The 72,089-nt window shown below is 34.1% G+C and overlaps 1 protein-coding gene and 4 long non-coding RNA genes across 32 annotated transcripts; 3 read left to right on the top strand and 2 right to left on the bottom strand.

Moving 5' to 3' along the window:
* Positions 1-3,215: 3,215 nt before the first annotated feature.
* Positions 3,216-6,287, top strand: LOC130734185 (uncharacterized). 2 transcript variants are annotated; one of them, XR_009017810.1, is made up of 4 exons: positions 3,216-3,671; positions 3,884-4,027; positions 5,725-5,836; positions 6,129-6,287. It is a non-coding gene; the product is annotated as an uncharacterized LOC130734185 (long non-coding RNA). The 2 variants fall into 2 exon arrangements; XR_009017809.1 differs by having other exon boundaries at positions 5,725-6,287.
* An 8,477-nt stretch (positions 6,288-14,764) lies between these two features.
* Positions 14,765-20,105, bottom strand: LOC130734184 (uncharacterized). 4 transcript variants are annotated; one of them, XR_009017808.1, is made up of 7 exons: positions 19,662-20,105; positions 19,483-19,529; positions 19,123-19,344; positions 18,947-19,033; positions 18,156-18,305; positions 15,296-17,855; positions 14,765-15,141 (listed from the first exon to the last, which is right to left on the bottom strand). It is a non-coding gene; the product is annotated as an uncharacterized LOC130734184 (long non-coding RNA). The 4 variants fall into 4 exon arrangements; XR_009017806.1 differs by having other exon boundaries at positions 14,765-15,492; positions 17,220-17,855; XR_009017805.1 differs by having other exon boundaries at positions 14,765-17,855.
* Positions 20,106-40,325: 20,220 nt separating this feature from the next.
* Positions 40,326-49,847, top strand: LOC130734182 (uncharacterized). Of its 20 annotated transcripts, none has more exons than XR_009017797.1 (14): positions 40,330-40,613; positions 41,340-41,418; positions 41,822-41,959; positions 42,076-42,151; positions 42,836-42,953; positions 43,111-43,239; positions 44,087-44,155; positions 44,254-44,340; positions 44,598-44,831; positions 44,995-47,443; positions 47,525-47,710; positions 48,638-48,710; positions 49,201-49,294; positions 49,482-49,847. It is a non-coding gene; the product is annotated as an uncharacterized LOC130734182 (long non-coding RNA). The 20 variants fall into 20 exon arrangements; XR_009017794.1 differs by having other exon boundaries at positions 42,819-42,953; XR_009017801.1 differs by having other exon boundaries at positions 40,331-40,613; positions 42,885-42,953.
* Positions 49,848-56,257: 6,410 nt separating this feature from the next.
* On the top strand, positions 56,258-58,586 carry LOC130731715 (RING-H2 finger protein ATL34-like). The gene is made up of 2 exons (XM_057583964.1): positions 56,258-56,673; positions 57,492-58,586. The coding sequence occupies exons 1-2, from the start codon at positions 56,469-56,471 to the stop codon at positions 58,412-58,414; spliced, it is 1,128 nt and encodes a 375-aa protein (XP_057439947.1). The 5' UTR covers positions 56,258-56,468; the 3' UTR covers positions 58,415-58,586.
* Positions 58,587-61,623: 3,037 nt separating this feature from the next.
* On the bottom strand, positions 61,624-69,254 carry LOC130734181 (uncharacterized). 5 transcript variants are annotated; one of them, XR_009017784.1, is made up of 4 exons: positions 64,849-69,254; positions 64,489-64,596; positions 63,793-63,880; positions 61,624-63,715 (listed from the first exon to the last, which is right to left on the bottom strand). It is a non-coding gene; the product is annotated as an uncharacterized LOC130734181 (long non-coding RNA). The 5 variants fall into 5 exon arrangements; XR_009017783.1 differs by having other exon boundaries at positions 63,793-64,596; positions 64,849-64,960; positions 66,398-69,254; XR_009017782.1 differs by lacking the exon at positions 64,489-64,596 and having other exon boundaries at positions 64,849-64,960; positions 66,398-69,254.
* Between the last annotated feature and the right edge of the window lie 2,835 nt (positions 69,255-72,089).

Genomic DNA, 72,089 nt, shown 5'->3' with positions numbered 1-72,089 from the left:
TGTATATATCAATTATGGATGTAACTGAACTGGTTAAATGCATGTTTTTCTACTTACAGGTCTTGAGTTTGAATCTCCCATGCTCCCTTTTTCCAATTTCCCTTGTAATTTTCACGTGGCAGGTTCAAAAAATATATAAAAAAAAAGTCAAATGAGCTCATTCCGTTAGTTTTTTAACGCTGACTGACGGAGGGGTAGACGGTGCACTGTTTGAAAACATGAGGGGTAGAAACATCGACAAAAATAGAGTAGGGCAGAATTTGCACAAACTTGAAACATCAGGGGCCAAAAGTGTTTTTTAGCCAAAATAATATTAAAACTTATTTCATGATTTATTAGAAAGTATAAATATATTCATGGGAATTAACAAGATATACAACTCTCCTCAAAGGGATCAAAAAAATGACAAAGCCAGATAGGAACCATTCTCAAAGCCTAAGATTACTAACCCAAAGAACAACGAAAAAAACTTATTTTATGATATATTTTTGTTACAATTTAATGATATTAAACACTTATTACTTAACCTTTTTTCCTAAATTTAAATATTTCAAATTAATTTAAATAATTTTTCATATTAAAATTAAAAATAAAATTATAAATTATTTTTATACTAATAATAAAATATCAATAATTAGATTTGAGTATTATTAATTATTTTCACACAAAAAACATAAATTTTCTATATTTTTAATGAAAAACAATTTTAATTTTAATTTAATTTAATTATAATAGTTTATATATAATTTTAAAAAATTATTGTAAGTAAACCCGTGCAACGCACGAGTGTAATATCTAGTATTATGTATTTGGATCACAAACCCATATTAATTAATGGAATAAAAAAATATAACTAAAATCTGCATAATATGGTAGCTGTGCAAATAACACTCGGGTTTGGAGATGCAACAATTGCAGAATCTCCTCTTCAGATTAGGAGATCAGGTGTGATCGCATTACTGTATTAAGATGTTTTAGTCTAGTCGTTTGTTTTGTCTTTTCTTTTCACATGTAACAAAAAAAAAATCTAAATTTTTTGTATCATCAAACACATAAATTAACTATAATGAGATTATTCTATTTTAAGCTTGTGTTTGCATTTAACTCCATGTGAAATGGTTTAATTGTCATGTGTTTAGATCTATCTCTATCCATGTAACATTTCCTTAATTAGTAGTATTTTTATTTTTTATATATATATAAGTTCAACTCATTTAAAAATGTTTTTATAATCAAAATATATATACCTCTCACAATAGTACTGATTAATCTTCTTGGTTACACTAAGTGGTAAGTGATTGACCACAAAATGTGCTACATTCTCATATGTGATGGTCAACTTCTAACCTCATGATTAAAGGAAGATGACACCTAATCATCACCTCAAACCTCTTGCATAAAAATATGAGTTTAATGGATATGCACTGACAGTGTAAAATAGTTTTACACAGACATCCAATTGAATTCCGCCAAATCAGAAAATATCTTATTCTTTTAATTAAAATTAAAGTAAAATGTAATTATCTCTCCTATGTGGCATGCTTTGATTGGATGACTGTGTAAAACTATTTTACACTGTCAGTGCATATCCATTAAACTCTAAAAATATTGCTTTTTTCATGGTTGTTTATAATGCTAGATGAATGTGGGACATATATGAGATTTGAATTATGCAATGGATTAACGTGGACAATTAAACGCGCTTAGTTCCTAACCTATCACATCAATATTGTCTCTTTATGAGACGCACGACTGGGCCTAAAGAGTAATCCAGATTTATGTGCATTTAATATGACATAATGTTCTAATTAAGTTGCTTAATTGCATGTGCTTCCACCTTAAAACACGCTACCAGCAACTCTAACCGATGCATCCGGGTACAAGCCACTTGATTTTAGTATACGATTTCATACAATAATGTCTAAGCACATTGATTTGGTCAGAGATTTGATTTTCTTATAATCTGCTCTGTTTACTCATAGCTAGGCTTGTTGACTTGTTCTATTAGAAAGCTATATGCGCAGTAAGGAATTCGTTTCACTATGTTTTAGGATCACTTCTTGATTAGAAAATATAGGGAATTGACAAAGAAGTCGAAAATATATTTGATGAACTGCAGAAATTTTCCACCATTGATTATTAATTTAATAAACCTTCTGATAGGATATAAAATTCTAATTAAAGTCGATTCAGTTAGAGTTAGAGAGAATTTAGAGTCAAATAATGAAATTGGGAGCACATACTTCTCATTTTCTGATATCATTAATTGGAAAAAGAATTTCAACTTAAAACTAAAAAATAATCAACAAATAAGTGACAAATCTAGTCTAATTGCGAAAGAAATAACATCCACTAAAATAACTAAATATTTTTTTTCAAAATATGAAGATTATATTGAAGAATAATGAAACTTGGGACCAGCCCAGGCAAAATAACTAGATATAATCATAAAATAACTATATATAATATCTCTAAATTAAATAAACGTATAATTAGACATCCATTTAGGCTTGTTGATGAATCTTTTGAGTTCATTATTACTTACTAGGTCCTTGATTTTTGATAACTCCCTATGTATGCATTCTTCCATATTCATGCTTGGAAGAGGTCATGCTAAGTATATAGCATAACTCGATGTTATATGTCTTAGTTTAATTATGTGTAAATGTGTTTTAGACTTTGTGAAATTGAACACTCATTTTATCAAACTCTTGGAACCATAGTATTGTTTTATGAGTTCTTATATATACAGAGACTGACAACGCGCGACATCTCACCAACATTTACGTGACTTGCAACGATTTTTACCCAACAACTGCTAACCATGAAATGTAAAACAAAAAAAGTGTTTAGAGAATATAATTAAGTTTTCAACCTCCACTAAAACAAGTAGATTTTGTGACGGTCATTGATAGAATTTCAAAATAGTTAGAATTATTTTTCCAATCTATAAACACTACAAAGGAAGTAGCTAAAATCTACTGTTCACTTTGAGAGTTTTATTCAGTGTGTCAAGGTCCACGGTAAGGCTACTTTTTGTTCTTTTTTTATAAGCTGGTTCCTTTTTGTTGCTTTTCCGATTACAATTGCACCAAATTTATTACTTTTTTATTTATGTACGTATAAAGTAAATAAAAATGGTAGGTTACTCAGCCTCTCTCCTCTCTTCTGAACATCCTCTACGTTTCTCTCCCCCCCCCCCCCCCATCATCGGAATCCTCAACCTGGCAACTGCCGCGAGCACCACCATCACAGACAACCCAAATCTGCCTCTATTCTTCACTCTCTATCGCGGCAAACACCCCTTTCAACAGCCGCAAGCATCCCCTTCCTTTGACACAACCACCGCAAATCCCAGTTTTTTGACAGGTTAAAAACCCTTTCCTCCTTTATCTGCTTTTTTTCTACTTTTCTGAACACAGACCCGTAAGTGAAAACTTTTCGACATCTAATTTCACTTTTCTGCACCAATTCAAGTTAGGAGTATACTTTACATCACTTTTCTGGCCAATTGCTCCATATATAAGGCCCTCCAATTCAGATTTTTTGTGGCAAAATACGAAAGCACCACCGGCAGGGAGGAACAAGAAGAGGAAGTAGTCGCTCTAATCGAACACCGCACCCATGAAGTCGAAAACATCCACAAACGCATCGCTTATTACCAATCTCAGGTCACTCTTTTCACTACTACAACTACTATTACTACTTCCCTTTCAATATCATGCTTGGTTTTTCTTGTGGTGTATACAAGAATGTTGTTTTTTATCATTGTTATCATAGATTTGTTTGTTCTCAAGTGAAGCTTTGTTGTGTGTTATACTTATAGCTACTAAAGGTGTAGATTTTATTGGGTGGTTAATATAAGATTGTGAATGATGTGCAGCTTGAGGAGGCAGAGAAAAGGTTGCAGGATTCTGAATCAAACCAGCCAATGCAGTTTCGTCTAGGAAAAATAACAGCTTGGATAATGGGATTAAACCGGTGAAGATGGACTGGCGATCAAGCAGTCCTGTTGATAGGAATGAAGGTTCTTTATGTCCATCTTTTTTGTTTAGTTTAGTTTTTGTTTGGTTCTTTTGTCTATAAATTTTGCAATGTTCTAATATTTATGTGTGTGATATGTGGAATTGATTCTAGATGCATGAACAGGGGGTTCATTCAATAAACAAAGAAGCCCACCTGACTTGGAAGTTGAACCAAATTTTTTCAAAATCTTAGGGAATATCCATCATAGTCCATAAAAAAGCCAACTTGGAGATCCTTAAAAGCTACACAACTTATATTTGCATTTTATTAAACCTTATTCTTTGGCTTCAGGTTTGCAAATAACCATGATAGTCCATAATGCTCCTTAATGTTTGTCTAAAGAAAAGGTGTTTTTTTCTTCTCAGATTTAGATTTTTTTTATGACAGGCCTCTGTGAGTGCTTCTTAGGAGCATGTAATGATAACCGGTACATGAAAAACTCTCTAGGCATTCTTACTCTTGCACAATTTGTATCATTTATCTATGGGGTTATGACATGCTACATTCAAGATTTTAGTTTATCTCAATATGGTATTGAGTTGGTTTGACACAACAACTATCCTCCACATCTTGATGCTTACTTGGTATTATTCCTTTCCTTATTTGTGCAAGAGTAACACCAATAAACTATTGAACCAGCTTTGGTATATAGAGTTTTTACTAGAAGTCAGGTGTATGATTTTACCAATGGAAGTGCCAACTGATAGCAAATGAGCAACTTTGAATCTTGGCTGGATTTATATTCTAAGGAAGAAAGAGTTAGAGCCCAGAGCATTCTGAAAGCAAATTATTAATAGGCATAGAATGGAATGATGACAATGAGGTGAAATGATTATATAGACTTCAAAGGTTTAGGCGAATTATCAGTATAATCTCATGTTATCACATAAGCTTTATTCCAGAATTTCAACTTTAGTCTCTTTGATCAAGTTTAGTCAACTTTTTAATTGTGTGGTTGCTAAGTTATTTTCCATATTGTCGATACTCTGTAGCTAACAACTGACAAACTATGAAGAAGCTATGTGAACAATAATTTTAATCTTATCAGTTTTATGTTACAGTTTTTTAGTCCTTTTTCTTTCTGTATGCCTATCTCTTAAAAATCCAAGTATATGTTTAATGTAATTTGACAGTCATAAAACTTAATATTTTCTTCAAATAACATCATTAAAGTCTTCTAGCTGGAGAGATGCTCGAGAACTGAGTGAAATTGAACAGTTTTGGTCTTTAAATTATATGTTGTTCATAGGGTAAGTTGTTTTTATAGCTGCCATCATAATTCAAAATCACAAAGCACACATAACATGCCCAGACTAATGGCAGTGATTATGGCTAGACCAATACAGATTAGCATAAAAACAAGAAATTGCGGCCAAGGTTGTCAAAAACTCTGACCAAGGAACTGAAGAATTTAAGAAAGCAGTTAAGTTAATTGGATTTAGGACTTTAAGGAATTAAATGCATTTTAATGCACATATGCTCATTGGTTTCAAGCTTATTTGTTGTTTGCCTATGTGAGTATGTGACTATAAATTTATGTCATTTATGTTGTTCTGTTGGACATCTTTGACATGGTCTATACTCTTTTGAACTTTTTATAGCTGTGTTTGAGATGTCAAAGTGGAGTCAATAAGCTAAATATATTAGAAAAGTTAGTACTCATATATGCATGGTACTGAAAATGGTTTTCATGTGCAGTTTTTTTCCATGTGATACTAATTTAGTTTTAATGAAGTTCGAAAAATGTGCTAAAGTTTTGGAACATGTTGTCAGTCCTCGAGGTGCTAATTGGATGCACATTTTATATCAGGTTTGCCTCTTACCTCTTTCCTGAACACATTTTATATAGTTGCATATGTATAAAACTATAAAATCAATTTGAAGCTTAGTCTTTTCAACAACATCTTTCAAATTTATCTCTTATATTCTATGCTCTGTTTATTTGATTCATTGACTTCATTCATTATATTTGATTCAGAGGAATGTAATTTTTCATACAAGTTGCAGGCATATATCCAACCACTATAGTGCTACTTAAATAATCTTATTTATCATGCATAAAACTATAATTTTTACTTCAGCCTCATCTTTCTGTATTGCAGGTTGACGTGCTACCATTTTGCCCTGGTGAATTTTGAGATACTCTTTCAAGAAGTACTGATGTATCTTAATGATGCTTCTCCTTATGTCTGTCTAATTGGCCAATTGTTGTCTTTATTACTTTGAATATCATTTCCTTCATTACTAAATGATTTAGAAATCCTATTGCATGGGAAAGCTTGAAAACTTTAGTGCACTGGTTTTCTTCCTTTGCACAAATGAAAGCAAAGTTGTAATTTCTTTTTCCAGGTCCATACAAATGAATAGGACTCCAGATAGGCTACTTGTCATTTTGGGGTTAGTAAATTGGAATGACTTATTACGTGCACTGAATTGTTGGCTATGAAGTTTGGTCTGCAATATAGAATCACAAAGCCATGAGTTTTATTAGACGTGTGGTAGTTAATCTTTATGTTTATGGAGCCCTTATAATATAAGTATATAACAGATATTGCTGGACTGATTTAGCCCTTCCCCCATCTGTTGTGTTGTTCTTTTTGTTACGCTTTCGAGTATTTTGACTATAGATATATTGATATGGAAGAAGAGATAAATATCTGGTGCTTCATGTTTGCTCTTTCTACTTAGTATTGTAGTTGACATTATAGAGAAACAAAGAATTTGGTAACATTCTTAAAATTTTCAATATCACCACATTTTCATTGAGAATGATGTGCGACGAATTCGTTCATCAAACTAACAAAGGAGTTTTGACATTATCTCTGACTCATAGATGAGAAGAGAAATGATTGTGTTTCTTGTGAGATAAAATGATTATGTTTAACAGCTAAGACAATTATTAATGGTATATTTAAAAATTATTTTTTTAACTCATATTAAGAAATAGTGGAGTAGCAGATTTAGTTTGATGTATTTATAATAAGAATCAATGAGGTTGACGTACTCCATATACAATACCAGCTATCACATCTTTCTAAATCCAATTTAAAACGTTATTGTTAACCATTTTATCCTGAACAACAAAACATATATAGTATTTTCATATTATACTCAAACAAAAGTAAAGACATTATTAAGCAGTGGAATTTATTTTTAAAAAACATAGTTCTAAATTTGTAATCACATATTTTAAATAACAAACAATTATGACACACATGTATTGTGGAAAATTAAATTTGAAATAGATATTGTTGAGGAAAATATGTTTTCATACACTAGATTTCAAAATAGTTTAATATAACTATTAAATAGTATTTAATTTATATTCATAACAAATTACTGATTGTAATTAAAAAATAGCAACCGTGCATCGCACGGGTCACTATCTAGTACCCTACAATTACAAATTGTGGAGGTTAGAAATCGTTTTATTGCCACAATAACAACTGTGTTTCGCACAACGCGTATTTACCAGAATCATTATTGTTGTTGTTTGATGACGTTTTGTAGCTAAAAATTCTCCAGTCTGAACAGAGGTTTTTCTGTCCCGTTCCCACTTTGTTGTCGCTTCTTGGTTATTAAATATTGTTTATGTACGTCTTCTAGCTCAAGTTGGTACATACGACGTTTTGCTAGCTCTTTCTACATTTTAGTAATCTTCTGTCCTAAAATTATTAATTATTTCTGTTACGTGTCAGTAATATATATGTATTAATTAGATGAAACGATAATGATTATTCTTCAGGGGTCTGAGATGTGGACTTGAAGGAAAAAAATAGACATTGGTGAATAAACACATTCTTCACTCATGCATGCATGTTCCAACCCAAAAACCATTTAGGCTCTCTTTGTTGTGATCAAATACTAAGTTTTAATTTCATGTTTAGTTACGTTGTGCATATGGTTTCTGATGAAGATTATGACTTTTAAAATTAGAGGTGTGGGTGAGAGTGTTAAATAAATAAATAAATTAAATAAGAGAGTTAGTTAAATGGAGAATTTAAAAATATTAATTTTCATGAGCCAAGATGTGAGATGATGGAGGAAAAATTATGTGCGATGTTATGACGGACAATCAGTTCAAGTGCATAGCTAAGCCATCCGCAGGGAGATCTAGTATGGCTTATTGATATGTACTTTGAAGAAAAAACAATTGAACTAGCTAGCCCCGACTCTAATGCCTATTTCTACTCTTTAACGTCGCTTAAACCGACGTAAAGCCAATGGGAAGTATTGAGTTTAAAATTTGTTCCATTTAATAGTAGTGTCAGCTAAACCGACATCAAATATGAGCTTAACATCCATTAGCGTCAGGTCAAACCAACTCTAAAGTTATCAACCACCTTAGGCCCAGTGTCCGTCAATGGTTCCCAACTGATGTTAATTTCATTAACCAACTTAGTGTCGGCTATAACAGACGCAAAGTTGAAGTTGGTCCAGCTCATTTCTTAGGCCCACAAGTTAGTGACGATCTAACCGGTTAAATTGAAGATGTGGAAGTAGTGAACATATATATCTCAATTTTAGCCTGATCCAACGGTGGTGAATGATTCTGTATATAAGGGTTATTCTACAGAAAGTGCTCATAGTAGACAACTTGCTGAATTCATAAAATGCTCGTTTTCACTCTCTTTTCAATTACATATTTTTCTTTTCTTTTATTTTACTTTTTTCCTTTTCTATTACAAATACATCACAAACCACATAAGTTTTGTAATAAATTAAATACGATATCAACGTACAAAACCATATGAAAAACATAATAAAAGATTTGCATTTTAGATGCGCATCACATCTTTATGCGTTGTGGAATGAGGTGTTTGTCCCCGAGAAGCAGCTGTTAAGTTCAAATGCAAATCGTTTATCATGTTTTGAATGATAACAATTTTCAAGAGTGTAAGTGAACTGATTGATTACATCATATGAATTGTATTTCAGGAATCAATATTATACCCCTTTTGCTATATCGTCTAAATAAAGAAGCAGTACAAGAGGACGACATCTCCAAAGAAGAAGATCGGTCAAAGCAGCAAAGTTATGCAAGGAGTCAACCTAGTCAAGTGCAAGCAAGGACAAAGCAACAAGGGTAGACGACTCAGCTAAAGAAGTCAACAGGGTCAGCTCAAGGGTAAAGCCACCCAAGCAAGGGCTTTAGGCCTCCCAAAAAAAAAAATTTACTAAGGAAAAAGGGCCTCAAAAAATATTTTTTTACTAAGTAAAAAAGGCCCCAAAAACACAAACATTAATACTAAGTCAAAAAGACCCAAAAGCTAGGCTTCACTTTAAAGTTGGCTTTAGGCCTCATTTAGTGTTGGGCTGGCCCTGGAAGTCAAACATGCATCATCGTCTACACTGAAAGATCAAAGGAAGAGTCAAAGCATTAATGCAGACTATACAAGCAAACAAATGCCTTATCCACTGCACAGTCTGACTGACGAATCAGAAGTAGAAGAAGATCAAGAAACATGAAAGAGTCAAATCATATAGATCGTCTTTAGAAGGAAAAGCTCAAGCTTCAAGCGCATCCACTTGAGGAGACAGTCAAAGCTTCAGAGCCACACATGCAAGATCAAGAGAAGCTACTGGATCGTTTGAGAAGACTATACTCAACGTCTACCACGTTGTCTATCTCAAGGCTGATCAAAGGAAGCAATGTTAAGAGAAAAGAAAGACATATTCAAATGGAAATATCTCTGACACTCTTGAAGAGAAAGTCAATTTCTATACATCACGTGATACTCTAGAAAGCACGTTGACCAAGAAAACAAGTACAATATGTCAGCATCAAAGTTTCCTCTTTCTCTCTCTTACACAAGGAATGAAGAAATGGAGCAAAGATTTTTGTCTAAACCTACAGGCATCTATCCAATTCAGGCAACTCAAGACAATCCATTTCTGAAGAAGTAGAAGAGATTGGACAAAACTGAAAGCCTCAACTATTGAATGACCAACAGCAGAAAGGAATGAAGCATGCGCCAAACTAATAAGTCTTCTAAGAGAAGAATGGCTGAAGAAAGAGCATCATATGTTCAACAAAAGAACTATGAAATCAGATCGTCTGAAGCATTCAACATCTATCATATGAAGACTCCAGTATGAGAAGAAAAAAAGCATAAAGAATGAGCTCAATAGAAGATCATCTGAAAGAGAGCAGAATGTTTGAAGAAAGTTCATCATCTGAAGAACGATGAAGAAAGATCGTCTGAAGAAAGGAAAATCAAGTCAGAAGGAACATCTAAACAAGAAAGCTTATACTCAAAGAAAGCCACAAATCAAATCAATATACTTCCCGTTGAAAGAAAAAGCCAATAAAGCTTTGCGCAGAAGTCTCAACGAAGAAATCACTTATCGTGGTGTCACTTTCAGATTTCCATATCTCTACACCAAAGGATAGAAACTCAGTCCTGTGTTACCTGCTTGTTGACAGAATACATCTTTACGGCAAAAGGTCTAAATCAAACACTACTACGCTCTGACGAAAGTACATTGTGTATCGTTTGATCCAACGACTAGAGTCTTGCTGATGAACAAGCTCCAACGCCTACAATCCACTACACAAAAGATTCGGGAGTATAAAGGGAAGAACTGAAGGCTTTAGAAAGTTGGCGATGCCCACGCAACTCTCAAGATCATAAGCGATCGAACCCAAAAGCTCTTAGAGCTCATCATGAGACCCAATGATACACTTCAATGAACAATTCTATATCATCGTCTACATCAACATGTAGAGTCAAATTCCTTGTACCTCTATCATGTAACTGAACAAAAAGTATATGCTTAAGAGTTAAATTTGACAAACAATGCTTTATAGTTCCTAGGCGTAATTGATCTACTATCCCTCTTAGAAGAAGAGATTTAGAGTAGAAGAAAGCAATCTTGAGAAAGATTGTTTTGGGAGAAGTCATGTATAATACTTGTTGTAAAGGAGGAGTCTGTCTAATACTTAATAAGGAGGAGTCCTAATAATACTTGTAAGGAGGAGTCATTCGAATACTTGTGCATGGAGAGGCAGGGGAAAAAGAATACTCAATGCCTAGAGAGGTAGTGGCCAAAGAATACTCAACTGCCTAAAGAGACAGGGACAAAGAATATTTGTTCTGCCTGAAGAGACAGAGGCAAAGGATACTTGTCTTATCTGAAGAGACAGGGACAAAGAATATTTGTTTTGCATGGAGAGGTAGTGTTCAAAAAATACTCATGTTTCCTGAAGAGGCAGGGCTCAAATAATACTTGTATGGAGAAGTACTTGATACTTGATAGTGAAACTAATCTTGGCGCTGCCAAGGACAGGATGTAGCCCTATCGTTCTGGGGGTGAACTAGGATAAAATTACAGGTGTGCATCGTCTACTTCCCTGCTATACATTTTTCCTGCACTAAACGATACCAACAAAGATGATAATTCTTTATATCGTTTGGAAAACCAAGTTTTTTATGAGCACAATTCAAACCCTCCTTTCTTGTTCTACTCTTATCAACTTCAGCAACGACATGAAAAGTGCATCATTTCAAGTTGAATGATGACAAATGGATCAATTGCTTCACTGAAAGCTTGATTCGATTAACACACATCTAAAGTTAGGTTTGGAAAAAGGGAAAAATGTTTTCGCTCACAAAGTGCACAAATAATAGTGTTTGGAAAGATAAAAAACCTTTAGCGATTTTAAGTGCAGTTTTATGGTGAACTATGTTAAAAATGAGTGTCTCTAAGAATAACGTAAATTGTAACAGCCGAGAGACGTGCGTCTAAGAAAAATGAAATAGAAGAGAGAAGGTAAGGGGTGAATCAATTATTACGTTTATTAAAGTACCATGCCATAAGCTGGCTCAAGGCAAGCACCTTGTCGAAAATAATATATATAGTTCCAAGCAGGTCAACCTCATCAAGTATTCATGAGGTTTTACAACACAATAATACCACGGAAACAAGTGCAATCCACATGGTTAATAATCAGTCGTAACCATCACTTCGGCTTTCAGTTCAGCTATTGTACTATTTGCTGTTCTGTAAAGTTAAAACAGATATTCAAGATGCTTCACATCTGGTCGGATTGTACTCTTGATCATCGATACTTCATGGTATCTCTTGTTTCTCCAGCAAGTCCTAATAACATGCAATGCTTCTGAACGATTCCCTCTGCCGTTACTTCTAAATTGTTGTTTGAAAAATATAGTAATTGATGTCGTTACGGAACGGGCGATAATAAGAATAAATCTAGAGTTTAGATTAGAACCTACGCCGCATATGGTTCTAAGTTTAACAATTTAACTAGACCTCCAAAATTTGTCCTCTAGGTTCCAGCTGGGATAAAATTTTATACACAGAACTAATCAGAATAAAAAAAATCAATTCATTTGTTAGTCTTAATTAGTCTTATAGGTTGTTAGTTAGAGATATCCTTAGTGCATAAAGACAATTCATGGAACATGTTCCGGAAAAAATATAAATTGAATGAAAGAAAGATAAATTTTCAAAGTTTGTAATAAACTAATACTTCCTCCGTTCCTATATATAAGTCTACTTTACCTAATTCTCTTAGATTAAGAAAAGTAGTTACAAACAGTAAATTTGTAAAAGAATTTATTAACTTTCCTAGATTGCCCTTATTTAATTTCTTATAAATTTCTCTCTCAAAGTTATTATTTCAAAATCTCATTGTCTCTTTCATATTAAACTAGTGTTTTATACCCGTGCGTTGCACGGGGAATTTGTCTGTCGTATTTTATACGTCAATCAATTCTTTGTTTTTTAAAAATATAATAAACATCAAATGAAATAAAAGAGACGTGGACAAAAAAGTCTTAAATTGAAACCCTTGTTGCATAGATTGAAATTCGTACAATTGGTTAACCAAATCTCTAATTATGCAAAATATATCAAGAGCTGGTTTACTGATGACTAATAAACAATAGCTGATTTAATCTACCTTGAAAAAAAAAGAAAATATTGTTCATGAACGTGATTATGCGTATTCATTTTCACACATTTAAATAAACTAATCTTGATTCAGATCAACAGGAACTCGTTTCACATTCTTCATGAACATGAAGACAATGACACAAATCATGGATATAAGGAATCACCAATAAAGCATTCAGAACATATATTAATCTTAAAAAAAAGTGATAGTCGCACAAATCAGGACTGTTAAAGATAAATCATAAAAGTATGACATTGTTGTGTTTATACCAAGTCATCCAATCCAAGTTTGAGCCAATATTGCAGGGTCCCTTCAGTTTGTACTATTCAGGACTGTTAAAAAGTCATGTTTTTTCACATTAATATTTACTCCTCAATTATTATCAAACTAAGAAAATTACTAAAATTATATTGAAATTTATTTTTGTATTAAGTTCACACTAAAATATTTTTCATGTAACATTTTCATCCCGTGAGAGGCTTTTTACCTATAATTTTAACATAAGTAAATATAAACTATATATTATAATCCTTGTACAAAATATTCCAATAATCAAATTCTAATCCTTATTATTTTACTTGTTACTTGTGCATTGCATAGCGGAATTTACTATTATGTTAATTATATAAATCAAATTATTGCTTATAAACAAAATAAAAGAAATCTCAACCATAATGAGGATATGTCCATGCGGCAACACCTGAGTTTTGCTTCGCAATAGAGCAATGCCAATATTAAGAACTAATTTGATAGTACCTACAAATAAAATCCAATGTATTAACTAAAGGAAAAATAAGGTTTAATAACATAATATTTCTTTGAATGAAATTGACAACTTTTACTCTTATTATTTAGAGATGTATCAATAATTCATAACAAATTTGATAAACTAAAATTAATATTTGTCATATGATTCAGAGTCATCCACCACATTATTGACTAATTACAAAAATAAATTAGAATAAAAGAAGAAAAAGCATCATGTGTTTATATTGTAAACCAATTAAATACTATTAATATTTATTTATGTATTAATTTCATGTAAAATTATTTTCATGTTAAATGTTTTTTCTTTGGGAGCTTTTAATCTTTTATTCTCTGCACGACATGTTTTACTTTATCTTTTTCAATTCTCATATACATATTTTCATCGTCAAATGTAGGGTATGCTAACATTTGACAATCATGACAATTAATTTCGTTCGTGGACTCGTATTTGTTTTCCCTCAAGCTGCTCATTGTGAATATTAGGGTATGCTAATTTTTGGGCCACCATTTGGCTTTGGACTTGAGCTGTAGAAAAAGCTTGTTGTTATGCTCTCTGCTCCGAAGAGAGGAAGAAGAAAAAGATAGAGAGGCATGGGGCGAGAGGAAGAAGGGGAACCAACCGGATAAAGAGGGCGCGTGGGGTTAGGAAATTAGCGTAAAGAAGAGTTAGGTGGAGTTTTTAATTTTGCATTGCATCTTGACCGTATATTTGAATTTGATGGTTAATATTAGCTCCTCTCACCTCTCACAATAACACACTCCTCTCGCATGATATGCCCCATATATGTATATGTGTGTGTGTGTGATGCTAAAGATATTTCCACACTTCCGAAATATTTTTGAAATCTTAGTTTTTAAAGAAAATTATATTCCAATAATATATTTGTTGCCCAAAAAGTAAATGATACTGGAATGTTTACAAAAGAAAAATGATATTAATTGTACCCATTAGTTAAATATTTTTTGCATTTCCTTTAAGTGCGTAGACAACAATATAAAAGTAAATATATTAATAAATTCCACTAAAAATAATTTAAGAACACCAATAAAAAACACTTCAATATTCAAAATAATTAAAATATAAACAGAAATACAATTTGATATCAGAGCCTAAAAAAGCTTGAAATCTTATACGACCAATCTTAAAACCACTTGAAACACATTAAATGTTCTCCTTGTTATACATTATACTACCAATCTTGTAGGTACCTATAACTTGAAATGCTTCAAATATTCTCTCATGCCTCATTTTGCTTCCCATATTTGTCATATAGCTTACTGTACCTGGCAAAGGAGAGAGCATGATAGCTTTAACAAATCCCAGACATGAAACAGATCTGGTGGCAACCCAATCAACATCATGTTTTCACACTTGAAGAAACTTCCATGTAAGCTCACAGCTCCAATTACAATTTGCAATAAAAGTCCTATGGGTCACAGTTCAATGTAAAGCAACTTAAAACTAAAACCTAAAGCAAAAAGTTCAATTGCTTTATAGTTGACAGTATGGTGTGGGGGAATTGCCGACTATACTTGGATTGATTTTTTTGGTGTTGATGGGAAAGGAAGGCATGGGAATACCTTGCGAGATTAGCTTCAAGGTTATCCCTGAGGAGGATCTGTGCATTAAAATCATAGAGCAGAGCAGTATATAATGTCAGTTCGACAACATGAGAGAACTACTTCTTGAATGTATGATTAACTTCTCAGTTCCCTCTGGTATCCATGAAAAAATCCAGATTTCAAGAAGCAATGTAGAGGTGCGTGGAGAATGAAAACTGAAAAGAGAGAAACATTAGAATGTGTAATAGTAGCAAGTGAATTTGATGCATTAGGATGATCTCATCCAACCAAACCAAATATATTTTTTCTAGTATGCAAAGCAAGGGTAGTTGGCCTAAAAATAAATCAAAATCAATGGAGGTGATTATTTCTTCTAATATTTCTTCAGATTTCAATATGCTTTCCTCAAACTTATTGTGAATAAATAAATCGATAAGGCTCCCTCTCCTTCCTCCTATCTTTTCTTTGGTTTTCAATTGTAGAACAAAACTCAACCAAGCCACTCAAGAAAAACATAAAAAATTAGGTGCAAAATATGGAAATCTTTAATATGCACAAGTAAAAACTTGTGCATAGTTACACAAGTCACTTTTTACCTGTTAGTGTAGGTTTTCCGGTTTTTTTTATAAAAAAATAATTCAAAAAACTTATTTTATTAATTAATCAATTATCCTTTAATCACACACCCTTTCTCTCACACACATTTCATCTTCTCTCTCATCTTCAACTTCACCACCGTCACCCTTCAAATTCAAATCTGTGGTCATCATTTCCCTTCGACCACCCTTCAAATCTTGTTCTCATGTCCTTTAATATTTTCTCTCTGGTCATCCTTTCCCATCTTTGATCATCCTTTCCCTTCCACACCTTCAAATCTGCTTCCAAAAAACCCACAACTTCAACTTCAGATCTGGGGGTTGGGTGACGACGGCGGAGCAGAGCGGCGGGTTGGGTTTCAAATCTGGGGTGGGGGTCGATTTGCACTGTGGGTTGCGTTGGGGATGGGGTGAGGTTGGGTGTGCGTGGGTTCTGGGTTCGAGTGGGCTGTGGTTTGCTGGTCTGGGTTGCGGTGGGGGTGGTTATGGGGTGAGGTTGGTTGTGGGTTTGGTGGGGTTGGGGGTTTGCGACCTTCCCTTCCACAATCTCCTTCTCTACCCCTCTATCTCTTTCCCTGCCATACCGTGCAGCACCCCTCCCACCCCGAACCTCAATCGATCCGCCCCAGATTTGGAATCTTCGCTGTTGATCTTCAACCTCATGACCTGCCCAGCGGCGGAGATTACCCAGCCATGGTCCGAGTCTTCTCCTTCCTCCTGAAAACACACAGGAAAACAAACAGGAAAAAAAAATGGACGGAGTCTTCTCCTTCCAGTTGTTCGTGAACCTCCCCTGGGTTCTTGTCTTTTTTTTTTTTCTTTTTCCAAGTTGTACAGAAAACGTGAACCTTACCATCATCCTCTATTCTTGTTTTTTGTTATTGATTGTAATGTGTTGTTGAATCTGGAATTATGTGGATGATAATAAATAATTTGTTTTTTTTCAGTTTTTGTTGTTGTTGGGGAATAAAAGTTATGCAAGAATGATAAAATTGATGTGAATAAATTTAGTTTCATGGATTTTTTTGATGTTAGATGATGAAGATATATGATGAAAGAAGGTTGAAGATGGTGATGAGATTAACCTAAATCCTGAATTAACTAATTCACTAATACACTAATAAATATGTTTTTGAATTATTTTTTAAAAAAAAAATCTGAAAACCTGCTATGATAGGTAAAAAGTGGCTTGTGCAACTCTACACAAGTTTTTACTTGTGTAGGTTAAAGGCCTCCGCAAAATATATCAGAAAGTATGAAAAGGGCAGAAAACCTACATGCTATTTTCACACTTGAAAACCCTCTCCAATCTGTTTACAAACAATAAAGTGGGAAGAATGTCTCACCATCTCAAACAGTTTGCCACCTCTCCTCTGAATCCAGTTATCGTATCCTCAACATCTGTAGTGTATTTACATAATGACGCTGAAAGCATCTCAAAATATTGATGGAGAAGTTTGGCCAAACATTGTCTAATGTAATTCTTTGCTCTATTCTTTACAAATATGCACCAAATGTAGAAAAGGATTCACATGTTATGCTATAGTCTAATTTATATAGAAAACACTACCTCAATTAAAGGTTAGTTCTGTGCATGCTTAAACAGATAGCAAGCATCATGAATCAGAAGTTATCATCTCACAATAAAAACAAAAAACATGAACAATCTAACTACAAAGTTTGATGAAGGCTTATCTCTCTGAGCAGACAATGTCAGGCTTTGTTAACAGTGTAAAATCAGAGGTAGATATGTTGCTCTACTACTCAAAAAATTTCTGAGAAGAGTCAGTGCTACCATGTCCTTACCTGCTCCATAATAACAAAGAGCTAGAGCATGCTACCTTTCTCTTTTACTGATACTCCCAGGGAGCAACGATCCATTGATGAAGGAGCACTCACCATTGAGATAAAGTAGCTTCACGTGGACAATCAGCAAATTCCCATAATTTTGTAAGCAGCTCATCTACCTTGCTCAGGGACTCCTGCAGTGTATATTCAACACCAAAATTGTCAAGCAAGTGCTGCAAACCTATTAATAAGTCAGGCAAAACAGCTCAATTTGCTTTCTAACGTTTCAGTGGGTCTCAGTTCAAGGAAACTGTATTTTTGTTCTCCCTTCTTTTATCCTTTAAAATTTATAGTATTGATGTATAACTAAAATTATCCAACATAGGAAAAACATCCAAGTTAAAATTCTTATAAACTTCTCTTCAATTTGGAGGAGATATTAATGGTAGTGTTTGGTCAGCACCCATCTACTTCCTTTTCAAATAAGTTTTTACCTCTCCTGTTTTACTAATATGAAAGTATAGAGGCCCCTCACTGTTTCATTAACAGGGTTTTCCTTGTTTACATCTGCTACCTCTTCCTCGCCTGCAGGCTTCTCATCACCAATATTCTTTTCAGCTTCATTCACCACTTCCTCAGTCACCCTAAACATATAATATGAAAAGGAAAGAGCATGTAAACAATTGACTCCCAATTGAAAGCCAAACAATATGCAGGAATTACAGCTTTCTTTCATGACTTTTTCCCTAACAGAATAGTTTTCCTTATTTTGATAAAAAAACTCATATGAACACTTTGATAGGTATTTATCACACCACTTCTCATCAAAACAGATAAAACAATGACAGACATTAAAAAGGATTCATTCGAAACAGTTTTACCAATCAAAGTAAATGAATTTGGAGAAAAGTAGAGCTAAAAACAAAACAACAATGTTATATCATTACAAATGCAAATGGCATGAAGACCCCAATTGAACACTAACATCATTATTCCATACAATTCATTCAAAGCCAGTAACATAAAGAAAACAAATCTAATCAGTTTATAAATCTTATCTTCTAAATTAGCCAAAACAAATCATAATATCAATCATTTAATTTAGAATATAAAAACAAAACATATCAATTTGAAAATTATACACAAATACAAACAACAACAGCCAAAGGAAAACAAATCTAATCAGTTTATAAATCTTATAGTTTGTAAACTTTTTCAATCTAATCTGCTGGATAAGTCTAATGTGCTAGAAACCAACATCAATTAGAAAAAGAATAGCTAGTACCTGGTTAAGCTGCTCGGTTGTTGATTTTTTTGGAAATAAGACTCGGATTACTCTTCCCTTGTCTTCCAAATAATGATCAAAGGAAGCCTGAAATGAAATACCAATCAATTAGATTAGGCACACAATTAACACAAACAATGTTCATGAGCACATGGCATTTATATATATATACATACCCAAGGGAACTCATTAAGGTGAACAACAACAGTGTTTGTGTAGCTGATGGAGGAAGTTATCATCATCTTCTTAAAAAATGCAGTGCTATTACTAAACAATATTAGAAGCATATATACTTTGGATTGAGATTTTTTTTCACCATCTTCTTTCCATACTTTCTCCACTTGAACCCATCATCCAGTTGCCCCTGTAGCCAGAACCACCTTCCTCTTCCAAACAAACTGCCAAAAAAATTAAAACCTCAATTTCCCAATCATTAAAAAAATAGTAAGCATGAGATTATGAGCAGAATTAGTAAAGTTCACTATGAACACAGATGCAGAAAAAATCCCAACTGACAAAAGATAAAAGAAAAATACCAATATGCGCAGCCCAGCTCCGACTTGGATCCATGTCTGAAATAATCCTGTAGCAAAAAAAAAAATCAAAACCCAAATGAGAATGGAGAAATTCTAAAAAGGGGTTTCAATTTCATGACAGTACAAACAAACAAATCCACCCATTGAAATTGGGGGTAGTGCCACTATCAGACAACTACCTCAAATGCATTTGCAAAGAATAGCTGCATAAGAGTCTCAACCTTCCGTCCTTCGTCGCCCGCCGCCGCCGTCGCCTGCCACTATCAGCTTTGATTTGATTTTTCCATTTTGATCTCTTCTCTGATTTCTTACCTCCCTCCTTCTCCTCTGACCTCTCTCTGTCTCTCACGACCGCAGCGGCGCAGCCCCGGCGACACCGCCCCTGACCACACCTCTGCTTCGCACAGCCTTGCCTTGATTTTGCAAGTAAAAGCTTTGATTCCATATTTCCATTGATTTCTTTGAAACCCTGAGTTGAGCCTTGAGAGTTGTTGTTGGCTTGTTGCTGCAAACCGTGAGATCCATGGGATAGAGAAAGAGGCTGGGATGAGGTCGTGGAGGAGGTTGATGGGTAGAGGAGCCGGCGGGATAGAGAAACAGGCTGGTAGAAGGTTGGGGTAAAATATGAGGGTTGAGGTTGAGATTGAATTATAACCCTAAAAAAGCTGATGTCATCTCACACGTACGCGGAAAATCATGGCACATGTGGCAAATAGGGTCAAGGTGGAAAAGCTGATGTGTAAATTATTAAATGAGAATTAATAGGTGGAAAAGCTGACGTGTAAATAATTAAGTGAGAATTAATCTCGAAGCGACACGTCACTAACTTGGCTTGTGAGAGCGACACGTCATGCTAGAAGTTGTTCTTTTCTAATATATATATTGATTGATATGAGGATAGTCTTGAAAAAAAAATTATTAATGCTCCATTGATATTAATGTAAATGGACTTATATTTAGAAACAAGAAAAACACTCAAAAATGGTCTTATAATAAGGAACGGAGAGAGTAATTCATTTCAATTATATAAATTAAGGGCTAAATATGTTTTTTTCCTCCAACTATATCGCCTGATAACTTTAGTCTCTCATTGGAGCAAAGTTGCATTTGTATCCCATGTACAATGGAATGATTTTAGTCCTCAATCAATGGAGGCTGAGATGCCTAACTTACACTTGTCATATCATTAATCTATATATATATATATATATATATATATATATAAAACACACTTGAATTTTTGCATTAATTAGTTTACATTTGCATTAAATACATTAAATAATTAAATACGAAACTAAAAAAAACAACATCTACTTTATTATTTATTATAGGCTTAATTGCATTTTTGGTCCCCCAACTATTGCCTCCCTGCGAAAATCGTCCCCAAACTTCAAAATTAGCAAAACACATCCTCTAACTATACATGTCGTTGCACTTTTGGTCCGCTGTTTGCCTTTCGTGAGAAAACTAACGTGAGAAGCTGATGTGGCTCCCTCACGCGTGTCTCACGTGACTTTTCTTAGAGAGCTTGATGACTGAACAAGTCACCTGCTTCTCACGTGACTCTAAAAGGGTTCCATGGTGAAGAAGAGGATGGAGGAGGGAGATGACCGTTGGAGCCTTTTAGAGTCACGTGAGAAGCATGTGACTTGTCCAGTCATCAAGCTCTCTGAAGAAAGTCACGTGAGACACGCGTGAGGGAGCCACATCAGATTCTCACGTTAGTTTTCTCACGGAAGGTAAACGACAGACCAAAAGTGCAACTGCATGTATAGTTGGAGGACATTTTTTGCTAATTTTGAAGTTTGAGGACGATTTTCGCAGGAAGACAATAGTTGGGGGACCAAAAGTGCAATTAAGCCTTTATTATATTAATAAATAATTGTTAAACTTTTCGATTTCCCATATTTTAAAATAACTTTTAATATTAATTAGATTTTAATTATTAATTATAACTTGAGGAATTTTTTAATAATAATAATTTAAATTGACTACCTTTACATTAATAAAAATATATAGTAAAAATAACTTTTATATTTATAACTAATTGAAAAAAAATCAAATTCTTATATGTTAAAATTAAAATAATAATTTTAATTTTAATTACTAATCATAAGTATGAATTTTAAAAATTAACCAATAAAACTTATTACTACATTTTATGTATAAATAACAAATTAAATACTAAAGTTAGATATCATGTTAATAAGCTATATATATATATACATATATATATATATATATAACATAATATTTGACTTGAGTTCTACATTACTGGCAAGATAAATTAATTTTTATTTCCATTTTCATTTCAATTAATTATCAACCTAAGGTTGAAAAAAAGAAGATAAAATAGCACCAAGTAATATATTTTAAATAAAATAAACATGTTAGATATTGAAATTAGTTAATGGTTGAATGCTTTTTGTAAATATATATTTCGAAATTTACTTTTAAATATGAAATGATTTTGTATGTTGTTTAAATTAACTATAATGTAGTTGCGTGTTATTTTAAAAATAATTTTAAATTTATTTGCGATTTGTCTTAATAATGATAATAATAAATTATTGATGAATATTTTATGTTATTAATTTTATTAACTATTAATTGTCAACTTTTCAGTTTCTTATAAAAAAAAATTATTAAGTAGTTTTTAACAATAGTTAGAATATTAACTATCAATCATAAATTGAGGGAAAAATTAATAAACATATTTATATGTAGAAAATATTAATAATTTAAATTAAATAATAAAATTTATTAATGAACACTCTAGAAAAATATTTTAAAAATTAAATAAATGTCTCTATAAATTATTTATTATTAAATGTATTGCATGCGTGTATTATTTGAAGAAAATACTTTCAAGTGTGTTTTTTGACCTATTATATAATAGTAAAAATATTTTCTCAAGTTTTCTTATGTTATTAATAATGTTTTACTTTTCAAAAAATTTAGGGTTAATGGTCAAATTAATCCTTGAGTTTGTAAGCGAGTTTGATTTTAGTTACTATGAGGATAGATGAAGTTTAGTGGTAGTCAAAAACTGTGAGTAATTGTAAAAATGACTGCCACTAAACGTAATTTTTTTCAGATGAACTAAAATTAAACTCGCTTACAAACTCAAGGACTAATTTGATCATTAATCCAAAAATTTATTAAATTACAGTAATATCATTTATTTACATAAAGAGAACTCTAATACAAGCAATTTAATGCATAGAAAAACTCTAATACTCTTTAGTTAGATGTCTAAACACAATAATTTTTTCTATTATATTTATATTAAGAAATATTTTCATATTTATTTTTAGATAATTACTCTATAGTAAATTTCATATAATATTAAAAAATATTATAAATAAACCCGTGCAACGCACGGGTATAATATCTAGTTTATTAATAAAACTGACGGGGCTAACACGTTTAATTTCAATTAAAATTTGGATTATACATAGATAATTAATATTTAAAAAATCTGTTAATTAGAAAAGAATATGTTTTACAAAATCCTAATCTTAAATGCCTAAGTCTAATGTCTAATCTTCTTGATTTTATTTTGAGATCATTTTCTTCGTGGCACCCAACCCAGAACCACAACCATCGCCATCGCCATCACCTTCATCTTCCTCCACCACCCAAATACCAAGCCCCTAAATCCATAAACTAAACCCACATCTTCTTCAGAACGAATTTTCCTTCAAAATCCTTTAATATCATCTCCATCAATTTAAATCCGATCCTCTTTTCCCACCCCTTATTTCTTCCTACATTTGGAATTCATATTCTTAACCATAATATCATCAACATCAACTTACTCCACACCCATCATGAACATAAGTTCTAGAACCTGCAGAAAACCAAAACTTGGTCCCATATTGCAAACAAATCTAAAATGAAAAATGGAAGTACTTTTGAACAAACTTGCTGGGAAGACCTGCACCGCTTTCTACATGGTCTCATTCAACGGTGGCTCCTAATTAGAGGCTAGACTGGGCCATCGCCAAAGATTTTTTGAAGAGGTGAGCTAGATTTTCCTTGGAGCGAAATCCCTTCTTCTTCCTCAATGAGCTGACCCATCATCTGTTCAACAGGGGGGGCGCGATTATCTAGGTTTTGACAGAGGGAGGGGTGATCTAGGTTGAGAAGAGATGGAGGTCCAATCTCGATGGATGGGTAAGTGTGGTGTAGAGATGTGAGAGGAGGAGGGAGGTTTCGGATGTTTGAAGGTTCTAGGTGCGGTTCTGGAGGGGAGGTGACGAAAGCACTGTCGCGGGTGCGTGTCAAAGTAATTATGCAATCAAACTTATTAGTGCAGTACAAAGTGTAACACCAGGATCCTTCTCTCCTGGACTAAATTGGATTATAAACCGAATTTAGAGATGAAAGAAAGTAAAGAGGGGGTGGGCTGGTTGATGGATTATCAAGAGTGAAATAAAAGATTGGATTATCATATGAGAAAAATGCTAGCCTTCAGGTTATAATAGGAAAGTGCATCAAACATTCATCGATCACAAGTGATTAATTCAATAATTATTCAAGTATCTGAGTAGATACTCAACTCACAATCGTGAGTTTGGAATCCTATATCCTCTACCGGACGATCGTCCAAAATTTGATTTGTTCAAGTTAAGAAAGAAACATCGCCCCTCGAAGTACTAGAACAGTCTTAAGAGACAAAATCTTCAAAGCTAACAACCAATCGGTGTTAGAGATCGACGTACTTTTTAGAACAGTATTCACAATCGCTTCAACTGATTCACTCGCTTAGATAAGACAATTAGAAGGGAATAAGACTTCGAATTCAGACGTCATGAACATAAAGCCTATTCAAGCATGAGTAAAGATCATAAATCAACTTGAATAAAAAGGCGAATCAATATATATTAGAAAAGAATAACTTCTATAAGGCTGATTTGGTGAGGTGACAACTCCTGGTTCAATCTCATAAGAAAAAATCCACGTGTCAATTTGTTAGATAGCAAATTTCACGTGTCAATTTGTTAGAGAAATCCAAATAGGTGTGAAAGGTTAGAATTGAGCTAAGTCACCAAAATAATGCATAAAAGTGGTACATTTAGGATCATAAAATAACAAATAATATGTATCAATTATGCATTTATCATGAGGACAAAGCAAATGATGGAGATGAAGAGCTGGGAATGGTCATGCCATTGAAGAGAATCATGAGTGTGTCGATCATCGCTCCACCACACTTCACGATTGCTCCACTTATACTCCCCTTTTATCGCCATGAAAGCAAACTCTAAGCTGACTCAACTCTCTTCTTCCACTTGGCTGACGAAAATGAATTTAATCTTGCGTCAGTCATATAGACGGACTCTAAAGATGTACCATCAGCGTTGGCAGAACCAAAAGTTGTGTTTATTTGTTTCTCCATGATATATTAAAGATGTACCATCAACGTTGGCATGTTTTTTTCTTTGATCTTGGAGATGGAAAAATCTGGGTTTCAATGTGGTTGAGGATGAAGATGATGAAGAAAATGATGATATAAACTAGATGATGAAGAAGAATCTGATAAGAACAAGTGGAATACTGATGAATAAGGATGATATAAATAAAACTTTGGTCATGATTTAACCAATTAATTATGTAGCTTAACTGGTAAAGTGGATGTTTTGCGAGTTCAAGGTCCCGGGTTCGAATCCTCTCACCCCTAATTTCAAGTTTAGAATTTTGTTTAACGACTTTTCACGCCACGTAGGATGCTAAGGTGGTATTTAACAGCCACATCGTCCATGTTTTAATGACAGAGTAAAAGAGGAGCATTCGTTGCAATTTTGAGAAACATGAAGGGTACAAACATATGCGAAAAAAGAGTAGGCACGACATTTGCACAAACTTATACTACCTACATTAAATATTCACAAAAATATATAGATTAAATAATAATAGTTATAATTTTAAAAAATAACTTGAGTTGACAAATATTTATAATTAATTAATTTAGATAAAATAGATTTAAAATTAAGAAATATTTTTTATATAATAATTATTTAATATGTGTTTATAACCTCCTGTGAGGTTTATCATCATTGCACTCATATACAATAGATAAAATGTAGTATGCAATGAAGTATTTAATAAAGTTCCTAAAAGAAATCATATTTGATACATTACAATATTTCTTCATTGATAAAAAATAGGCTTAAAAGCACCTTTGGTCCCCCATGTTTCACCTTTGTTCAAGAGTGGTCCCTAAACTATTTTTATAGCATTCCTCGTACCCCATGTTTGCTCCCGTTACGACAGTTGGTCCTTGGGCTGTTTTCCGTCAAAATTCGGACGGATCTATCCTATGTGGATTATTTTAATGATGTGGCCAACATTAGGAGTGAGAGAAAGAGCATGTGCGTGGCACGTGATGTCTTCTTTTTCATCTGTCCGATTCTAACCCAAACATCAAATTCCAATTGAACATCTGAAAAATTAGCACAGATACAACTCCTGAAGTTGCAGGTCTAGCCTCCATCAATATGAGAACATGCATAACACCTCAGATCCCTTAATCTATTTTGCAGTATTTGTAAGAAATCTGAAAAATCCAACATTGTTGCAGAAAACGAAGAATTGAAAGCCAAAACAGGAGGAGGAGGAGGAGGAGGAGGAGGAGGAGGAGGAAGAAATCTGTGAATCCAGAAATTGGAAGGGGAAAAGTGAAGAATTGGAAGCGGAAATTGAAAGAAGATGAAGAAAGATTTGTAAATCGATAAAAAAAAATAGATCTGAAAGCAAGTTCTCAGACAACCATAGCCAACATGCCCAAACTCATATGTGATCTCTCACGATTTCTTCTTCATCTCTTCCATCACTCCATCCTAAGTCAGCCTCCGCCGCACCAAACCACCATGACCACCGCTCCGGGTCGTACCTCCACCATTAGCCCTGTGAAGCCGTTTCCATGTCTCGATCTCTCTACTTCTCGAATTTATTATTCCTTGCTTTCCTCCACCACTTTTGCTATGTGCAGCAGCTCCTCCTCTTTAGCTTTGAACGCGTGTGTGTTGGTGACTGAAAAGGGAAGATGAGAAAGGGAGTACGGTGGCTACTGGGTTGGAAGGCAGTGTGAAGATGATGAAAATCTGAGATAAAGGTTTAAAGTTGGATGGTGGTAAGTAACGAATTGCAGAAGATGGTGGTGGGTGGGGAATAGCAAATATTGAAGGTTCTAGAAAGGTTGGAGAGATTAGGTTTTTTATTTATTTTTAATTAAATATTAAATTTATCAAATAAAGAATAAAACTATAATTCTGATATATTTTTAAATTTTAACCTTCTCTCTCTTACTAACCTTCATCTCTCTCCTCCACGTCAGTTAAAAAATCACACGGAGGAAAAATCTGTTTGAATTTTAACAGAAGGACTAACTATTGTAACGGTAACGGAGATAACGTGGGGGACCGAAAATGCTAAAAAAATAGTTTATGGACTCATTTTGCACAACTCTCAATCTTGGGGGACCAAATGTGCTTTTAAGCCTAAAAAATAATAATCATTCTTAACCAACTTTTACTTTTGCAGATTATTATGCTACACGAGTTTAAGAATCTTTTTTAATTAAGTCCTTATAATTTATTTGTCATAACCACATGTATCCTCTACTGAGAGAATCATATTCTACTCAAGTGTAGTGAAAGTTAAAGGTCTATCATAAAGTGCATTCCTTAAGGACGAAATCCCACGGATCCAAAGAGTTAATTTTAACCTTTGTAATAGACATTCATTAGGTTGAAAGATTTGTGTTTTCAAATTGTCTTATGAGGTTTTATCATTTTTTACTTTCTATAAAACTATAAAAATTTATCGAATAAGATAAATTTATTATCTTAATACATAATTAAGTTAAAAAATATATGCTCTTACAAACTGCATATTAACTAAATAAATACTCATTATACAATAAATATATAGTATAAATTTTATATGTGTGACTAAGAATATGTTTCGACATTAAACTTTCATTAGCACACTTTCCATAAAGTTTCAACTGAAAACACTAATTTCATGGCCAAAACATGAAAACAAGAGATAAATACCACTTTATATAAGTCGTTTTACTTTTATAGATGATTTTACACAAACATTGTATTTAGCTCTAATTATATATTTTCATCAATTTACTTAATATTGAGAGTGCACTACTATTTAAACATATAATCACCAAATAAATTGAAAATAATTTTTATTAAAGAAACATAAAATATAAAATATGTGCTTTAATATACTAAAAAATTAACCCAAGATGGGTAGCTCAGTTGGCAACGCAGATTGAGTGTGTGTGAAGAGCTCTCGGATTCGATCCCCACATAATACACTTTGGGAGAGGGATGAAGAATCTTAATTGTGACTAAATCTCAAATATATGGGTATATCCAGGGGGTGACCGGTACCAAATGTTTTTATCAAAAAAAGAATTAAAAATTAGTGTAGAATAATTTTTTTATTGAGTTTCATTGATAATATTACTTTACATATGTTTATCATATTCTTAATTATCTACTATACAATAATTTTTCATATTACATAAATTATATTTACAAATAATAGAGTAATAGACACATAACTTAAAAACAAACCCGTGCAACGCACGGGTTTAATTTCTAGTTATATTATATGTGAATTAAAGTAACATTAATGTCATTTGATTTGGTCAAATTGACTTGAAGTGTGATATTAAATGTCTATTAAATGACACTACATGCATTTATAAAAATATTTAATTTTACTTTTCAATTGTTAAATAATTAAATTTAATTTTAGCCTAAAGTAACATTAATGTCATTTGATTTGGTCGAATTGTCTTGAAGTGTGATATTAAATGTCTATTAAATGACACTGCATGCATTTATAAAAATATTTAATTTTAACTTTTTAATTGTTAAATAATTTAATTTAATTTTAGCCTAACAAATTTAATCAAATAAATTAAAATTAGAAAATTTTAAAAATATAATGTTTATTCATAAAAAAATATATGATGTTAAATAAGTTTCATAATTTCTAAAAAAATATATGTATCACACACTATTGAATAATTGAATCACAATTTTGTAAGAAAAATCTTAAATTGTAAGTTTCCCAAATCTATGAATTGTTAAATGAAATTTTATGGAAAATCAAATTCAAACTAAAGTGTTACCTGTTGAATATATATATATATATATATATATATATATATATTGCGCGATGATGTATCTTATGTGAATAAAATATTTATATAAGAATAGTTGAATAAATCATAACCGTTAAATCTAATCTTGAATGGTTAGAATTAAAAGTTATTTAATTGAATCACGTTAGAAATAAATTATTAAATAGTAAATAATTTATTTTTAATATAATACATATGCAGTATATTGTATATATAATATGTAAGATCAAGATTTGGTCATGTGGTACAACTCTATGTTTTGATGATAACAAGTATTTATTTGTGGATGAACAACTATGATACTCTAATGTTTGTCTTGAGTGTTTTGACAAACAGGTTATGATTCTGACACCAGAAGATATATTCGTCAGAAGTTCTGAAGATCAGAAGATCAGAAGATCAGAAGATCAGAGGATCTGAAGATCAGAGGATCTGAGGATCAGAGGATCTGAAGATCAGAGGATCTGAAGATCAGAGGATCTGAGGATCAGAGGATCAGAAGATCAGAGGATCAGAAGATCTGAGGATCAGAAGATCTGAAGACCAGAAGCTCTGAGGGACCAGAGGCTCTGAAGGTTCAGAAGCTCTGAAGGTCCAGAAGCAGAAGTTACGAAGGTCAGAGGATCCAAGCATCCCTCTGACTCTGATCACCAAGCTTCACAAGTTCCAACACGAAGCATAACTCTGATCAGAAGTCAATGGTTAAAGGCAAATGTCTCTATCGAGAAGTACAAGAGCAGTGTACTATTCTGAAAAGCCTACCTACCAAGGTTCAGCCACAGCAGGTTCTGGAAGTTCCAGAAATGCCCTCCAACGGTCATATTCTCTCAACAGAAATATCCTTTGCACCTTGGACTATAAAAGGCTGAAGAAAAGAAGAAAGAAAAAGAGAGCGAGAAGAGTGAGAGAAATCAAGAGCTGCAATACAAGAAAAGATTCAAGCCTCTACTTTCTTCATCTATTCTTATTTAGTTTACACTCAGCTTATTTAGAAGCAAACCTTTGTAAACACCAACCTCAAACAGTTGTTTGATTTTCCTTAAGGGACCGGGTAGGTCAGTATCCTTAAGAAGACTAAGAGAGTGAATCTTAGTGGTGATTCCTTTAGGAGATCAAGGTTGATCGGATCCTAGAGAAGACTAAGAGAGTGAATCTTAGTGATAGCTAAGTCAGTGTATTGTTAGTCACTTGTAGGTTTCAAGTGCAGTTGTAACAATTATCTGATTAGTGGATTGCCTTCATTCTAAGAAGGAAGAAATCACCTTAACGGGTGGACTGGATTAGCTTGAGGGATTTATCAAGTGAACCAGGATAAAATACTTGTGTGCTTTTCTCTTCTCTTTATCTTTATCCGCTGCACCATCTATCTTAGAGAAACCGAAAAGATTTACTTTAAATCTTAAGGGGAAAGTTTTTATATTGAAAATGCTATTCAACCCCCCCCCTTCTAGTCGTTTTTCACACCTTCAATTGGTATCAGAGCGCAAGTTCTGATTACCACACTTAACAGTGTTCAGTAGATCCGGGCCAGTGTGAAAAACTCATGGATGCCACCACTACTACAAGCAAATATCAATACAGTGCAAGACCACCTATCTTTGATGGTCAGAGATTTGATTTCTGGAAAGACAGAATCAAAAGCTTCTTTCTTGGCTTTGATCCTGATCTTTGGGATTTTGTTGTTGATGGCTACACCCCTCCTGTCGATGAACATGGTGTAAAGATCCCAAGGGTGAAGATGAGTGAAGATCAAAAGAAGGAATTCAGAGATCATCACAGATCAAGATCTATTCTGCAAAGTGCCATTTCATATGAAGAATATGAGAAAATTACTGATCGTGATTCCGCCAAGGGCATCTTTGAATCCTTGAAGATGTCTCATGAAGGAAACAAGAAAGTGAAAGAATCAAAGGCACTGTCTTTGATCCAGAAATATGAATCCTTCCAAATGGAACCTGACGAATCCATTGAGGATATGTTTTCCAGATTCCAGTTGATTATTGCTGGAATAAGACCCCTCAGCAATAGCTACACCACTGTGGATCATGTCATGAGGATCCTTAGAGGTCTTCCTGAAAGCTGGATGCCTTTGATAACTTCCTTGGAGCTAACTAGAGATGTTGAGCAGATGAGTTTGGAAGAACTCATAAGCATACTGAAGTGTCATGAACTAAAGCGTGCTGAACATCAGGATCAGAAGAAAAAGTCCATTGCCTTGAAATCCAAATCTGAAAAGGCTAAGGCTCTCCAAGCAGCAGCAGAAGAATCTGAAGAAGCATCAGAATATTCTGATGAAGATGAGCTGACTCTTATATCCAGAAAGCTCAACTGCATCTGGAAGCACAGGCAGAGCAAATACAAAGGTTCATCAAAGGACGAAAAGTCAAAGAAGCATTTCAAACCAAAGAAAAGTCTGATGGTGACTTTTGATGAATCAGAATCAGAGGATGTTGACTCTGATGGTGAAGTCCAAGGACTCATGGCCATTGTCAAAGACAAAGGAGCAGAGTCAAAGGAAGCTGTTGACTCTGACTCAGAATCAGAAGGAGATCCTAACTCTGACGATGAAAATGAGGTATTTGATTCTTTCTCAACTTTTGAACTTAAAGATGCTTTGTCTGAAATTATGGATAAATATAACTCTCTCTTGACTAAGCATAAAAGGTTGAAAAAGAATTTCTCTGCTGCCTCTGAAACTTCTGTTGAACATGAGAAAATCATATCTGATTTGAAAAATGATAATCATGCTTTAGTTAATTCTAACTCTGTGCTTAAGAATCAAATTGCTAAGTTAGAAGAAGTTATTGCCTGCAATGCCTCTGATAGTAAGCATGAATCTGAGTATGAAAAATCTTTTCAAAGATTCCTGGCTAAAAGCGTAGATAGAAGCTTGATGGCTTCATTGATCTATGGCGTGAGCAGAAATGGAATGCGTGGCATTGGGTATTCTAAACCAATTAGAAATGAGCCCTCTGTGCCTAAAGCTAAATCTTTGTATGAATGCTTTGTTCCTTCTGGTACCATATTGCCTGATCCTGTACCTGCTAAAATTGCTAAAAACCCTCTTCTAAAGGGATCTTTCTCCATGTCTAAATATCATGCAAAAATTCCTTTATATTATCCTGTTGAAAGACCCAAAGTTGTCAGAACTTCTGGGCTAACTAACAAGAAAGGACCCAGAAAGTGGGTACCTAGGGATAAGATTATATATGTTGCAGATATCTTCAATAGGTCCATCGAAACTCCAACCATGGAACTTGGACAGTGGATGCAAGCAACACATGACGGGAGAAAGGCATATGTCCCAAGATCCAAAACTTGAACCTGAAGGTGAAGTTGATCTTGGAGGCATCAGTAGAGTAAGATTTGGTCAAGTCAAAGCTAGCTGAAAAAGCTTGTAGAGATGAGCATGACTGTTTCAGATAGAAACAAAGACTCAGAACTTGTCAAACCAGAAGCAACAACATCAGAAGATGCTACTACAACTTCTGACTTGCGTCATCAGAAGAAGAGTAGGTTCATAGCTTCTCATTCTGAAGCATCTGAAGATGGAATTTTTTCCAGAATGGAGATGTCACCAGAACCTCTGGACTTTGACACTTCTGCTCTCATAAGAAGATATACTAATCAGCAGCCAAGTATCCCTTGGTATTCCTTCTGAGGGGGAGTATTTCGTCTTATGCTCTTACTATTTTTTCCCACCTTCATTCTTTTTGCTTATGACAAAAAGGGGGAGAACTTATAGTATCTTGACAACTCCTATATTATTTAGCTCAGAATCTAGATATTACTAACATTGATATTAAGTATTAGATTCAGGGGGAGCTTAGCACAGAATCAAGCACGAGTCTTGGATTCAGAAGGAGCAAGATAAACTATACACATCAGGATAAGTTTTAACTCTGATACCTTATATTCTGAGTGTATTCAGTTTATTTGTTTAGAGTTGTTCATCAAAATACATGGTTTTGTCATCATCAAAAAGGGGGAGATTGTAAGATCAAGATTTGGTCATGTGGTACAACTCTATGTTTTGATGATAACAAGTATTTATTTGTGGATGAACAACTATGATACTCTAATGTTTGTCTTGAGTGTTTTGACAAACAGGTTCTGATTCTGACACCAGAAGATATATTCGTCAGAAGTTCTGAAGATCAGAAGATCAGAAGATCAGAGGATCTGAAGATCAGAGGATCTGAGGATCAGAGGATCTGAAGATCAGAGGATCTGAAGATCAGAGGATCTGAGGATCAGAGGATCAGAAGATCAGAGGATCAGAAGATCTGAGGATCAGAAGATCTGAAGACCAGAAGCTCTGAGGGACCAGAGGCTCTGAAGGTTCAGAAGCTCTGAAGGTCCAGAAGCAGAAGTTACGAAGGTCAGAGGATCCAAGCATCCCTCTGACTCTGATCACCAAGCTTCACAAGTTCCAACACGAAGCATAACTCTGATCAGAAGTCAATGGTTAAAGGCAAATGTCTCTATCGAGAAGTACAAGAGCAGTGTACTATTCTGAAAAGCCTACCTACCAAGGTTCAGCCACAGCAGGTTCTGGAAGTTCCAGAAATGCCCTCCAACGGTCATATTCTCTCAACAGAAATATCCTTTGCACCTTGGACTATAAAAGGCTGAAGAAAAGAAGAAAGAAAAAGAGAGCGAGAAGAGTGAGAGAAATCAAGAGCTGCAATACAAGAAAAGATTCAAGCCTCTACTTTCTTCATCTATTCTTATTTAGTTTACACTCAGCTTATTTAGAAGCAAACCTTTGTAAACACCAACCTCAAACAGTTGTTTGATTTTCCTTAAGGGACCGGGTAGGTCAGTATCCTTAAGAAGACTAAGAGAGTGAATCTTAGTGGTGATTCCTTTAGGAGATCAAGGTTGATCGGATCCTAGAGAAGACTAAGAGAGTGAATCTTAGTGATAGCTAAGTCAGTGTATTGTTAGTCACTTGTAGGTTTCAAGTGCAGTTGTAACAATTATCTGATTAGTGGATTGCCTTCATTCTAAGAAGGAAGAAATCACCTTAACGGGTGGACTGGATTAGCTTGAGGGATTTATCAAGTGAACCAGGATAAAATACTTGTGTGCTTTTCTCTTCTCTTTATCTTTATCCGCTGCACCATCTATCTTAGAGAAACCGAAAAGATTTACTTTAAATCTTAAGGGGAAAGTTTTTATATTGAAAATGCTATTCAACCCCCCCCCTTCTAGTCGTTTTTCACACCTTCATAATAGACATAAGTGCATGAAATAAAATAAAGAGAAAAGAAGGGGAACATGCCCTGAGTAGTTAACAAGGGTAATTTAAGAATTGAATACAGCTAATTAATGAAATTATTATGAAAGGGTTATTTTGAAGACTTTATAATGTTTAAGGGTTTAATTAAACCTTTTTTAAGATCAAGGACTAACTAGCATGCGACTGAAATTTCAGGGGACTAATTTACTTTTTTTTCCCTAAAAAAGTAACATGTCTCGTGTGTCATAAGTGGGAAATAACTTTGTTTTTTGCACAAATATTTTGTTGATAATTAATATATTTATTTATTAGACATATAGTAGGTATTGTTGTCAAAGTGAGATCAATATTTCACATAGGCTTAATAGCACTTTTGGTCCCTCACTTATCACGATTTGGTAATTCTGGTCTCTCGTAGAATTTATTAGCCTATAACGTCCCTCACATTTACTAATTGTTGCAGTTTTGGTTTTCCATAAACTTCAATCCAATTTTTTGACAGTTTTTGATTAAATAATCAATTAAAAAATATTAGAAAACATAACTATTCTTTAAGCCTTATTTTAAATTAATTTTTTAATTAAAAACCGTTAAATATTGGATGAAAGTTGACAAAAAACCAAAACTGCAACAGTTTGTAAACATGAGGGACAATGTAGGCTAATAAATTCCTTGAGAAACTAGATCGGCAAATCGTGATAATTGAGGGACCAAAAATGCTATTAAGCCTTTCACATATAAAGATCTTTCACAGGATCATCGCTTGCTAAAGCTCTAGATACCAAAGGGCTCGCATGTCCTCTCAAGAATGTTGTAGAAAATATCATTTGAAGACTTAAGGTATTATGTTCAATTGTGTGAGATATGTTACGATTATAGAAATTCATAAAATTAGAGAAATTTATAACCCAATCACCTGATTGACTGCAGCTTATAAAAGGTCATAACTGCGTGACAAGGATCGCATCAATACATAGAAAAAATATTCCATCCAGTGTCAATCAGCTTTCAGGTTCTTAATCTTTTCAAAATTTTGTGAAAATTTCTTATCGAAATTCTAGATAAATACTGAATCCAAAAAATCAATCACATAACTCGCAAACTAGCCCAGTAAACCTATTTTATTTGTGAACTCTTGCTGCTTTCGAAGTAAAGTTTCTTCTCTTTCGGCTTCCAAGAATTTCATCCTTTGAGAGTTTTACTAACCAGTATTCCTTATAACCCTCGCACTTGATTGATTGCAGGCTATTCTCGATCGGCTTCCAAGAACTTCATCCTTTGAGAGTTTCTTCTCTAATCGATTTATGTGATTGAATTTCCTTATAACTGCGTGACAAGGATCGAATCGATAAACGAAAAAAAGGATTCCATCTAGTCTGAATCGGCTTTCAGGTACATAATCTTTTGAAAATCTTATGATTAGTTTCTCAGAAAAATTCTAGGTAAATACCTAATAATAGAAATTCAATCACATAAATCGAAAATTAGCACAGTAAGCATGTTTTATTTATGAACTCTAGCTTGTTGTTTTCAAAATAAATCGATTCTTCTCTATCGAATTCAAAGCGCACTATCTTTTAAGACTTTTACTAACAAGATCTTGAAGAAATTCTAGGTAATTAAATACATAATCTTATAAATTCAATATCATAACTCGCAAATTAACCTAGTAAACCACTTTTATTTGTGAACTATCTAGTGTCCTTAATTTCTATTAGTGTAGATTTGTGACGATGTCATCTTTTTGATCTCCAATAAGTGTTAATTTGTGCATGTTATCTCCAAAGGGGGTGATGATATGATTTTGGGCCCAAGGATTGACTTTTTTTTATCCCGCGAGCCAAAATTTGACAAAATCTAGTATGTTTTGATGCTGACGAACAGGCCTGGTCTGCGGATCGCGAGTTGATGTTTAGATGATATAAATAATTTTTTATCTATTGTTTAATTTAAATAATTAATTTACATTTATGATTATTTTTACAATTAGACTTCACATTTTGTTCTTCCAAGTTCCAATGCCTAATGTTTTGGCTTTGTTCTGGCTTTGGGGTTTAGTAGCTTTTACAAGCCTTATTTTGGACCCCGCATTAAAGTCTTGTCACCGTGCCCGTGTCGGGGCAAGCAAACGGCTTTCTATCATAGTTGCAAGGGTTCGAAATGACCTGGCCCAATAGGGAAATCCCAATTCATTGGGCTTTTTTTTTACTAGTGTAGGGTTGTTGAGTATGGCTCATGGAGGCAAGGGGCGAGGTCGCGCAGGGGGTGGGGGGGGGGGGGGCGAAGCCCCTTGCGGTACAGTCCATCAATATTGTTGTAATCTGGATCATTAGTGTCCGTATGTAGTCTTGTAACACTGTAACCCTAGGGTATTCTGAATCATAATCAATAAATAGCTGCACTATTGTCGAAGACGTAGGAAATTTGGCCGAACTGCGTGACCAAAGCTTTTGTGTGTTTCTCGCCCAAATCTTGGTTTACTCGTTGTGGTTCTGACAAGGGGAATTTCGTGTGTTAGCGCTTTTGTTGATTATAGCCTCCTTATTGTAAGGTCAATTGAGTGAGCTTGCCTGCTTCCACTTATCTCTGAGAAGGTCTTCTCAAGACTTTTAATTTCGTTAATAATATTATCTTTTACTCTAAAAAAATATATTGTTTTAACTTTTTTAGCCGCTAACTTAAGCGTTGTGGATCTAAAAAATGCTAGCTGGGCTTCATTTGCGAGCAACCCCTTCCAGTTTGTATACTTGTGAGCCATGCAGACCGGCCTAAATAGACTAGGTTGATCTGCGCACCCACCTACACTTATGTGGTGTTTATTAAGCATTTTTCTCCTCATACTAATTGTTACCCTTAGGCTCTCTTAATGTATAATTATGTGCCACCCTTGGATTTTCCTCTACGCGTGCAATTTATTCAAAATCAAATATCTAATTTTGTTTCTTCAACAGGAAGGTGTTCTGATGGAGAAAGCAACACTGCACCGCAAACACAACCAACATCAGATTGAGCAAGAAATCAGAAAGAACAAGAAGATCAAACTTAATGACAATCGTCCATTTGTTCTAAATTTGAAAATCTTCCATGCTGATGGCATTGATAAGACCAACCTTTACCCTTCCGTTGTTAACAGAGATTACAGAATGATAGTATGGGTTAGGCCTGGTGAAGAGAAATATACAAAAACAGTTAAAGGATTGCTAGACCCGGTTTGGGAAGAGGAAAAAATCATCTTTCTTGGAGATGATTCTTATGAATACCCATTCCTCAATGTGGAGGTTTTGAGGTTCAATTTTGTGAATGATCCAGGAACCTCAAGTGGGACAGCAGTTGTGGGGAGAGCAATGATACCATTGCCAGAGAAACTCAACCAAAAGAAAAGAGGACATTTTGGACTAGTGAGGCCTGATCATGAAGGTGGAGGGAACAAGGATGAAGGACAAATTGCTCTTTCTATGGAGCTCAAGAGGTGCGAGTACATCATTGAATAGAAAAAAACTGTCAGAAAAGTGATGTAATTTTATGAGTTTGAGGTTTCACTTTAGAAAAATCTATGTAATTTTTTTGGCTTAATACATCAGAAGGCCTCTGTAATTGTAAAGAGAATCAAATTCAGGGCCTAGAAAATTTTAACATCAAATTGGGTCCCTAGGATTTTTTTTTTAATTCAATTAAGGCCAAAGTGTGTCAGCCTTCAATTTTATCCTAGTCATCAATTCCACGTGGCTTTTATAATTTTTTTTAATTAAAAAATTATGAAAAATTAATTTTTAATTCCAACTCAATTATTTAATCAGAAATTGTTTTTTAATTACTCAATCCCAAATTAAACCCAATCCCAATCTTCCCCCAAATTAAAACATTTTCACCCCCAAATTAAACCCAATCTCAATCTTCCCTCAAATTGAACCATAACTGAGGAGAGAACAAGAAAATCCATTCTTCTTCTTCTTCCCCACTCCCACCCACCCAACAAACCCAGAAGCTTCAATGCTGCACCTACTTGATTTGTTCAAGCCTTATGGAACCATTATATCGGTTGAGGTTCTTGCCTTCTTTCCATTTGTTTCATGTGTTGAATTGTTTTTTGATTTTTCTTGTTCATGTTATGGGTCTCCACCTCATGTCTTCACCTCATGTTTCTGGCTAGAAAAAGAAATAACAGAGGTTGGGGATGGTGCTGGGGTGGAAAATATGGGTCTTCACCTCATGTTTCTGGGTTATACCCACGGATGTAGACTTTTTGTGGGGTTGGTTTTTGGGTAAGGGGAAGAGATTTTTTGTGGATTGGGGTTGAAGATGAAGATGATGGGTGATGTTGAATTTGTAGTTGTTTCTGGGTTTATTTCTGGATTTTTTTAGTTGTTTTTTGTGGGGTTGATTTCTTGGTAAAGGGAAAGGTTTTTGGTGGTTTGAACTTTGAGGATGAAGATGAAGATAGTGGTTGATGTTAGATTTATAGTTGATCCTGAGAATTTTTTCTTTCTGAATTTGTTGTTGTTGATTCCATGGAGATGGAGGGAGATAAAGATTAAGGATATAATTAGGATCAAAGTTAAATAAATTGTAATTTTTTTATTTTTTATTTTTTTATTTTTCTCCTTAAATAAATGAGATGAGTTGGAATTAAAAATCAATTTTTTATAATTTTTTAATTAAAAAAAATTAAAAAAGACACTTGGAATTGATGACTAGGACAAAATTGAAATGTGGCACACTTTGGCCTTAATTGAATTAAAAGAAATTTCTTAGGGACCCAATTTGATGTAAAAATTTTCCAGGTCCTGAAACTGATTCCCTTTACAATTTCAGGGGCCTTCTGATGTATTAAGCCAATTTTTTTTTAAATGTGAAAAATCTACGTAATTGAGATTAAATAAAGTTTATTGATGAACCGCTTAACCTTGTTATTTACCTAAGAGCTAGTTAGGCTTTCAAGGGAATTTCGCAAATTGGTTTGGATTAAGAAAGTACCCCGGGCAGTTGAGTCTATTGTTCTGGATGATGAAATGACCTCTGTGTCTCCTTAACTTTTCGTTAAATGGAAATCATCTTTTAAAAAATAACCTAAGAGAATATTGAAATAGTTTTTATTAGAAATTACTTTTGTCACCAATTCGGATTTTTTTTACTTTACAAATACTTCTTCTTTTTTTCTTGAAAGTTAAATAGATAGATATAAATATGATAAATGTTGAGAAACAACCCCTCTCAACATGGGTAAAGTTACCTAGTCTGCAAATATACCAGACAAAAACTCAGCTCCAAAACCTAACAAAGAACCATTAAAAAACCTCCAAAACAACCTCTAAAAAACCTCCCAAACAACCACTAAAAAAAATTCTCAAAGAATCTCTAAAAACCTTTCGTAGAACTACAAATACTTCTTCTTGCTAAACTTTATAATTTTGAAGAATATCAAATTTCATTTTTTTTACATAATAGTAATTTTTTTTAGAAAGCATAAAGATATATATTAAGCAAAAGCTTTGGGAACAAAGCTCAAAAGAGTACATGGTAACAAGAGTGATTCGAAACACAAAAAAAGCTAATCACCTAAAATAGAAACGCAATCCCCAAAGACCTGAGATAGAACGCCCCACAAAAAGAAACCCTGTTCAAGAATATACAATGGAGATTCCCAAAATATAAACACCGACCTAAAAGCTATAACCCAAGAGAGATGATTGACTTGCCAAAAAGGATAAACTCTGATAGACTCCAAAGGCCCCTATCCCATTCCGCGCGAGCTAATTTGAGCCACAAGACCTTGAAGAACACTCTCATCAGAGCAATCATAAACCATACCACACTTTTTTCCCATTAGTAACGCGCACCTCGCCCTAGTCAAAACTCCTTTAGTAAAAATATTTGCATGCACCAACATGTAAAAGTTCGCAAATTAATCTCCTTGATATTTTTTGGTATAAATGTTCGGTACCCGGTCACCCTTTGGATGACGCCAGATTCGGGATTTTGTTACAGTTAAGGCTCTCCATCCAAACGTCCGATACCCGATCACCCTTTGGATGATGCCAGATTTGGGATTTAGTCACAGTTAAGACTCTCCATTCTTCCACACACTCAGCATGCGTTGCCAATTAAGATAGAGTTTAATTTTGATGCACCGACGGTGTAAAGTTTTTATACACCGTCAACCAATCAGATTTCAAGGATGTGACATGTCAATTAAAGAAATTAAATGAAAAGAGAGATTTTCTCACATCCTTGAAATCTGATTGGTTGACGGTGTAAAAAAACTTTACACCGTCGGTGCATCAAACTTTTTCTCATTAAGATATCCTCTTCCGTAATCTCCTCGCTTTAATCCAACAAAAATAAATATATTAAGGGATTTATAATGACATTTCTTACATGATTACACTAAAAAAATTACATGATTACAATTATTTGCTTTTTTTCTCAAATTAGTTAGGTTTTTAACATTATCTGCAAGCGATTTTTTTTTTCTTCACACACGCGCGATCCTTACCTCTCGCCCTTCAACTTCATAATCACACCCCTTCTTCTGTTTGTAGATTTTGCAATCTTCTCATCTCCGTTTGTATGCTCCGTTGGATGAGTTCGTTCGATTAGCTTCATCTTCGTTTTCATCTGAAGGAACTTCTTCGTGATGACTTTTCATCTGGTGCCATATTTTTCATTATTGATACTTGTGGGATAATTCAGGCAGCATATAGGTTTCTGGTAACAAACTAGCATTATTAGAACAGGATGACAAGTTAGGTGTTATAGACTGACATTTTCAATTACAATACTAGTACTATGGTTTTGGCGTTGGAAGTTAATATTGTTGTTCAATTTACAATTTGGTCTGTTTTTTCTACATGTTGAACCACAAAATGTCAAATTGAATTTTATTTAGCTGTATATATATGATCCTAGTTTACCAAATGTGGATAAAATGAACTAAGTAGTTTCAAGAAGAGTGTGAGAAGGCTAATTGCACAAGATGAAGCTAGTCATGTTGTATTAACCTTCTTCTAGAAGCAACTGCATTTAGGTAAAACCATCTCATTCATGGCTATTGAACTATGCCTTTGCCATTGCAGATATACAGATTGCTCATTTACTGTGCACTTGGTCACATTTTTTTGGAATTATCACACTATTTTTGCTATATTTATGCTGAAAGTTACTCTGATGGTTGATATTTATATTTTCAAGTTGTTATAGACTCTAATGAAGATATTCTTAGTTTAATGGCTTGTTAAAATCATTTCATTTCAGTTTTCTTATTGTTTTCAAGTTCATATAGGTTCTGATTATGTCGCAATGAGATGAGCTAACTTACTACGACTCATATGCCTTTTCTTACCTTTGCAAAATTTTATTTGCAACAACCATCTTTCTTACATCTTTGTTAACTTGTTATTGTTCCATTGGTTCATAATTTCTAATTGAATGATGCAGAAATTTGGTTCATCCATCCTTGCATTCTGGTCAAAGAGCTCGGTAATGGTGGATGTTGGTTGTTTCTTGGGGTGAATGGGTATGTTTTGTTTATCTTATTCTAGCTGTGTATGGCTTTTTTATAGAATTATATCTCCAGGACTCTCTTAAAGTTGAGCATGCATTTTAGCTTTATTGAAAAACTTTTAGGTTATGTGATAAAGGTGATAAAGAGTTAGTCCCTGGATTAATGTTGGATGAAAACATTAAAAAATTATGAAATTTCATTACTGAGTCCAGCTGAATTACCTATTCAATGCACCTTCAAATTAAGAAGTATATATAGGAATGGGCCTAGAGGCATCATACAAAGATACAGTATAATTTTATTATCTCATTTTACTATAAACCATACTAGCTAATATGTTGGAATGAAACTTGAGAAATGTTTTATTTGCATAGTTGGAGCATTGGAGACTTGATCGAGTTTAATCTTATTGTAGGCATTGGAGCATCTGTGCAAGTTTATGATTTACGTAACTTTGACAAACCAATTCAGTCAAAGAAACAATACAGCTGTACACAATTGGGATCTGTCGCTTCTATTCCTTGTGCAAGTGTAACACCAAGCATGCAGTCAAGTAACTATGCTGCAAAATTTTATAGGAGCTTTTTCCATCTAGATTTGTAGTTGCGTTTCAGGGGAGGCCTGGCTCTTGGGAGTCTATTCTCTTACGGGTACCCTTGTTGTCTTCAGCTGCAGTTGTATTGTCTTCCTCTAGCTCCTAAGCCGCTAACTGATATTCCCACCTTATGGAGGAGGCTAGAGTGAGGTAAGACCATGATTAGCTTTGATGCATTGGTGTCGTCATCGTTGGTTGCGAGTTTTGGTTTTCTTGTTGGAATAAATTTCAACATATAGGGCCACACATGTAATTATCAAAATGTGTAGCCATTGTTTATAATAGCATATATAAAGTGATCTAATTTGGAATTAAGGTTTTAAGGACTAAGGGGTATAATTGTCATGGAAATTATTGCGTAGAGGCAAAAGTGATAGTCATCATGGTGTTGAGAAACATCTATAAACACTACAAAGGAAGAACTTATTTACTACTGTTCACTAGGAGAGTTTCATACCATGTGTGTTGGTCCACTATAAGGCAATGTGTGGGTTTTTTTGTTTTTGCTTTATCTGATTTTTTTTGGTCATTTTTTCTACTTTTCTGATCATGAACCGTTGTTTTTTTCTCCCATGTGATGAAGGTCTATTTTAAGCTTATTATGTGGTTACTTTATGTTCCTTTAGTTGGTTGTAAAGAACTTTATTTGCCTTTTTACCGCTTTTCTGATTACTTTTCATGTTTTTTTCATCTTCTCTGGTATCTAATGTTACTTTTGAAGGAAAACTGAACTTTTGAGCATACTTTTTGATAGTTTTAACCCATTATAATTCTTCTTCTCCGTCTATTTAATCCCTCCAACCACCCACATTTCAAGCTTTTTGTTCATCATAGAAGATTCTTGAAGCTTTCTCTGCTCTCTCAGCCACGATGATTTTTCCAGCTTCAACAATGGTGTTTTCGGTTGGCAATCGCCTCATTCTTGCTCCACAACTTCAATCTTTCACATCTGGTTCATGATTTATGTTCTCTGATTTGGTATCTGGTTCTGGTTTTCAACGCTGCCTCCAGATTCGCGTTCTAATCGCGATTCAGGTTCTCACATTTTCGACTTCTGGTTCTGGTTTTGTGCATCGAGATTTCAACTCTTCTCCACTTTGTGATTTCAGATTTGGGCATTGGGATTTTCGTTTCTTTTTTCTTCTTCACAACTTCCTGATTGTGCCTGATGAAAGATCAAGCGAATGCTTACTACCTTCATCCTTCGGATAATCTTGGTTTGCTCGCACATTGAGGAGGTAACCAATTCTTTCGACCCTTTCTTTCATGCTTACTTGTATAATGCTGAATAGTATACACCACTTGATATGATTTTGAAAAGAATTTGGACAATCATAACTTACAAGGATGTTCAACGGTGAATAGTAACACTAATTAATAATCACAGGTTTCTGTCAGCTGCCCATGGTTAATGACCTGTGTGGTTAAGCTACGGTTATATGGGGGGGGGGGAGTTTGTTGTCTTTATGTTTTTGCTGCAGGCATAGTAAACGTAGGATAAGGAGGAAGACTTTCTTTCTTTTCTTATGTGATTGGGGGCTATCTGTATTGTTTTTATATGCTTTTGGAATTTTATCTTTTGGTATTTCTGAACCATGTTGCTGCTTGGTTTAGTTTGGGTATTAAATTTGTAAGGGGCTCTTGTCTCACTTAGGAGAGTTTGTTCCCAAGGGTTCTTTTTCCATTTAATGTATATCATATTTGAGTTTTCAAAAAAAAATAGTCACACTAATTGGTGATGTTGTTGATGATTACAAATCACTTCTTTGTTTTGCGGGGACTATTTTAGCATTTTTCTAATTTTTTTTAAAGAATGTTCCTTTTTTTGTCAATAAGGGCTAAGTGTGTGTTTGGATTTCTCTTACATTCACCAAGACTAGGTGTTTTTTTTTTCAATCCACCATCATGAGACATGAATTTCTATTGAAATAACTTATAAGTTTTGCTAAGGGAAATCCAAACACACATGCTTAGCATTAACTGGAAGGTTGAACTGTTAATGCAAAAGTAACTCCAGGCATAAAATCTATGATGAAGATATTAGATATACTTTTTGGATATAATCCTATTTATTCTCTTGGTTAGGCTGCATCCGGTGATGTACAATGCCAGATGATAGACATGACGCATCCAAGAGTTGTTCCAATGCACAAGGTTGTAACATTTCTTTGTTTTAACTTTCTTTTGAGCTCTTCTTTGTATATTATTTCTACCAAGGGTGACTTTTGCAATGTGGGTTTGTTTTATCCTAGGTGAATTTTGATGCAAAGATGGAGTATGATAAGATCCAGAATTACAAAATTCTGCAGGACGTGTTCAACAAGCTGAAAATTGACAAGGTGCTTATTTCTTCTCATGATAATGTTAAGCAGGATAATAGAGAGCTTTGCTGTAGTAAATAAACAAGAAAGAAACAAACCTATGATGGCTTATTGTGACTTACTAGGGCAAACGTGATCACTATTCAACATTTCTATTTTTGGGGTTTCAATGAAATGACTTACCACTGATGAAGCTTTTTAGCATATGAGAAAATGGGGTGTTTATCAAGGCCTAGATATTCCACTAATGGATAAATTTGACTTTGGAATTGCAGATCACATATTTTTTATTAATGCTTCCTTTTACCCTTCACTCAACACCAATGTATACTCTCAAGCATGCACTGGCACACTACAATTTTGGGAATAATCTCTTTAGGCAGGTTGTATAAGGCTACATTAGAAATTAAGTAAAGGAGCTCCTCCCTTACACCATCACGGAAGCCCTTTCCTACAAAAACTGCCCCGCCTTCATCCACTGCACATTGCAGCTAGACAAGGCAATCAAGGTAATTAGATACCTCAAATTCTTGCAAGCACTGTTTTGTGAGCAGGAATTTCAGTTTCGATTGACCGGTGGGGGTTCAATCTTGTGCTGAATGTATGTGAATGATTTTCCTCCATGATTTTTTATTCATCTTTTAATATTATGTGTATGCGTTTTTGTTTCAGGTGTTGAACTTATCGAACAATACCAGTGGAGGAGAGGGAGATTGTCTGGTGCTAGGGCAGTGGAGTCAAAACAACTATGGGTCTGATGAAACCCTGATATTATTCAACAGAAAAATGTACAGGAAACAGATGAGTATTCGAGAGACTCATCACTCTCCTAATTCCCAATTCCCAAATGATCCCAAAGATACTAAACCCTCTTTACACTCCCTTATTTATAGGCTAAGCCTTAACAAACTAACTAACTCTATGGTAACTAACTAACTGACTCCAACTTCCAAGTACTCATCAATACTCGCCCCTAAACATCCACCTTGTCCTCAAGGTGGAGTAAAAACATAGAAAAGTAAACATAGCAGAAAACATGCAAAATTGGGCCAATGCTGCATTCTTAGGCCCACTCGCAGTCCTTGGCCAGGTTGTTTTTTTTTTTGTGCCACCTCCTGCCAGGCTCCAACTCTTTCCATGAATGGATTGGGCTTGGCCCATTCGAATTGGGAGGGGTTCAACTGGAGCCTTCTCACTCGGGCCCACTTCCCTCACGTGCCGAGCTTGAACCTCGCAAGGAGCCAGCGGCTGATACCCAAACCCGTATCTTCCCCACTTCAGTTTCCTTTCTTCCACCGCCGTAACTGCAGGGTCCGGTGGCTTCGCCGGCGGCCGTAAGGTGGTTACCGGCGTGCAACGTCTCTCCTCCTCGCGAATCACAGGGCCTTGCCGAAGATGATATGTGAACCACCGCCACGGTGGTTTGGCGATTCCGCCACCGTTCGATTGGCGACCTCCGATGAACAAAGAATTGAGGTTCCGCGGTCGATTGACGGTTACCGCCTTGCGACGCCGTGAATCAGGTGGTTTCCGCGGCTGCCTTCTCTTCCAATCGAACCCTAGTTCAGTAATTTGGGAAAAAACGGTTGATTGAACCCTCTTCCTCCCTTGAAGGTTGCGAGTCTGCGATTTCTCCCTTAGCGCACCTTCCTTCAACCTCTTGATGAAGATTTCCCCCTCGGCGTCGATCTTCTCCCCTTTCGCCGTCAACGTGCAATCGATGAAATCAACCACGGTGACCGGTTGACACCGTGACTCCTCCGCTGTTTGCTCCGTCTCAGAATTCTCCGGCGAATATGGCTTGATCTCTGATTTCGCCAACCGCACTGAATTGGCCTCAGGTTTGGCTTCCACCACAACAGTTCTTCGTTCTGCCTCCAAGACTTCTTGCTTCCTAGGGATTTCTTCCTCCTCTGAATCTTGGACTGGTTCTGGCATGTACGGTTCCAATTCTGGTTCGAATCTCCTCAACAGAGCCTCCACAAATTCCCACCATGTTGCCTTTTGATTGCGTCTTCTCCAGCAAAACCACCACATGAAAGCTTCACCAGTCAAAGCCTTCTCTGCCTCTAAGAATTTCTCCTCTGCGGATACTCCCTTGGACTCACAATGTTGCTCCACCATGATGAGCCATCCGTAGGCCTCCCTTCCATCAAATTCTGGAAACATCTTCGCGAATTGATGGCAATCACAGCACCTAGATCGGTGCTCTGATACCAATTGATGAAACCCTGATATTATTCAACAGAAAAATGTACAAGAAAAAGATGAGTATTCGAGAGACTCATCACTCTCCTAATTCCCAATTCCCAAATGATCCCAAAGATACTAAACCCTCTTTACACTCCCTTATTTATAGGCTAAGCCTTAACAAACTAACTAACTCTATGGTAACTAACTAACTGACTCCAACTTCCAAGTACTCATCAGGGTCATTGTGACAAGTAAGACACATAAGGTGAAGTAGAAAAAGCTAAAACTAAGATATGGTCTTCAAAATCAGAACTGAGATCACAGTTTTCCTTCTTAAAGTCTGCATATGAATTTCTCTTTTCTCCAACTAATGTACTTCTTCTATCAATTTTATAACTCACTCAATGATGATGTGATCCATTTTTGTTGTTATAATGTTATGTATCTGTCTGGTGTCTCTGCTTGCCATTTTCTATTTTAGAAAGTCACAATATCTTACTTTTATTTAGATTACTTTGTAGGCTTAATAAAACTTGATGCGAAAATGACAGTTGGCTGCAGCAGTAAGAGAGTTTTATACCACGTGTGTTGGTCCACCATAAGGCACCGTGCGGTTTTCTTTTTTGGTTACTTTATGTTACTTTAGTGGGTTGTAATGAACTTTATTTGCCTTTCCACCGCTTTTCTACTTTTTCTGAAATGAAACTTACCCTTCATTGTTCTCCTTAGTTTGATATGTGTTATTAATTTTTGTGTTTATGTAGTTTGTGGCTGATGGCTTTTCTCTTCGCTCGGCTGAACGAGGTTCTGACCCGAAAGCTTGCTGAGGAGTGAGGACAGATACTCGGGTGTGGAGGTTAGGGTCACTCCAGCGAAAACTGAGATCATCATCAGAGCCACTCGAACCCAGGCCGTTCTAGACTTCTAGGTACTACATACACCTTCAATTTTCAATTTTTTTTCTTTCATTTGTTGCGCTGATTTTGAAATCTGATTTTGTATTTGATAGGTGAGAAGGGAAGGAGAATTAGGGAGCTTACCTTAGTGGTATCGAAGAGGTTCAAGTTTCCTGAAAACAGTGTAGAACTCTATGCTGAAAAGGTCAACAACAGGGGCCTTTGTGCTATTGCCCAAGCGGAGTCCCTCCGCTACAAGCTCCTTGGTGGCCTAGCTCTTTTTACTGTTTTTGTTCTAGGTATATGATTCAAATTCAATTCTTTGCATATATTCCATAATAGGTCCTGATACCAGTATGTCTTGTCATATATCTGATATATTTGGATTCTTTATTTTTTCTTTCAATTCCATTTTCATTTTCAGTTTGTCTTTCAATTCCATTCTTTATTTTTTCTCACGTATTGTTAATGTTCTTTATGTTCGTTTGGTTAAACCAATGTAATAATGTCCCATTGACCCTTAATGGGAATAACTACTTTAAATAGGACAAACTACTTATATTTCTTTCACCTATGTAATCTTTGCCATCGAGTATCATTAGAGAAAGACAATGATCTTCATGAATTCTTGGTTTGTGAAAGCTATTCTGCTTCACTTCATCTTCATGCCATGGTTGGCTTTAAAGTTGTTCCTAATGGCAAGTTCTTAGTTTCTATTAAGAAAAATCGGCAACTACTTTATTGGTTGTAGAATGAAAGTTTCTTTAGCTACCCCAAATGTAAGGTCAGAGAATGAAGTAGGATGATAATTTTAGCTTCTCTAAGAACAAGTGTGATTCATACTGAGGTTTCAGATTCTGAGAGAGAAAGTTACTTACATTCTTTACTCAATCTTGAACAAGAAGACTCTGAGTGGCTATGAGATTCAAAACCTGATGGAGTTTCATATGATAATCCTTCAACCCCTTAACAAACTTGATGGTGTAAAATGTAAAAATTGAGCCAGCTCAATAGCAACTTACAAACTGAGATTTTTTTTATCTTGAGTATGATGTTTTAGGTTGGATTGTGGTTTACTGCTGAAATGTGATTATAAGAACTCTCATTTAAAAGTTTGATGATTTATTATGTTTTTTGATAATTTTGGTGATTATTATTACTGAGCAAACATTAAGTGATGACCATTAACCTACCTGCTTTTTTTTTTGTTTTTTACTCGATTACAGGCTCTGAAGAATAGAATATGAACACTTGCTTTGAGCATACAATACGAAACTGTATTGCCCTTCTATGCTAAAGGTAGGTGATTCTTCTTTACAGAAATGTGATTGAGAATTTGTGATATGGACAAATGATTTAAAGGAATGCATGTGCTTAAAACAAGTGTCATATTAAGAATGAGATTTTCTGCTAAACATAATATTTTGAACCAGTTAAGTGTTGATAATACTCTTAGTAAAAGCTGATAAAGATGGTTTCTACCATCGAAGTTTCAAGCAAAAAGCATTTTTATTCTGCTTATTTCTAGGCTTCAATTGCATTGTTCTTTTCCAACTTGCAGAAGTGTAGTGCCAAGGCAAATTTTAGGAACATTGATTCAGCTAGGCAGAACACAGGTGGTTCCAATAAGTTAGATCATTGGACGGTAGATAGCATGTGTGGCCCAACTAGAGATGTCTCATTTAAAATGGACACCCTAATGATGAGCAAATGGGCATCTTCCTTTCTTTGCCATCCTATATAAAATAAGCGAATAGTGATTATTAATCTTATATGATTACTTTTTCAGTTTTCACCAAGTGACCCAACCAAATTATTGGTGGCTTCTGCTGACTCACATGTCTTTATACGTTCCAGAATGGATGTCATCTACAAATTCGAAGGTAGGTTCTTGACATATACTTTCCTTATGTGAAAAATCTTCTAAAGTGAATGTGCATCTTATCTAAGTGTATCCTCTTTGTTTTTGTGTTTTGATAATCATTCCAGTTTAATTTTCATCTTTACAATTATGTCCATTATGTCCATTTAGCTAATGAAGTATATTTATACCTCTTACTTTTCCTTCAGGCCTAAAAATTGCAGGTCAGATGCAAGCTTCCTTCACCTCTGATGGGAAACAATGTCTCAGTTAGCGAGGGTTCAATTCAAATGTTGTATTTGGAACTTCCCTTTCGTTTGTTGCTGCTGGTTCTATTGCTTGCTGCTGGTTTTTTTGCTCTTCTGCAGCCTTAGTTCCTTTGCCGCACTTTCTGTTTTTCTTTCTACTGGTTCGCGTTTTCGCGTCCTGTTTCTTTATAATTGGGTTTGTAGCACCCATAATGCTACAATTCATTTATTCATTGGCCTTTCAGAAAAAATATTGGCCATGACAGGAATACTTCCAAAACAAAGATATTTTGGTTTTGAGTCAATGCCAGGAACAAAGTTGTTGCACATTTTCTCTTTCTGCCTAGGATCAAAGTTGACATTATGGAGAAACAATAGATTTCAGTTAAAGTATGCATATTTTCAATATTAATTTTCATATATTCATGTCTTTGAAGGATAGCTCAAGTAATAAGAGCTAAGAGACATATGCGTTGGCGAGGAGAAGGCCCGGGAATCAATCCTTAAAGGGAGAGCACCAAATGCACCAAATGTGTTTCTTAAACCAGAGAAATCAATGTGTTTAAGCAAAATAAAAAGGCTTAATTGCACTTTTGCTCCCTGATCTTTCACCTTTGTGCGATTTACCTCCCTCATCTTTAAAATGAGCGAATTCCCTCCCTCTTCTATTAATATGTGTGATTTATGTCCTTCCGTTAGTTAGCCGTCCAATTGCTAACGGTGGTTGCTATTTTCACCCCCCCTTTTACTAACCACACCCCCTTATCAGAAATAAAAATAAAAAAATAAAAAATAAACGAAATAAATTAAATAAAATTAATAGAAAATAAAAAAATTATAAATTAAAAAAAACTGAAAAAATATTTTTATAAAAATCAAAGAAAAAATAATAAAATAAATGAAATAAGTTAAATACAATTAATAGAAAATGAAAAAATATTTTTATAAAATCAAAGAAAAAACTGAATTTTTTTTTATAAAAATCAAAGAAAAAAATGTTTTTATAAAATCAAAGAAAATAACATATTTTTTTTAATTGAAGATAGAAATTTAAAAATAAAATAAAAGAAGAATTTGTTTCTATTTGCACCACCTACACTAAATTAAAAATAATTATTCTTTTATTTTATTTTTAAATTTCTATCTTCAATTAAAAAAAATATTTTATTTTCTTTGATTTTATAAAAACATTTTTTTCTTTGATTTTTATAAAAATATTTTTTTCAGTTTTTTTATTGATTTTATAAAAATGTTTTTTCATTTTCTATTATTTGTATTTAACTTATTTCATTTATTTTATTATTTTTTCTTTGATTTTTATAAAAATATTTTTTTCAGTTTTTTTTTATTTTCTATTAATTGTATTTAATTTATTTTTTATTTTTTTGCTTAATTGCACTTTTGCCCCCTGATCTTTCACCTTTATGTGATTTACCTCCATTTTTTTATTTTATTTTTATTTTTATTTCTGATATGGGGGTGTGGTTAGTAAAAGGGAGGGTGAAAATAGCAACCGCCGTTAGTAATTGGACGGCTAACTAACGGAAGGGCCTAAATCGCACATATTAATAGAAGAGGGAGGGAATTCGCTCATTTTAAAGATGAGGGAGGTAAATCGCACAAAGGTGAAAGATCAGGGAGCAAAAGTGCAATTAAGCCAAATAAAAATCAAAAAGCGGAAAATTTTAAAAGTTCATATTTTTTCGTTTAGATTATTCAATTTCAAATAGCCTCAGATGCTTAATAGTATTTTTTGTTTCTTTATTATACTTATGTTTATTTTTTATAATTACTTTCCTAACCATTTATATGCATCGGCATTCTCATACTCCCTCCGTTCCTATTTATAAGTCTATTTTACTCAATTCTCTTAAATTAAGAAAAGTAGTTACAAGCAATAAATTTGTAAAATAATTTATTCACTTTCCTAGATTACCCTTATTTAATTTCTTATAAATTTCTCTCTCCAAGTTATTATTTTAAAATCTCATTGTCTCTTTCATATTAAATATGAGGATAATTTTGGGAAAAAATAATTAATACTCCATTAATATTGTAAATGGACTTATATTTAGGAATAAGAAAAACACTAAAAAATTGCCTTATAATAAGGAACGGAGGGTGTATATATCTTGAAGAAATATGAAATTAATGAATTTTGAGAAATATTTATGTTAGTAGAGTAATATTAATTGAGATATGTTTATCTAAAAATTATAAAAAGGATGTGGTAGAATACAATCTTTAAAAAATTTGTCTTATAAAACATAAAATGAAAATAATGTATAATGGTGAGATTTTGTATAAAATTGGAAATTGAAAAATAAGATAGTATTTAATATGGAATTAAGGTCAAATATAAGTTAATTTAGGGGATGTGATAGTATTTAATATGGAATAAGTAGTTAGCTATGTAAGACATTATTATTATCAATGAAGGGGAAATAAACAAACTCAATGTTGACGTTGACGTTGCTATGAGTATCTCATATGTAAGGTCTTAGTTCGGAGTTTTTCCCATTTCCTTTTTCTTTCTTATGAACTGTACTAAAAAAAGTTAATTTCAATGTTTAAACTAATTATTTGATAATATTAAGTGCATTATTGTTAGATTCTAACACAATCATATAATTATATATGTATAAAATATTATTTAATATTTCAATAAACTTAATAGTATTATGTAATTTACAGATTATATTGGGTTTTAATTTAATTTGGGTCTTTATGTTTTTATTTCTACACTTTTTCCTTATATATAAATTATTATATATAATTAATAGTTAACGCTATGTAATAACAAAATTAAGTAAATTCATTTTTATGTAGTGAATAAATTTTTGAATAGTAAATAGTCAAACAAGTTATAAAATTTATATTAATATTTAGTTCATTTAACTCAAAAAAGCAATATTCATTCAAAATAGTTATGCATTGTGTAACAATGTTTTAATTTAATGTGTGTGCATCGTTAGTATAAGTTTTCTTTACACAATCACTCAATTAAGTTTTAACACACCAGCAGTAGGAGGTACCTTATTTGTTTTGTTTTTAGTGTTTATTCATACATGGAAATGATAAACAATTAGATGTTCAAAAATATATACATTAGATGGAATATGATATACTTATAATTAAAGTGACTTATATAATAATCAATTCATTACAATTATAAATAAATTATAAACTATTTTTGATACATCGAAAAATAACTAAATATAAAATATAATCTAATACATATTTTTTTATTAAAATAATTGTGACCGTGCATCGCACGGGTAGCTACCTAGTTTATCACAAAGTGTGGTACATTATGAATTTTTAGACTAAAGAGATCTAAAAGTGCTTGAGTTTCCCTCAGTAGAAACTCTTGGAGTGTGGTTTGTCCCGCTTCCCCTTGGTGCTTTTTACGGTGTTTTCCCACTCCAATTTCCACTTAACTTCTTCCTTTGGATTTGGCTCTGTTTGAGAAAGGAGTATTGTGCCTTGTACTCTTTGACAGAGCATGGTTGCTATATTATTCATCTAAGTTTCGAAGGCTTTGAATCCCCCTTCAATTTTGTCCATAATTTTCATCAAGAGATCCTATAAGCTTGGTCTTCTCTCCTCTGCCTTTGGCCCTGATTCTTCATGTGAGGGGGCCTGTAGGTGCCTTGTGTTGGAGACTTCTGCTACTGTCCACTATAAGAAAGATTTGGGTGATTTCTCCAACTAGGATTGTAAGTGTCAAAGTATGGGTCTCCATGGCTCCTTTGAGCACCTACAAAATGACCCAATTGAAAATTATGCATTTAAAAATTGCTATTGATATGATCATCCTCCCCATATCGCTCAAAATCCAGTGTGGGAGGTACTGCCTGCATCATGTTTGCTTTACCCATTACAAAATGACCCAATTGTTTAGTAATGGCATCAAACTTTGTGGTCGAGGTTGAGCATATTCAACCACATATACTACCATAGGCTTCTTTAGGATCTTTTTCTATCACTAGATATTGCAGCCTGGTAGTAGTTGGAACACTACAAGAAAAATGAGTTTTACTGACGATCATTGATAAGGACAAATAAGCGTCAGTAATCGTGAATTATTGATGGTCAATTGACTGCCTAAAAGCCATTGTTATTCCACTCGTCGATAACATATTATATACGGTTTGACTATGTCTGTTGCAAAAGTACAAATAGATAAAATCGTCAATAAATTTGTGATAGAAATAGCCATCGATAAATTACCGACAGATTTTAATCGTTGTCTACGGACATCGATCACTTTGTTTTTTTAAATATCTATTTTTACTCCTTTTCCTCACTCGTGATTAGAAAATTAAATAAGATTCAGCTTTTCCTTCGAAAATCTTGAAATTTTAAAATCTTAACCATTAAATATGGATAATATATAATCCCTCGAGCAAAAGCACGGTCAAAGCCCAAAACAAAACCCAATTTAGAAGTTATGGACAACATCATATTTGGCGTCTATTAGAATGGAGATCACTTGTCCGGGTTCTGATACTCTTGTAAGTATTTCTCTAATTAAATTTTACCATCTCATTTTTCGAGTAATTACTTTAGTATAAATCACCTGGTACCTCAGTCACTATTCAGATATCGACTATTCTAGATTTGAGATTTAATTAAGACTCTATCTCTTTCTGTGTATATATCCAGAGATGGAACTCAAGAGCTCTTTCCACACATTCAATTTGTGTTATCAAATGAACAACAAACTACAACATTTATTGTTTTTTGGAACAGTTGAAAAGTGTAGTCATAAACACAAAAGATAACAGTTTTTGTTTTTTACAACTTCACACAACACTTTTTAATTGTCTCATGTTCTAGCGTTACCTATTCCTTTTGGGGACAGTTTTTTTGTGTTCTCTAGTAACACTGTGAAAAAATGTAACCTATTGTAGAGAAAAGGCAACAATAATCACAATAATTGTTCCTTATTATTATATAGAGAACACTTATTTAATTTTGTTATAAAATATGTTGCCTAAAACGAACCATTTATGACAACATGCACAAATTAATTCCTGAGATACACTTTTAGCAACACTTTTACTTGTTGCACACACCCTTGTTGCTAAAAGCAAAAAATGGTGTAGTGTTCTCGTGGGTATCTATGAAGCTAATTTAACTCCATTATAGTGGATCAATATGATTACTTATTAAAATTTCTAATTCACGTATTTAAAATATCATTGGTTCACATATGTAATATTTTAATTACTCTTACTCTTACGAGTGATTTAGATGGTAAAAAGTTATTATTAATATAGAAAATGAGATTGAAAGTAAGGTTAATTATAGCTTTTGGCATGTGGTTTGTACCATTTGTAAATGAAGATAGTGTTACATCCTCATATACCTTCATTTTTTTCTATTTTTCTCTTTTGGGCATGTAACATTTCGATTTGACGACTCACATTATGCTAACAACACGAGTCTTTTCAGCGCGCTTTGTTCTCACTTACGTGCTTCTCTGGAAAACTTCCCAAGAGGTCACCCACATTCCAATATTGCTCCAAGACAAACACACTTCATCCTGAAGTATTTATGAGTTGGGCTCCCGAAAAGAAGATGCATCTTGTTGTTATGAGTACGTAGTACCAATCAAATCTTTTATGCCTTCCTCAACTGCATAGTCTCATACCTATACAGTCTCGAAATACCTATTGTTCGGGGGCGGGATCGGTTCATTCATGTGCCCCTCCAGTTAGAAGTCTGTCAGGAGCCGCTCCTTGTCCGTGCCTCACTGCATCGGCGATCACTTTTGCATATTTCGCTCCAATCACAGGTTCTTAACTTTGAATTCTTAGCACTATTCATCTGGTCTCACCACAACACATTATTTATATATTTTTTTTTCCTATGTTGCTCTGTGATTGTGCTGCTATTTTTCTTGGCTGAGATTGATTGCTTGCTGCCTGCGTGTTTCTTCTTTCACTCCTAGAGTCCTAGTCTAGTTTTGCTTGTTGTGCCGCTATGTTGCTGATTGCCTTCTTCGTATTCTTTTTCCCTTTCTATGTTGTTTATCTTTGGTTATTTTTGGGTTGTTTTTTCTCCTATCTAGTAGTTGGTTTTTGTTTCTTTTTTCCCCTATTTTATTTCATGAGAGAGTTGTTCTCATGTTTTTCGACTCTATCAATAATATTTATCTTTTCTAAAGAAAGAAAACGATAAAATAAAAAACTCATAAAGTAATAAAAGCTATTTGGATGAGAGAAAAAAAATGTTTTTTATGCTAATAACTCATAAAGTAAAGTTGCTTACATAAGAACTAATTTTTATTTTTAAGAAATAAGAATTCAACGTGAGTCATCTTCAATGTTTAAAAACTTAATTCTTAATTCTTAACTTAAAAACTCACCTCTAAGAATTAGAGTTGAAGACCTCACTCTAAGTGTTTACATCTTTATGTGGGTGTTCATCAAACATTTTCCTAATAAACCACCAAGCATACAAGAAACGTTTTCGACAAGTTTTCGAACACAAAATAAATAAATAAAAACATAAACGTTGTTATCCTTTGGCTATGCACAATGGAGAGGAGCCAAATAACGTTGGCTTCCCAAACTCACGAGAAATTATCTCAAGAGATTAAAAAAAAAGTGCAAAATACCAATGTTACGTACTCATTTGTCAGCATTCGTTTGGCGCAAGCCCACTTTTTGTACTAAACCACCGATTACAAGCACTAATAATTACATAAACTCAATTATATGGACTTTCTTTCTTTTTCTAGTGATTTCTCAAAAAGACCCATAATTGAAAACTTACATCGAAATAGAAGGCATATAGTTAGTCAAGTACCTTTGCTCACCACTTTCGACAAGCAAACTAATGTGTGTGCTCTGGCGTTATTGACAGCTAGCGTTCATCTCTTAGCGGGAATTAACGTGTGCATAGGCATGACCCATAGAAGCAAATTTTGAGCAAAAGATGATCATGCAAAAGGAGAGTCCTCCCAGACGGCGTCGTTTTGGACATATTCATAGACATGTGTGGCTTGCTTTCTTGCTTCTTCTTATCATACAGCTTTCAATGCCAGCGACTGCTCAGACGATGGCGCCGGAAATGGAGCCGGATAGTAATAAATCCGTGGCCACCATCATGGGGATTGTGGCCCTTATGTTCCTTGTTTCAGGTAATTAATTGTTACATTGGTGTATGTTAATTTAGTATCAAAACATTATTAGTCAAGTTTACATAGTGGATCGGACACTAATTAGCCCATGCAGGTAGTTGAGAAAACATAGCAGTAATAAATCTGATTCATGGGATAAAGATTGGATACTTCAGATTTTAAGTTTTCATTGAAATCTAAGCCGTTTAATTTGTTCTACCTTTAGTGTCTCATTTTTCTTTCGGTATGTATTTATTTGGTGTCTTAGTTTACATGTTAATGTATGTTTGCATGATCTTAATTGTTGATTAAACACTTACAAAAATTATTCGTGTTCATAAGTTTTTCTTAACACCAAATACATCTATTGGCAGTTTCTAACCGTCACAAATTATAAAATCTTATTACCCTATAGTTTTTTTTTTTTTGAAATTTACTCTATAGTTACTCTATAAATTACATATGTTGCAATTTTAAACTGCCGTTAAATTATGTGTTGATTATAGTTAAGAAAATTAAACTAAACCGACAAGTTCAATCGATAACTAGCCAAGTGACCAATACATTTTAAAGAAAAAATTAGGTTGAATGGATTTATAAGAAATGTCAAGTAATAGGTATTTTTTTCTCATTTCATAGGTGCTAAAAAATACTTAAAACAATGGTAAAATGATTCAATTTTAAGAGATGATTCATTCCGACTCATAATATTTTCACTCAATTTTCACTTACATTTTTTATTTATCTCATTTCTTTTTTAATCCCATCTCTTAGCTTCTTTCTATGATTTTATTATTAATTCCCTTATTATTATTATTTTGACATTCATATATTTTCAGGTTTTCTTTCCCTCTACTCCGGCAAATGCACTGAACGCCAAGCAGGCAGGCTCACCCTAGCTCACGCCGCCGCGGGCGGCAGCGGCCACCGGCAACTAAACGAGCTCTCCAACGGCCTCAACCAAGAAGTCATCGACACATTCCCCACCTTCCTCTACTCTCACGTGAAATGCCTCAAGATCGGCAAAGGCACACTCGCCTGCGCCGTGTGCCTTAACGAGTTCGAAGATGACGAAACCCTCCGCCTGATCCCCATCTGCAACCACGTCTACCACCACAGCTGCATCGACCTTTGGCTCGCTTCCCACTCCACCTGCCCCGTCTGCCGCGCTAGCCTTCTCCCAATAACACCCGACGACACCGCCACCAACCTCCCTCCTCCCACCGTCTCCATCCTAATGCCGGAAGATCAAGAAGAAGAGAACTCCCTAAACGAGGAACAAGAGAGAGACTCAGAAAATGACAACCAGAAAAGTAGTGATCACAGCTACACTGAACCGCTTCGCCGGTGTCGCACGACCAGCCATCCTATACGGTCACGGTCGACCGGGTTCTTGTCATCACTGCTGTCTCCGGTCGACCGTAACCGTCACTCGGTGGTGGTGCAACCTGGTGAAGATTGCGAGAGGTTCACGCTGAGGTTGCCGGATGAGGTTCGGAGCCAGATGCTGAGTTCCACGGCACTGAAGCGTGCGAAAAGCTGCGTGAGCTTCACGAGGATGAGTAGTGGCACGTGGGGTTATAGGACTAGAAGTGTTGGGAGGTTTGGGAGTGATCATGAGCAGTGGGGGTGCACTCTGACGCCGCCGAATTTCGGTTGGAATTGGAATAGGTCGGTGAAGAAATCTCCGGCGCGGTGTTCCGGGGTGGCTAAGGACAGTGAAGCCGGCGAGCGGTCCTCTGATTTCCTGTGTCCTCCGTAGATAAATATGATATAGGCATAGGATAGCTCTATGTGTTTCTTTATAATTATATATGTTTAATATTATTTGTGCACTTATCTTGATTTGTGTTATGCGTGTATTTTATTTTATGATACTTTGTGATACATATAAACACAATTACTCATATTTGTGACACTCGATTATTCATTCATACATAATCTTCACCCAAGTATTTCCTATACATATAGACAGATTGCATATGAAAGCAAGAAATGCAAATGGATACTACTCTATAACTAAGCAAAGCTATGATACTAGTTTCTATATGATTTGGAATGGATTGGCCCAACTGAGAGGTTACATTTCAAATGATGATACAGATACAGTTTATCTAACATTCTTGTCTTAAAAGCTGATAAACATAAAATGATCCACTTAAAATTTACTAGCATATTTCAAGCTTTGTTAGGAATAGATTATCAACTACAGAAAGTTATGAACTCAGTGTACTTTATCATTTAATGGTCATTATTCATTACTATTATTCTAGGGTGTCAAGATCATTTTAACTTGAGTACGTACAGAATAAACAGAAGAACACAGAAAATCAACTTTTCATTGAAAGTAGCATACAGAATGAACACAGAACTGAAAGCTTAGAACACTAGTCAAGGAGTTCAAGTTCTCCTTCCAAGAGTGGGCAAGGGAATCATGGTTGTGTATATCTGCTATCCATTAAAGGGAATTGGGAGATGATGGAAAATAGTTGGGGTGTCAACATTGTGTGAGGAGGATTTTATTCTGTTTCCGTATTGGCTCATCATTGTATTTGTTAAAAAAAAACAACTAAACACCAAACACAACATCTTGATTCGTGACACTTGCCAATCAAATCACAGCTGCAAAACTAAAAACAGGCAGCTAAATTGTTTTACTATTTGTTGTTCTTTTAATGGTTAATTGGCTGCATTTAGTTAAAACATGATGTTGGTCATAATGTCGCACATGCGTTGTTGTAACATGTGTATGTATCAAAGTGTTGTATGTATTTTACATATGTTCCAGAAGGTTCTGGTTGTTTTGTGTGCGCCTCAAGCTTAGCTTCAGTATGTCTGGAGTGATTGTTTTATTTTGTGAACAAATCTTTTGAGGAGAAAATATGTTTGGAATCAAATCTTTGTCAGGAAGTTCCACATTTGTTTTTTTATGGACTCTGTCGGTCAAGCCCATTGAAGATCAAGCCCTGCTGAAGACCAGCTACTTATGGAGAATCAACCCAAACTGCTCAAAGTGTGGATTGTGTGATGTGTTTTTGAGCGAGCTATTGTGCTTTTAGGGTTTTGTTTTTGTGAGTCCTTGTTGTTTCTTGTACACCACTCTACTGCCTCCATTGATCATCTTAAGGTATAGAGTTGATTTGCTTTAGTTGAGTTGTAATCTCTTCATATTCATATTGTTTATTGTTTCAGTTACTATGGTGAGTGATTGAGAGAATGTGAGAGAGATCTCATACTTAGGGGAGTACTAAGTAGAAAGACACTGGTAGTATTAGGTAGGAAGGCATTGAACAAGGTTTGTTCAACTAAGACCGGGTGCACGCCAATACTATTAATAGTGGATTTTCTTTCTCGGGTCAAAACCCTCCAGACGTAGGTGATATTGCACCGAACTGAGTTATCAATCATCTGTGTTGTTTGTTATTGTTTTATATTTTTATTGAGTTGATCGATGTTGCTTGTTTGTTGTATGTTACACACATTATCCAAAACATTTGTCCTGCGTGAGCTAGAATTTCACTATCCAAAAGGACTAGAATCACAAATGGAAAAAGGTAGGAGAGAAAGTAGGCGCCACAAGTCTTCAATGGAATAATATTTGATTAGTCAAACGTGAAGAGAAGTCACAAAGATAATGCATCTTTGATAATTCTCAAGTGTTTCTCTAGGGTGAAAATGTGAAGAGTGTCTACTCTCACAAAAATGCTTTATGACTTCCAAATAAACCGAAGTTCCAAAAAATGGGTCAAGCTCATGTCTCGAATCCTAACTCCACTCATAGGCTAACCTATTGGGCCAAAAAGGTAAAACTAATTAAATTCTAAATCCTATTTGGGCCAATATATACAGGCCCTAGAAAACCTATGGAGATCCAACCCAAACTAACTTATATAGGCTTATATACAAGCCTAATACCAAAATACAATTAAAAAAAAGCAAGAAAAGTACAATACTAGCACTAGCTAGGTTCTCTATTTTAATCTTTATTCAAGCAATCACGCCTGAATGACGGTTGCAGCTAGGTAGAGTCATCGGGTGAGTAGTTTAGGTATACCTATAGGTTTATCTAGCACATGAAAAGTATAGTGGACACATATATTGTTAGGGTAACATATAAAAAATTGGGGGAGATGATTCAATTACTTTACAATCTCAAGGCTTCTCTTCAACTGAATCTTTATCTTAATACTTGTTTTTCTTTGCATAAACACCACCTTATTCAAACTTATATAAGCCTAAACTATGAACTCACCCTTATGGTTAGCATTGCTCGTATAGGTGATTCTATTTATGATATCAGCGCTAGAATAACGTCACACCAGTTGATGCTACATGCTTGACAAGACGAATGAAGCTATTGTCCATCTATTAGCATCGGTCATATAGATGATTTTATTTATGATAATCAATGTCGGCTAGGGCGTCGCTAAACTTCAAAATATTTTTTTGATTCTTCTTGAACATTTTTGGATTATAATTATAGGCTTTAACTCCAAGGAGTTCTTTTTCTGCAATATTCTGGTGGGATTGTCTCTTTAATTAGTATACATATCTTCAATGTTCCCAACCAGTGATCTATGACATCAACACAATATATATGTATGAAACATACATTGAAGATATATTGGATTTCATGATCTATTTGCTTGAATCATCTTTCTTTTGATCGTCGTGGTTGCTTTAAAAGATGTTCAGCATAAGATTGCCTTGATACATGTTGAGGCATTTTAGATCAAGACATCTTCTTTTGTAGTTGATCCATCAGTATAAGAGTTCCTATTATTTTAAGGAATGTGTAACTCTTTGACATGCATATGATTTCAGTTGAACTTAGGAGGACTAATATTTGCTTCTACTTGTCACTTGTAAAGTTATCTACAAATTGCTTACATGCTAAGTTCACCTTCAGTATGACCTTGTTAATGTATCAAAAGAAATCTTTAAGCATTGTTTGTGTGCTCTGTTCTGGAATTTAAATTAATTTGCTGCATGTTTTGTGCAAATTTCTAAAGCTTGATAACAAGCAATTGTACATGAACTGGATAAGGAACTTGAGGCGCTATTATTGTATGATCTCTCTCTCTTTCCCTCACGCGCACAGATTACAATATGGCAGCAGTTGGATTGGAACATCAAGACAAGGGAGAACTTTCATTCAAGAAGTGGTTGAGGCTACCATTAATGAGGTACTTTGTAAGTCTACTCATCAAAATGTAAGTGAGTTCATTTTGTACAATCAATTATTCCCCTTCCCTAATTTTGGTGCCCGATTCTGGTTATTTTGAGATAAATTTTTAGATTGGTGGTTGACTAAGACAATTTGCATTTCATTCCTTAAAGAGGGGGATGTCATACAATGTAGATACCTGCACAGTTAGAAATCGAAATAAGTTTGTTGTGCATTTTCATGAATCTGAATTCCTCTCATTTCTTAAAATATCAGCTCTTGGAGACATGGAATTTTAGCCACCAAATCCCCTGATTGTTATTGGAGCATCAGTCTCATTCTTAATAAGAAATGTCTTAAATTGGAGAAAATTGGAGAAAACTAGCTCTAGCAAGTAAGGTATGTTATAGCTTATAAAATTAGCTTTTCATTGTTGATTAAGGTGTGGCCAGATATGGAGGAAAGGTCTAACTATTGCTTTCCTTAAACTTTGTAGAGCCTCCTTGCATTTCCTTGTTGATTGTTTTGTTTAAAGAACATATGTAAGAAGATGAACATGTTTAAAATGTTCCCTAATCAATTGGGCATGCTTGATAATCTAATTTGCCTTAACTTTTTTAATAGGATTTGTTCCACATCAGACATATGCACTCTGTTGAAGTCATTGATGCTGGATTTCTTGGCCGTCTTTTCAAGGTATCATTGTTGATCTCTTTCTGTTTAGGTTTTAAAATGAAATCATAATGGCTAATGAGCTTTCGTGTCACTTGACCTGTTGTTTTGTGCACTTCATGTTTCATCTTCATTTCTTGTAAAAAAATATGAAGTGAACAAAAGTCATTATGTTTCAGGCTGTTTTGAAGCACTGCCTGAGCTACAAATCCTGGATATGAGTGGTAATGCTGCTTCGAAACTTTGCACTCTTCACTGATTGTTATAAACTCTCTTTATATCTCTGCTTATATGTTTTTAATTATCAGGTAGATATGACAAAACTTGCTTTCCTTCAAACTAATTTTGGTGCTTCCTTAGATGTTTTACTACATACTCTAGTTCTAAGATGCTTGAGATGTAACATGTAAATTAATTTAGTTACTGGAGGTGATCAAAAGAACTGGAGGTGTAAAAATTTAAGAAAAATATTTTTTTTAATTAAATTCACTACTTGCGGCCGTTTTAAACCGCCGCAAATATGGACACCACTGCGGCGGTTGTAACCGCCGTCTATCGCATCAGGAATTCCATCAAGAAAAAGTATCTTGCGGCGGTTTGAACCGCCGCAATTCGCTAGATGCATTTTGCGGCGGCTATTCCAGCGGTTGCCTCTAACCGCCGCAGAACGCCTTGCGACGCTAGTAACTGCGACGGTTTGCAAACCGCCGTGAGAAGCTTTCTGCGGCGGTTTAAACCGCCGCGAAACGTCCTGACAACCGCCGCAAAATGCCATTTTTTTTGTAGTGCTAGAAATTAGAAACACTACTACAGAAATGACAGAAGTTTCTCTACTTGTATATTGTGAAGATACTGAAACAACAAATCCAATAGAAGCTTCAGCGACTGATACATGGCAGAAGAACAAATTTTATATACTGCTAAAAAAAGTTATTTCCAGTATAATTTCAAGTATGAGCACACTGAAACTAATCATTGAAGTTTCAATCAATTACCGAAGAGCGTCCCTTGTAATTGCTCTGATATCTTCCTTTCCAACAGATCTTGCTTGTCCCATGTAATTAATGAGATACCACTCCATATGGAATATCACCCAAATAAAATATTATCAAATCCAATATCTTTAGTAAGGCTAGTAGAGGGAGAGAGCTTACCAGCTCGTATGGACTGATCCAAAAGAATATTGGAAGATTTGATATCTCGATGGATTACAGGAGGAACTTCCTGAATTGACAATATATACAATCATTACTAGATGAAGACAACAAAATTATCTCAGTGCAGATCACATTGTACCTTACCCCATCATGAAGATACTCAATGTCTCTTGCTACACCTAAAGAGCTATATGAACCCTCAAATCCCAGCCCAATGTCCCATTCCTTGAACCTGAATATAAAAACAAGTATATATGCTTCATTAATTATTGCAAGGGACATGGCTACTGCCACCACTCAAGTTATCAGAAGAGTGCATAAACCATCTGATCCTAAAGCAACAGAATTGTGGTTAAAGGAGATTGAGAAAATATCTAAAACTATGGGATAGACAAATAAAAACTCAAAAGTGAACCTGTACTACTTGCACTTGGAGATATTAGAGACTAGCTAGTAGCAATCAGTCACCTAGGGAAGTGTTTATAACGCAATCTTTGGGCAAATACTTCCCGGAGTACTAAAATACACATAAGAATTGGGGTTTCTTCTATTACAATAAGGAAACATGTCAGTTAGACAATACATTGCTAAATTAAGGAGCTTTCCAAATTCTCAATGTGCTATCAATAGTGGAAATGTAGGAGTAAAGCCAAACTAAAGAAGGGTAGTGAGACTAATGGAAACTCGAGATATCCCATGCACCGAAACAAAAGTTTCAAGAGACAAATGCCGAGCTAAATTAAGTACTTATATCAGTTGCAATACTACCATAAGTTAAAGCTAATACAAACTTCTCATAACTGCATATCCCAACTTATCTTAGTTGGGTAGCTCTCTTACTCTGGGGCCTCGAATCAGAAGCATACTCCTCCAGAAAACTTGTAGAGGTCAATAGTCTATGCATGAATCCACGTCATGCTTTTTTCTTCTTCTCTTTTTACATGAAAACTAAAAAAAAGAAAAATGAAAGGCAGGGGTTCATGTATTATTCCAGGGTATGCCATTTTCATTAACCTTGAAAAGATTACAACAAAGCTGAAAAAACAAACTTGAGTCTTAACCAGTTGGAAAATAGTAAGCCAAAGCCTCAATTACTTTAATCACTAAATTCAATTAGAAGCCCATTCAACAAACTCAAACATTTAACAACAGATCTTGTGTAAATAAGTATATAAAACATTGCTGAAAGTGAAAAATTACCTCTCAAAAAAAGAATATGATCAGACAAATAAAGTAGTAAAGACCCAGATTGAAGAGGACGTGCCAAACTTGCCCTCACTCGGAGCATCTTCGACATTGCTCACTTGAAACCCTAACAAAGAAATAAAGAGAACCTGTCAGAGAGCGAGAGATAGAGAGAGAGCAAAAAATGCATACAAGATACAACGACGGAGAATGGTAACGGCATGATAAAGAACGGCGTGATGTAGAGCAGTGGTACGATGAAGACGACGCCACGGAGAACGACAAGACGAAGGACGATGCCATAGAGAGTATGGTGGTCGCGAACAGAGACGTCTCGACGGAGGTGTGAAATCAAAGAGAGGAGTGAGTGCGAGATCGGTAGGAGCGACGACGATCTCCTCCACAAGGTCGAGCTCGTTACAGCGGCGGTAGGGTTTCGTGAGAGAGAGAATCGAGAGGTGTTTTTCATAGAATAGCGACGGATATAGCGGTCGCTAACATATCTGTCGCTAAATCGGTCGCTATTTTGCTTTGTTATTTTAATTCTACTTCTTAGCGACGGAAATTTCGGTCGCTAAATTGGTCGCTACTTTGCATTGGTATTTCTATTCTACGTTTTAGCGACGAAAATTTCGGTCGATATCATTTCGGTCACTAAATTGGTCTCAACTTTGCATTGTTAGTTTTATTCTACTTCTTTAGCGACGGAAATTTCAGTCGCTAATATTTCCGTTGGTAAATCGGTTGCTACTAGCGACGGATATGTCGGTCGCTAAATAATCTGTCGCTAATTCAGTCGCTACTTTACTTTATTATGTTTATTTTACTTTTTAGCGACGAAAATTTCGGTCGCTAATTCGGTCGCTCGTAAGTCAAACTCAGAGTTTGACCAAAATATCATGGATTCCGTCGCAAAGTCGGTCGCTATTAGTGACTGAAATATTTCGGTCGCTAAATCTGTCGCTAAACAGCGAATTTCTAGTAGTGTCGTCAGTTTAATAACATATTTGATTAGCTGACAAACTCGAACCAATAATGTGATTGAGTACTGATCAAGCCGGACCGACAGAGACTAGTTCAGACCGAGTTTTAAATCATTGGTTATATCAATTATAGTTATGAAAGAAAATTTTGGTTTATAATGTTTTAATAAATAAACATGTAGTTGGTGTCAAAAAAATATACACATGTAGTTAAATTGTATTCAAATTCAATTAAATTTCATTCTTTTATCACATTATAATCAATGGAAGAATGGGATTGTAATTCGATATTTTGAGGGGGAGGTGTGCCTTGCCGCGTCCCTGTTCAGTGATTCCAATTTGGGGCTGCATTTTGCCGAGGCCATGGGCATTAAGAAAGGATTGTTAGTGGCTAGGGAGCGTGGATTTCGAAGGTTGATATGGAGTCTGATTCTGAGGTTGTTGTTCGTGTTGTCAATGGGCAAGCGGCTCACAAATCCTATATGGCTTCTCTGCAGGAAATTTATAAGGGTAGCCTAGATAGGATGTAGATACAAGCATTATAACATGTTCAATAATCTATACATATATAATTTGCGTACCTGATATGAGCGAAGAAACAGTCCTTTTGTGTTTTGAGCCTAGGTGATGCATGTGAGAAAAACTGCTCTCTATTCTGATAAGTCTGTAGAGTAGATTAAGTTAACTATCTAATGGGGAGACAAGTTTATAACCTATCAGATGAGAGCAGGGGGCTTCTCACTGGGCTTAAATAAATAACCCAACCCATTACAGGTTACTCATCAGAAAAGCCCAATAGTAATATCCATCAAGTGGTTAAGCGTTATAATTAATATTAATTTCTAATAATTGATATATTAATAATTCAAGAATTACACATTCTAATTAAATGATTAATGCTAATCCATAAAATATCCAACAATCTCCCACTTGGATAGCATTAGTCAATTAACAGAAATGCAAGAATTATTAAGAGTAGGATATCAATAATGGACAAAACGCAAATCCACCAAAAGCAAGAAAATATAAGCTTTAACACAAGAGAAGATAGTATCCGATAGGGATATGTGTCGTGTGTGTTAAGAATATCCGATAGGGATAAGAGACTCATATTTCATAAAAGAATGATGGATGTGGAAAGACATTATAGAATTTAGATAAACATGCAATTCCAAAGAATGGCCCAAGCATCTTAAAATGCTATGTTTTCAGACTCCCACTGACCTTATCAATTTATATGGTTTAGACAGGCTCCAAGAATAAAGTCTTTAATCAGTGGATTAATGTACTCACTTAGAGTCCGAAATTTTAGAATTTCTTTTCTCTCTAGCAAACAAGTGTTTTGAATGCATAGAATTATTGTTTTGAGAGAAAATATATCACAAGGGCAAGTATAAATTCCACATAAGTCTAAGTGATCTTAATAGCCAAAAGAGTGATTACATGTGGGCTAAAGAGAATATGCTCAAAAGAATTTGACATAATTAATTCAAGGTTTTCTAAACAAGTGACCATAAGTCCATGGTAAAAGAGTTTAATAATAACATGGATAATGGAAACTTATTTAGACAAAGTGTGTCTTGAACTAATAAAGAATAAAATGTCAATAATGAGCAAACACTTATAATTAATGGTCTAATTAAGATTAAGTACCTTAAAAATGCAAGAAATCATACTCGATAGGAGTAGTGATACTATACATCTAAGACACTTATGTTTTACCATAGAGAATGTGAAATGTTGGTTAAGAGAAACACATTAAATTGCATGCCAAATGTGTTGTTACCAACGGAATAACCCAAAGAATGAGACTGAGTACCAAAGTCTCCAAGAGCATGTCATATGATCATTTAAGCGCGCATAAGAATATATGACAACAAAATAGCTCTAAGAATATACCATATTAACATAGAAGTGCACACAAGAGTATATGGTATCAATATATCAATATGTCTCGAGACAAAACAATGTGTGCACACTCCCACTAATCCAATATACCATGGTAAAATTAGAATTTCCCACTAGAGCTAACTAGTATAAAATACTCCAATGGTATAATATTTAATAGTGGGATCATGACTATGTGGAAAAGAATTTGCGTGAGTGTGAAACTCACAATCTTTCTCTCTTCAAGAATAAATAAATTAGAGAGAAATAGAATAGTGTAGAGTTTTAAGAGAAGTGGTTACATAATAGAATTCACAAAATGGAGCCAATATATGGAATTTATCAGCCACAAAGTCTTATAAGATTTCTATTTACACAAGTAACTACATACTCTGCATATAGAATTAGGAGATTTTAAGTGCTTATTTGACACATTTTACCAAACAATCTCCTTATTTATTCACACTTAAAATCATTAAAATATTTTATGAATGAAGCAACCCATAGTTTATACACAAAGGAGTGAAAATAAGATCCATAATATTTTAAACAGAATATGGGATCGCTTGCAAATATCACTCAAAATTTCAAGTGCTATAATATGAAAACAAGTATACCCACTTGAACATAGAAAGTTGATGGATTGTCAATAATAACAGCGGAAGCATATGAGACCTATAATTAATCACTATTGAGGATAAAAAACAGTCTCTAACTCCTAATTTAGAATTTATATGTATATCCCAGAGTATTAAAGATAACATACCATAAAAAAAGGACAAAGAATAATGGTATAAAATTGAGAGTTTGTCATATTCTCTTAACAAGAATAATTGATTATCAATTGTATAAGACAATCATATGAAGTTTATTATATTACAATATTCTCAAAGAGACTTAATGATATCCTCAATATAGGTCCGATGATAAATTGATATATAGCATTATATTAAACATAAGTGTAGTGGCTTCTCATATTCAATTAACTGTACAACTAATTAAGTGAGAGACATTGCATATTTTATTTTCTTGAGAAAATAATATTATGATAAATCAGTTTCTCCCACTTGATAGAGAAAACAGTTAAATTAAAAAATATATAAAAGATATTTTAAGTATTTAAAATTAATATCCAAAACTATTGTCAAGCAATGTCATGCCGATAGGGCATGTCCATTACTTACATAAAAATAATTTATAATTTATTCCAATGAACAATTTTATTTAGTATAAATTTGCATAGCGATAGGCAATGCAAATTTTTAAGAATAATTGGATTATATTAAAATATATATATATTGCCCAATTAATGTAATGTATATAATAGTTTGTCACAGAGATATTCTAATACCAATAGGACATTTGAATTGATTGACATAAGTTTACAATAAATAATACATTACATAAACCACAAGTTACACTAATAACAACATACCGATAGGGTAAATTATCATTAATGTAAATACACATAGAATTTCATCTAAATTATTGAAGAAATTTAGATTACATAATTTTCACAAAATTTTGCACAACTGTGCTCACGATAGGTGAGATCACAATCACACAAAATATAATGCTTATAATCAGATAAGAGTTTGTATAAAGCATAAGTTAAAAAAATGATCAAGAATTATTGGCTTTAATTTTAGAATGACCTAAAAGAACTTAGTCCCAAAAAGTGTATACTAGAAAATAGATTATAATCTATAATATAAAATTGCTAGTAAATTAAGGAACTTTCCTTATAATTTTAAGGTCTATAAGCCTAGAATATAATAATTTATAGAATTACTATATATTTTCATTTTACAAATAAAAGGATATAAGAGAATTTTATATTTTCCAACATGACATACATAACAAAATTTAATCATAAGAATGTGAGTTAATGAATTTATATTTAATTTCCACCTTAATTAGGAAAGAAATAACAAAATATCACAATGGTTAAATAAATAGATTGGTATTTCAAATCTCATGCCATAAATATATAATTTCACAAATCAATTAAAAAAGGATAATAGAAGAGTATATATCTAACAAAGTTCTCCACATATTCAATCATATATGAATCAATCAGATGATTTTATGCAAATTTGCACCGTTACACCAAAATTGCATAATAATAAATTTCTGGTATCATTAAAGTGGATACAAAGTAATTTTATCAAAAACTTATGTAAAATCTATTCCAAATAAATTCCACAAGATATATTAAAAGAAAAATATATATATATATATATTTGCACTGAATTTGGGAAGGGAGGAGATAAAGATTTGGTCCCTTTTTCAATTGGTTTTGGGCATTACCTCTAGGATCAATTAAATTTTTCTTCTTACTAACAGAATATGATGAGTGGATAAAAGAGAGGATTCCAAGGATAATGGCTTTTGTAATCACGTTCCACTTTTAAATCCAGGTTGTTACTCATGATGATAACATGACATAATAATATTTTTTTAATATTTTATCATCAAATATTCAAATCCTTCTTCTCACTAAGAAGAAGGGAACATATCTGGGTCACTTTTAATCCGAATAAAACACTATTTTGATCTCTCAATTTAGGCCACGATGCGTAGAGATTTTGAGTATGTAAGACGCAGGGGTGAGGTGAGTAGAATCCCTCAAGAAATTTCCTAGATCATAGAACACATAGATAGGATTTGATCATAGAACACAGAGATAGGATTTGCATTAGGGTTCTATAAAATCCAAGACGCAAAACACTCAATTCTTACAAATTAAGCAACGAAAGCACAAGAATTTTAAGCATGTTGTTCTCATACCACAGAGGATCGAAACCCCTCAATTAATTTCGTAAAAGAAAAAAGAACGTATTTAGAGGAAAGAACAGCCATAATATGTATCTACTTAGCTCTGATACCAATTGCAGGAAATTTATAAGGGTAGCCTAGATAGGATGTAGATACAAGCATTATAGCATGTTCAATAATCTATACATATATAATTTGCGTACCTGATATGAGCGAAGAATCAGTCCTTTTGTGTTTTGAGCCTAGGTGATGCATGTGAGAAAAACTGCTCTCTATTCTGATAAGTCTGTAGAGTATATTAGGTTAGCTGTCTAATGGGGAGACAAATTTATAACCTATCAGATGAGAGCAGGGACTTCTCACTGGGCTTAAATAAATAACCCAACCCATTACAGGTTACTCATCATAAAAGCCCAATAGTAATATCCATCATGTGGTTAAGCGTTATAATTAATATTAATTTCTAATAATTGATATATTAATAATCCAAGAATTACACATTCTAATTAAATGATTAATGCTAATCCATAAAATATCCAACATTCTATTCTCTTGTTGTCGAGATTAAGAATTTGGCTGTTGAGTTTGATTCTATTTCCTTTTCTCATGTATATAAAGATGCTAATAAGGTAGCTCATTGCTTAGCTAAATACTCATATTCCAATAGGGATGAAGTTTGGTCTGAGAGACTTTCTCTTTGCTTCAATGCTTGTATTCGTTTGGATATTTACGTTTTTTTTCTTTTTGATAACAAAAGGAATATTATTAATAAGAAATGTTTCATGAGAACAACTCTCTCAAGATATGTCATTTGAAAACACTAACCAAAGAAAGAAACCATGTCTAGCGTTGTGCCTCATTAAAACCTCCATAGGAGATAAAAACCTAAAAAAAGAGTACATCAAACTCTAAAGAGCATACCACAACAACCTCAAGAAATAAAAGCATTAGCCAAACCACACAATAAAACCATAGGCTGTAATAAGCATCTCTGGGCCAAGCAAATCCCAGCTAGAATAAGCAATCCCACTTTCCTCTATGAAGACAGCATAAGAAGTACGTGACCAGCCTCAAAGACAATCCCAAAAATAGCACATGGTTTTTTTTGTATGGTTTGGCTAAGGCTTTTATTTGAATAAAGCATCTCTTTTCCATAAAAAATATCAAATTAAATAATAAAAATTTTAATGTATAATGAAGAGTATAATTAGATATGTGTGAAATTGTTTATATATTAATTAATTTCTTCTAATATCATATATTAATATAATTTAAATAGAAAAATGTTTGTTAAACACCCATGTGGGTTGTCTACATCAAAATAAGAATGGGAGAGAAATGAAGTGAAAAAAGATAAATGATAAATACAATAAAAATAAAGACATAAAGAAAAAAATGGAGCAGAGGTTAGTCGTCATTACTGTTAGATCGATGTTTATAAATTTAGATTGATATAAATAAAAAATAATATTAAAAATAATTCATCAAATTAATTAATATAATATTTATCCATACATACTCCTAAATAATTGTTTGACATCCTAAACATAGAATGAGATCTCTCAATTATAAATTCTCTCTTTTATTTTATGAACGTTCACTGATATT

Source organism: Lotus japonicus, chromosome 1, assembly GCF_012489685.1.
Source record: "Lotus japonicus ecotype B-129 chromosome 1, LjGifu_v1.2".
In the NCBI taxonomy this organism is placed as follows: Eukaryota; Viridiplantae; Streptophyta; class Magnoliopsida; order Fabales; family Fabaceae; genus Lotus; species Lotus japonicus.
Note: the sequence above shows the minus strand (reverse complement) of the source record. Positions and strands in the feature narration are given on the sequence as shown.

Bases quoted from the DNA above. Each gene is read 5' to 3' on its own strand.
- LOC130731715 (XM_057583964.1), top strand. From the start codon at position 56,469: ATGATCATGCAAAAGGAGAGTCCTCCCAGACGGCGTCGTTTTGGACAT. The intron at 56,674-57,491 runs GTAATTAATTGT...ATATATTTTCAG, and splicing joins CCTTATGTTCCTTGTTTCAG to GTTTTCTTTCCCTCTACTCC.